Here is a 72,089-nt window from a genome sequence, read left to right on the forward strand (position 1 = left end):
CAGATTCAACTTATAAGATTTATTTTCCTTTATATTGTGTCTATGTCTGCACTAAGTAACCTCCCTATATCAATTCTAATTTTTTTATATATATATTTAGACTAGATGAAAAAGAAAAATGTGTCCACATCCTCAGGGAATTTGATTCTGTAAGATTGTGGGTGTAGTGCTAAACTCTGCCTAGATTAATATAATGAAATAGAAGGCTTCAGAAATGCGGGATTTGCTGGAAAACTATTCAGAATGAAGTGATATAGACAAGGATCCACAAAAAATAAAGCCTGGAATTGGAGGTGATTGGAAGTGGAATGCTGAAAGAAAAGAGCTATATTCTAAACGGTAAAGAAAAATGTATTAAAAATACATCTTCATGCCGTTGTCAAGAAATTTAAATTTCATATGGGTGATATAAAGTTGTGAATGAAAAGTTTTGCCAGCTGTATCAGTAAACAAAGGAACCCTGAGGGGATTCAGGATGGAGAAAAGCAGGACACTGGCCTCAGAGAGCTGAGGTGCATAGAAAAGGAATGATTTCAGTGAGCCCAGACTCTTGCATCTTTCCACACATAGCGAAGAGCTAAATTCCTTAACTGAAGATATCTGGTTTTCTTTAATTAACAGTAATCTTTTGAAGTTCTGACAACCTGATCTTTGTTACAAAAACTCTTATATATCCTGGCTCCCCCCTGACCTCTTTCGAGCAGTCCCTCAGAGCATCTGAGAGGCTGTGTCCTGGGCCTAAGTCCTCAGAATGTCCTCCAAATAAAACATAATTCTCAACTTTTAGGTTGTGCATTTTTTTTAGTCAACAAAGTGCTATCAACAGTTCAGAGCTGAGGAAAGAAGCTCTGTGTTCCTTCTGCAAGTTTTGCAAAGTGGAGTCATCATTCAGGAAAAAACAAACAAACAAGAAACCCTTTAACAGCCAACATTCCATGGTTTGTATAAAAAGAGTTGAGGTAAGAAGGTAGTTATTTGAGGGCATAGCAGAACCTTGGAGTAACAGATAATATTCTCCTTCCTGAAGGAGGGCTGTGGCAGTAGGGATACAACTCATTTGTTTCCCTCCAAGTCTGGGGTAGGGGAGATAACTGCTATGACACTAGGACTCTAAAAGGAGATACTGCCTCTCAGTCTCTGCATGATGGGAGGCTGAACTGCTGTCCACGTGCCCCACTTTGCGGCTACCACAGGATAGTGACAGGAACTTAGAGGAAGGGAAGACCAGTTTGCAGCTCCAAATAGGGATGCAGATCTTTTCCCTGGTAAGTACGACAGATGTGGGGACTCGCTAGGGATCCTGTGAACCCAGACTAAATCATGGAAGGAGCGACAGGCAGCTGCTCGCTGCCTCCCTGTGACATTTCCTGGCTAGTTTCACACCATGTAGGGGACCCAGACACATCTGCCCTTAGAGAGAGGTTGCTGAGGGGTTTGCCAGCTGTGCCCTCTGAGCTAGGGCATGTCTCCCATCCTTGCAAGAACTCATCCAGTTAAGTATGCAGCTGGAGTCAGTAGAAAATGCACTGCGTCTCCCTTGCTTAACTTCCTTTGCCACCAGTGGGCCTTTACCCACAATGTGAAAGTCCTTTCCTGCTCCTATACCTTATGCCTGATACCGAAAATTGACCTCTGTGCACCAGCACGGAACTGAATCATGGAGACAGAGTTTGGGTGAAGTAGAAAAAAATAGCTTTATTGCTTTGCCAGGGAAAGGGGGTTACAGTGGGCTAATGCCCTCAAAACTGTGTGTCTCAACCTGGGGGGTGGGGGGCGGGGAGCTTTATAGTCAAGAGGCAGGGTTGCTGGATAAGGATCAGGGTGCCTGAAGGACCTGCATTCCTTCAATGCAGAGATCATCCGGCATCAGGTGTTTTCGTGAGGAGTTTCTGTGGTTCTTAAGGTTATAGAACTGTGACCTTCTCTCTGGAATTAAAAGTGCTTAATCAAGTAGTTAACATCTTCCATTTGGTGGGGTTTTTGTTTTGCAGAAGGGCTCAGAGATATTGTTCTGTGTATCACTTGAGGGGGAACCAGGATCCTGCCTCAAGGCTGCATTATTGTTTCTTGACTGTTCCTCCCTTGTCTCTGCATCCCCTCCCTTCTCTGATTAACAGCTGTTTGAATCTGGCCATTGGAACTCAGGGAAGGTCATGGAGGCTGAATGAAGCTTATTTCCTACAAACAAAAAATAGGGGACATGGAAAGATTTTTGTACCCAGGAGCCCTACTGGGTCCTGTTTAGTTTCATGCCCACCACTTCTGTGGTGGAAAAAGAGGGAGGGAGTTTCAGACTCCCCTGGTCCCCACCCCACCTCTTCTAGGATCACCACAGCTAAGGAGTGCTCTGTCTAATCTTTCAGAGAGAAGTCTGCAAACTAGGGAGGGACTGAAATTTTTGCAACTCTGAAATGACTACCAAAAATACTGAGTATGGGCCCAAAAGGTCATCAAAAAACTAAGAACTAAGATACCATATAATGGCAACTTTCTTTTTCCTCTTCTCTCCTCCTTTCACCGAGTATATTGTGTCGTTTTTTGGGGGTTTTTTTTTGACCACGCTGCATGGCTTGTGGGATTTTAGTTCCCAGACCACGGATCGAACCTGAGCCCTCAGCAGTGAGAGCTTGGAGTCCTAACCACTGGACTGCCAGGGAATTCCCTATTTTGTGTCTTTAGGGTTGTTACCCTGAGAGCTCTGAATAAGACAATTTTTTAAACCTTTTACCAAAAAATACAACTCTTCCCATATATTGCTGAGTTGAGACTGTTAATTTAAGTCTATTAGAGGTCTGAGGATAAATTTGTGTGATGTAAAGCACAAATTGCTGCCTTCTTGACACCACATAGAGTTGAAACAACATCATGCTAGTTGATATTTACTGATTAAAGATGCCACCAATAGGCTAGGTCCATTGCAAATATTATTTCTTTTTGAACTTAGTAATATTTCTATGAGATGGCATATACATCACTCTTCATTTTAAATAACTGGAAACCAGGGTACAAATTGGACTGTGAAAGGAATAAACCCAGATAACCAGGCAACTAAAGAGTTGGGTGTACAATGGGAATTTGAGCCTAGGCAGTCTGATTCCACAGCAAAAGTCTTTGCTATATTCTGTTCTTTTATTGAAACTGTAGAAATGAAGCCAACACTATTCCCTGTCCTTCAAATGAGCTACTCCCAATTAAGTACCATGCTCAAATTATTTTGAAAATTTGGTTAGTACTGCTCTCTGACTGGAAGGTATCACCCCATAAATGTTCAAGTTGAACCACTGATTAAAAGAAGTGGATACACCGCTAATTATTTTCTTTCTGAAACAGAAAGGATGTATGCTACATGTGTGGACTTCAATACGGCTCTTAAAACATTGACAGCTTGCATTCATTTCCTCTGCTCAATTAATATAGTGCATTTCATGAGTAAGCTTCTCAAATCTCATTTCACTCATTCATTCACTTAATCATTAATTCATTTACTCAGCAAATATTTGTAGATTTATGAAGTATCTATGGTGAACAAACACCTCTTTGTTGCCGGGTGTTAAGATCAAAAGAATAAATAACAAATTAGATGGTAAGTTCATTGAAAAATTGATCCCTAAGCTATGTGAAGAATGAACAGGAATCATCAAGAGAAAGGGGAAGAACATTTCGGGCAAAGGGAAGCAGAGGAGAAGAGAGATTTCTCAGAGCATGTATGGTGATGTGTCAGTTATTTCAGTGAGACTCACATGGACACTTGTGATCCTGGGAAAGTGGGTACAGTCTGAACACTACTATAAACCAGCTTTTTTCTTTTTTTTATAGAAATAGGAGCCTTTGAATAGAAGAAAGTAAATCTGAGCCAAGTCTTCTTATTTTGTCCTATGCCTTTGCCTGGTAGAACATACTTCCATTTTAGTTTGTTTCATTGATTTTCATTAAAGTTTAAAATAATTTGGAACACATTAAAAAAAAAAAAAGGAGCCTTTGAATGGCTTTAAGCTTACATGTGATGTGATAAGTTTTTTTTTTTTTTGAGACCTTATTAAAATTTATTCTTTACCACAATTGAAATTATTGGTTTATTTTAGAAGCTTAAGTCTGGATTTTACATTATGCTTGCATGAATTAGTCAAGGTGTACCCATTTTAAATTTAATTTAGTAATTCAGTAGTGTTGATAAACATAATTCTTCCATGTCCACAGTGAGCTTTTTTTTTTTCCCTCAAATCTCTAGCAAGATAGAAATCATTTCCAGGACTGTACCCTTTACTTTTCCCCTTCTTCTCTACTTCTGCAACGGCAGCCACAGTTGCTTTACCACGGGTACATTTTACCTGTTCTAGAATTCTGTATTAGTTGAATCACATGTATGTACTCCTTTGTCTCTGACTTCTTGCCCTCAGCATGATATTTTTATATCCATCCATGTTATTGTGTGTATCAATAGTTTGTTTCTTTTTATTTTGGAGTAATACATTCAGTTGTATGAATATTGAATGTACCGTACTGTTTATCCAGTTTCCTGTTGATGGGTACTTGGGCTGTTTCCAATTTGGGACTACTATGAAGTAAACTGTCATGAATATTTTTACACAAGTCTTTTTGTGGACAAAAGTTTTATTTTTCTTGGATAAAGGAGTGGACTTTCTAGGTCATATGTAGATGTTGTTCCTCCTTTTTTTTTTTTTTCTTTTTAATTTTTATTGGAGGACACCAATGGAGAAGGGGGGGTGAGATGAATTGGGAGTTGGGGATTGACATATATACACTATTGATACTATGTATAAAATAGATAACTAATGAGAACCTACTGTATAGCACAGGGAACTCTACTCAATGCTCTGCAGTGATCTAAAAGGGAAGGAAATCCAAAAAAGAGGGGATATATGTATACATATAGCTGATTCATTTTGCTGTACAGCAGAAACTAACACCACATTGTAAAGTTTTGTGTTTTAGAATGTGATTTTCACCTATAGAGGTTTAGAACTGATTGTTGAGGAGAAAAGGAAGTCAATCAGAAGGACACCAAAAGTTTAAGTAAGAAGTGATGAAGATTCTGCTTCAGTCCAAGATGGAGTAACAAGAACCAGATTGACCCTTTTCACTGAAACAGCCCCAAAATGAACAAAATATGTGAAACTACATTTTTTAAGGACATTGAGCATCAGTCAACCAAAGACAGTGATTAGTGAGAGAAGGAAAATAAATGAGGTGAACTCTATGATTGTTCCAGCTAACTGGAAACAGAGTTTCCAGGCTATGGCAGAGAGATGGGGAAGCCAGGAAAAGCCCAGCAGACTCCCTCAGTTGAGAATATGGATCTGAGAGTCTGAGGCGACCAACACAGGTTGTTCAGGACAGAGTACAGAGAAGAAGAGATTTACAGAGAGAAATCTCCAGATATCTGCAGAGACTCCCCTCACCATATATTTAGCTAGGTATCACTCAGCACATATATGTAAGAACAAGGTCCACATGAATGGATTAGAGGAAAGAGTATCCCATGTGGCACAGTGTCAGGAATAGTACCAGTTTCCACAAGACAGACTAGAAAATCTCCTGATTCACAGGACAGTGTTAGAGTGCCTTGCCTCAGACACAAGGAATGATGACCCTTACACTGAACACTGCTTTAGGCCCACATAATGAACTGTGAAAGCAAGATCTGAAGGATCCAACTGTTTCCAAGTACATTGGAATGCAATCCAGGACAAAGCTCAAGATTTTTAGGAACACAAAAATATCCAGCACTCTGGACCTAGAGATTATCATACTAAGTGAGGTAAGACAAAGAAAGACAGAGAAAGACAACATATGATATCACTTATATGTGGAATCTAAAATATGACACAAATGAACATATCTATGAAACAGAAACAGACTCACAGACATAGAGGACAGACTTACGATTGCCAGTGGGGAGAAGGGGTAGGAGAGAGATGGATTGGGAGTTTGGGATTAGCAGATGCAAACTATTACATATAGAATGAATAAACAACAAGGTCCTACTGTATAGCACAGGGAATTGTATTCAATATCCGTAATGGAAAATATCCATAACTATGTTCCATAATGGAAAACAATATGGAATATATATATATACATATATATTTATATATGTATATATATATATGTATATATATACCTGAATCACTTTGCTGTACACCACAAACTAACACAATATTGTAAATCAACCATACTTCAATACAATACATTTTTAAAAAATATCCAGCGTTCAACAAGTTAACATTCATGATGTCTGGCATTCAATCAAAGATTATCAGGTATACAAAGAAGAAAGAAAATATGACCCATAATGAAGAAAACAATTAATCAATTGAAATAAACACAGAACTGACACAGATGTCAGGTTTAGCCAACAGTGACATTTTAAAAAGTTACTATAATTGTATTCCATATGTTCACAAAGCTAAGAGGCTTAAAAAACCACAATCTCAGAAGCATGGAGAAAATTGCACCAAAATCAAATTGCTTAAAACCAGTGATAAAAAGAAACATTTTAAAATTTGTCACCCAAAAAAGACACATTATGTCCAGAGGAACAAAGATAAAGATAACAGCAGATTTATTGTTGTAAAGAATGTGAGCAGGAAGATGGCAGAGCAACATCTCTTAAGTAAATGAAAGAAAATCTTGTCAACCCAGAACACTATACTCGGTGAAAATATCTTTAAAAAGTGAAGGGACAATGACTTTTCTAACATATAAAAACCTGAAAAAATTAATTACTATCAGACCCTAGCTACAAAAAATGTTGCAGAACATTCTTTGGGTAGATGGAAAATAACACCAGATGGAAATCTGGATCTACAGAAAGAACACCAGAAATGGTGACTACATACACGTGTCATAAAAGACATTGTGGCTTCCGTCTTGCACTCTTGAATTAATTGCACTAGGGAGTCCAGTTGATAAATCTGAAGCAATCCATCTACCCCATGTGGGAGGAACTGTGATCTTCTACCAAGAGCTACATGAGTAAATTTATATTGAAAACAGACCCTTCAGTAGAACCCACAGAAACTGCAAAATAATAAATGTTTGTTGCTTTAAGAAAAACAAACAAACAAACAAAACAGAAAAGGAAAGGCATACAAACAAACACAAGTTAACATGGACTTTCCCTCAAAGTTTCTCTGTTATAGATGTGTTCTACAGAGATGCTAGCACTTGTTTGAAGATATAGATGTGTAAAGAGGCTCACTTCGGCATTGTCTGTAAGAGCAAAATACTGGAAGCAACTAAGATGTCCATTAATAGGGATTTGGTAAGCAAATTATGGTGAATCCATTAAAAAATGATTAGGATATTAACCAAGAAAGTAGCAGGAAAATGGAAGGAAAAAATGGTTTGGGATCTGACAGATATCCAAATGGTAGAATCAAGTATTAAATGTTAGGGGTGAGGAAAGTATAGCAGTTAAGGAAAGCAGGCTTTTCTGCATTTCTCAATTCCCATACTACCTTTTCCAGCCTGAATCAAAAGCCAGCTCGTTTGTCTCTGCTTTTACCCTTATGGTTAGTCTCAATATATTAGCCAATGTGCATTTTATTATTTTTTAAAATTTTTATTGAAATATAGTTGATGTACAATAGTGTGTTAGTTTCAGGTGTACAGAAAAGTGATTCATATACATATATGTACATATATATATCTTTTTAGATTCTTTTCCATTATAGGTTATTACAAGATATTGAGTATAGTTTGCAGTGCTATACCGTGCATCCTTGTTGATTGTCTATTTTATACATAGTAGTGTGTATATGTTAATCCCAAACTCCTGATCCATCCCTCCCCCATCTCCTCTCCCCCTTGGCAACCACAAGCCTGTTCTCTATGTCTGTGAGTCTGTTTCTGTTTCATAGATAAGTTCATTTGTGTCATATTTTAGATTCCATATATAAGTGATAGCATATGGTATTTGTCTTTGACTTACTTCACTTACTGTGATAATCTATAGGTCCATCCATGTTGCTGCAAATGGCATTATTTCATTCTTTTTTATGGTAGTATTATATTGTTTGTATATACCACATCTTCTTTATCCATTCATCTGTCAGTGGACACTTAGGTTGCTCCCATGTCTTGCCTGCTGTAAATAGTGCTGCTATGAACATTGGGGTGCATGTATCTTTTCAAATTTTTTTTTCTCTGGATATATGCCCAGGAGTGGTATTGCTGAATCATATGGTAGCTCTATTTTTACTTTTTAAAGGAGCCTCCTTACTGTTCTCCATAGTAGTCACCAATGTGCCTTTTAAATGTAGGTTGAATAACATCATTCCTTGGTTCACACCCTCTAAAGACTTGACTTTTCACCTGCTCCTAGTTTTTTTCTCTCCTCTATAACTTCACTTCTCTCGCTCCTGCCTTGGATCATGGTATCTTTTCTATACTGCACTCCTGTTGTTCCCCACACATACTAGGAATATGCTTACCCTACTCTACTGTCTTAGCTATTTCTCTGCCTGCAATGCTCTTTCCTCAGAGCCACAAAGCTGTCATGCCCACCTGCAAGTATCTGTTTAAGTATTATTTTCTAAGACAGACCAATCTTGACTAACATATTTAGTGTGATAACCTGCCTCCCTACTATCACTCAGAATTCCCAATCCCCCCTTACCTTGTTTTTTTTCTGTCCTTGCTTATCACCTTTGGAAAGTATAAAAGATCTGAATTTTTAATATTGTTTATTTATTGCCTATCTGCTATAAGACAACATAAGACCCACAAGGAAAATGTGATTTATTCATGCATTTATTTATTTTTCACTAATGTCTCTCATGTTCATTGAAAAATGCCTGGCAAATAGTAGGTGCTCAATGCATATTTTTGTATGAATGAAAAAAAAATAAGGAGTTTCTGTGTGATTAAAGGACTGCACAGTGATGCTGTATCTGCTCTTATTCTAGATATCAAACTCCCATTAATTCATTAATATTTATTTGGATTTTTGTGGTGCTCATGTATGAGGCTAATGTGGAATGTGAGTTGCATGTTGGAGGGTATGTAAAGTTTGAAGAACTAAGAAAGGAAAAAATATAATTTTCAGTAGAGGGAACAAGTTGATCAAATGCACAAAAGTTGAAAAACACAGGGCATGTCAGACATGGTGGAATATACCTATAATGTAAACTATACAATATAAAGAAATTAGAAGATAAAACCTTTCTTTCATTTTTGTCAGTTATTCAATTTTTTCTTATACATGCATAGTGAGGAAACTGGACTAAATCTCAGTCGTGATTACAGAATGTCCAAGGTGGGGCTGGTGAAACTGGGGAGTCATGGAGAGGAGGTGGAGAGATAGCCAACCAAAAATCCAGTTATGAGCGAGTGTCCTGCAAAGAGGTTCCATCCTGAGAAAGATAGAGTGTGATCTATAAACAGACTCAACAATCAAATGGGAGGGACCATCTTGAGAAGCATGTTTTCTCTTTCTCTCTCGATGTGTCTCCCAACTCAACCTAACTATAATCATGCCTGAGTCTCATCTAGGGTGATGGGATGTAAAGTAAAAACTGAAAAAGCTAGTTTGCCAATATCAATATTATTTACAGAGGAGCAAGAACCATTCACGGCTCTTTCCAACTGAGTGTAACGCATGCACACACATATTACACACACACACAGTCTCATTTTACCTTTATTAGCCATAGATTACCACTACGCCAGTGCATGGGTGATGGTGCCCAGCAGAGTGATAAAACTGTCCATCAGATATAAGGGGAACCCAAGAGGGAAATGGTGGCATAAAATACATCTCGTGATACTCAGTGTTCGAAATAAGGTGATGTCTGGTGAGGTCCTCCTGTGTCAGATAAGGCAGTGGTGATGCCTATTGAAAATGTGGTGCTTTGTAGGTGTGTGTCACCCAGTTTAGACCCAGAAAATGGTAACGAGAAAACATATCAATCCTCACTGGAACTCAGCCAAGGAATAGTGATGGCTAGAGGGAAACGAAGATTTGTTTGTTTAAGGGATGTTTGTTTATAATACACATCTTGGTACCAAACTAATCAAGGGTCACTGTAAGGGACTGAATTTGTTTATAAGCAAAGGAGGTAATCAGTATGATTTGGGTTAGAATTACTTTTAAAGTGACCATGAGCACAAAATAAAAACAAAAAGCCTCTCCAGTATCAGAAGTTGAATCAAAAATGAGCAAACAGACTGCATAATGGAAGTCTATGTAATTAGTAAAAAAACACACACACACCCCACATCACATGAAACAATTTGAAATAATGAAGGTTAACATATTGCAAATGGGTTCAACTCACTTATAATAACAAAGTAAATAGATTTTTGTTTGACTAACAAAACAAAATCCAACAATGTTTAGCAGAGAGAAAAGGAGAAAAATTCATATGAAAAATATAACAAGTAAACACACAAAAGAAAACAGAAGTAACAATATTGACATCCATAATAGAATTAAGACTAGAGATTAAAAGAAAAAAGATAAAGATGGGCATTTCAGAACGCTTAAGTCTAAAATTTACCAGAAAGAAATACCAGTTATTCATATTTATGTATCCAATTAACACAGCAACAGCTTTCATAAAACAAAAATTTCTAAAGAACCAGAAATCAAAATACCATGGAACACTTTAAAGTGTCTCTATAACACAGATTCAATGCTCAAAAAGAAAGAGTATAGAAAACCCACACTACGTAATCAATATGGTAGATTTTATAGATTTTAAAACTCTGGTAACATCAAACACTCCAATTTTTCTGAGTGTGATAAAATTCACATATTCTCTTGTACACATTAGCTCTCCTTGCATTTAATGTAAATGCTATTTAGAACTATAAAATATTGCTAGTGCTGTTATTACTTAGCATTTAGAGTGCTATTCCTATTTAAACTTATTTTACAAGCTTTATTTGGAATAATATTAGATACTGAGACACTCCTGCCCTTTGTGAAAGGTACTCACCCAGAGATGTTTGGGTTGAAGAGGACAATTTGATGTTTTTCAACTTTACTGGTTTGTTTTGGAAAGGTCTATTTTATTTCAAAATACATTTTCTTCATTCTAGAAAGGAGAGAAATCCTGGTTCTTTCCTGTGACTCCTTTGTCAGGCCCTTAGCATCTGTTATTTATGTTTGAGACGGACCAGGGTTTGAACCCAGATCAGTCTGACTCTCCTCCTAAGATTCCACAGTAGCATGTTATCTTTGGATTCTTTGACTATTAATCCAAATTCAAATAGATCATCTAATAGTTGTGATTTTTCTGGCATTGTGGTTGTTTGGATGATAATATCAGTAAGAATAGCTTACTGACTGTTGTGGGGCATCAGGAGGTGCAAATTATTGGGTGTAATATAGGCTCAAGAATGTATTGTACAATATGGGGAATATAGCCAATATTTTGTAATGAATGGAAATGGAAGTAACCTTTAAAAATTGTATAAAAAAAGAATAGCTTACTGCTGCTTTTTATTCAAAGCCTTATATGTGCCAGTGAAAGCAGCTCTTTTGTCCCTTTCCTATTTGCCCATTTTTGTTCCCCTTTAGCCTTAAAAGAACCTAATTATAGGAATGAGATAACTAGGCAATTTAACCTAACTGCTGACTTACACTCTCCTGAATGCACACCATGCCTTCCCTAACCTGCTTTCCTAGATAAAAAGGAAGTATGAATGAAGAATTAAGTAGTTAAAGAATGACTAGCTCTCTACCCCCGCCAGCCCCCTTAGTAATCCTGTGGGCAGATCACACAGGAAATATAACATCTGAAGAGAGAGTCAGCCAGTCTGCACTCAATGGAGAAAGATGCAGAACCCAACATCCTGCCTCAATGATTCACTGAGATGCTTCCCCTTTTTTCCCTTTAAAAACTGTCACGGCTGAGCAGAATCTTGGGAGTTGGTCTCTGGACACGAGTCCACCTTCTCCCCAGATTGCTCTTCTGGTTAAAGCATCTTTCTTTTCTACTGATACTTGCCTCTCAAATTATTTGCTTCTGAGCGGAAAGCAGCTGAACCTTTTCGGTAACACCAGGACATGTCTGTGACCATATTTCTTCTATGCCTTTCAACACCTAGAAAAACTCAGTGGGATATTGATATTGATATTTTACTGGGAGAAACTGGAATTAAACTGATACGTAATATCCAAAAGTACTTCTTTAAATCTGGCATCATCTCTTTCCGATGATAAATAAATGAATGGTGAGTGTCAGGGCCAGAATATAAGCCTGTTTCTTTTTAAATGCAAAAGCAATGTTCTTTCTCTCACTTGACAGCCTTGCAGTTTTCCACATCCACTCTATTTGTTATCTGCTTGCCTTTCATCATGAGAAGACATGCCCTTTCCTGGTGGACGGTGGTTGTATTTTCTAAAGTTGGCCACCACAATTTTTCTCATCCCACATACTCTTCTGGAAATTTGTCACTGCCCTACCTGGCTGTGGAGTCTAATTCCCATTCCTTGGATTGTATTGTGGCCTTTGTTACCATTAAACACAGTGAGAGAGTCACTGTGTGACTTTTGAGGCTAGATTATAAAATACATTTCAGCATACCCTTTGCTGGCTGAAACACTCACTGGAGCCGGAGCTGATGTAAGCATTTCAACACCACCAGTGCTGCCATGGTGTGAGGGAACCTAACTGGCCCACACCAGTAGGACAGACAGCCTCTGCTGCCACAGCCCCAGTCACCATCTGAACGCAGTTGCAGGACAAACCCTGAGGGACAACACCCCAACAGAGTCCCGACCCATCCAAACTGTCAGACACTGCTGTCTGAAGCCAGAAAGCTTTATGTTGATTTATTGTGCAACAGTAATTGTCAGAATAGGTACTTATGGCAAGGGGTGCAAGTATGCAGGCAAAATCCGGTACACTTCTTAGTTTTGTAAGTAATGTTTTATTAGAACACAGCTACACCCATTTATTTACATACTGACTTCTTCAATGTTATAATAGCAGAATTTAGTGATTTCAACAGAGACCATCTAGCTTGCAAATCCAAAACTATGTTGTATCCAGTCTTTTTCAGAAAATGTTTGCCAATCCCTAGCCAATGGGCTTCTTTCTTTTTTTTCATATTCTTGGATGCACAGAGCAGAAGCTAGCCTATGAATCTTAATTTACTCACCTATTGTAGAATATATTTTTTTTATTGGGATATAGTTGTTTTACAATGTTGTGTTAGATTCTACTGTACAGAGAAGTGGAGTTCCCTGTGCTATACAGCAGGTTCTCATTAGTTATCTATTTTATACATAGTGTATATATGTCAATTCTAATCTCCCAATTCCTCCCACTCCCACTCCCCTTCCCTCCTTGGTGTCCATACGTACCTATTGCAGAATATTTTTTAAATGACATCTTTATTTCCCTCCTTGTATCCATGTCCTTATGAGGTCCTCTCCCACACTGACTCTGAACTTGCTTATGTGACTTTCATAAGCCAGTGGGGCTTTAGCAAGTGTGATGCAAACAGAAATTTGAAAAGTTATTAAACATCAGCACTTGTGATCTCTTGGTACTGGGAACCCCTCTACCAACCACCTGAAAAAGTCTGTGTTCACTTCCTGGAGGATGGACCATGTCCTGGTTGTAATAGGCATTTCAACAGTCCTAATGTCCCAGATGTCCCAGACCTCCAGCTGAGAACTCAGACATGTTAGTGAGTCCATCTTAGAGCAAGCCCACAATCATGAAACATGTGAATATTCATTGTTTATAGCCAATGAGTTTTGGGGTGCTTTGATACACAACAAAAGCTATCAGAGACATCTATAAAGTTTGCTTTAATGTTCTCTGTACTTTTTTATACAGTAGCAAGGAAACTGAGGGAAATCATTAGCCTCAAGAAATAACATAGGTTAAAAGTATACAAGGGTCAAAGAAAAATTATTCAAACTATCTAATGATACATTCATTACTCTTTAATAAGAGAAGCTGGGAATTAGGAGTTTGGGGTAGAGAAGGATGATGTTTTATCCCCAATCTTTTAGTTTGGTTTTTAATTAAAAACTCCTGGAGGAGGGAGCTTTGGTTCTGACTCAACATGACCTAACTTGGATTCTCATCTATTTCAAGAGACATAAGAATAATATGAAGAAGAATCAGGAAGAGACAGAGATGATCAGATTAATAAATGGGCAAAGTAACATTTAGAATAAAATTTTAAGGAGCAGATAATTTTAAAACAACCTGAGTTCATTCACTCCATGATCGGTGAGTTAGCACTAGAATCTAGGGCGACCAAACAAATCTATAGCTTGGTGAAAACTCTCTTCTCCTCACTGCCCACGGTTTTTTTTTACCCTCAGAGAAAGATATTTTTATATGTGCTGTTACCACACACCTGAATAAAATAATCCTTCAGCAAATTTCATTTTCTAGCATTTCATTTCCCAGTGGTAATGCCAAATAAAATGTAGATAAACACATTGAGTGTAACTACCTGCTTCTTTAGCACTAGGCAAGATTCCATCTGTGGGCATTCTAATAAGCTCACAATGAGTGCTTTTTGTGTTGCTGTACAATCAGAGGATAATTTAGAACAAAAAGTAAAGGTCAGATATTTAATGCTGCTACGAGTGACCTTTTCACTCCAAACTCTTTGTAAAAGCATCAGTATTAGGAAGTTTAGATGCATCTTTTAAAAGAAACTGTACAATTTCCTCTAGGAACTGTGTTTCCACTTTGGAAGGACCCCCATGGGGTGGGGGGGTTCCTTTTCAGGAGTTCTGCTGAAAACAGTCACAGGAAGGCAAAGTCCTCCTAGTACTCCTGAGAGATTCTGTGACCATGGGAAAAGCTAAGGACCAGAGCCAGGAGTTTCCGTGATAAATATTAATGCTGAGCATTCAAGTACTTACTTTGACCCTAGGAGTCCAGCAAGAAGTTCTCCTCTTTCCTCCTCAGGAAGAATGTGGGGTCTGCCAAAGGTCAGCTGTGTTATTAGTCTTCAGTTCATAACCTACCTAACTCGCTATTATGCTTATTACATGACCTTCAGCAGCAGAATGAAAACTTCCTCTTTAACCCAAATTCCCAAGGTCACATGAAATAAAATTAGCATCTTGTAATAGTGGTTGGACTAAGAACTTTCTGCATAATGAATGTTTAATAAATGTTATTGGAATTAAATAAATTCACTTCCATTTTAGCGGAGAACCTCTGGATTCATACTTTGAAGAAAATACTGTGAAAAACTGGGCTCCAGTTCAGTTCAGAAAGTGGTTCAGTTCACAGAACACTCACTGTGAGAACTAAGAAGACTCAGACCATTCTTACTTCCCTGCTCCCCTTCATGGCTAAACCCTACACACATTGTCCCTAAGTCTCTAATTTATCAATAACACAGTGCATTCATTACAGTTCCTCATTTTAAAAAAATAATATTTTTTATAATAGGTCCTTGTTAGTTATCTATTTTAAATATAGCAGTATGTACATGTCAATCCCAAACTCCCAATTTATCCCTCCCCCCCCACCCTTCCCCTCTGGTAACCATAAGTTCATTTTCTAAGTTTGTGAGTTCCTCTTTTATTATTATTATTATTATTATTTTTGTTTTTGTGAGGCTCATCAGAGACCTCTGTGTTCCCGTATCCAAAGGACACAATTATGTTTTCAACTTAGCCCATCTTTCAATAGCATTTGATAACACTGATTTTTTTTTTTTCTTTTTCTGGAAACACCCACATCCTAACTTAGTGGACCCCCCTTGTCAGTCCTGATTTCTAGCTCCTGCCCCCCCAACTCCCTGGGTTCTGGTATTGGAGTTTAGGGCTAGACTGGCTCCTCATCTCCATTTTCACTCTTTTCCACAGAGATTGTATCTGAATCAGTCACTTCTGAATACATAGTTGCACATTCATTCATTCATTCAGGGAACATGAGGGAAAGTAGATGTTTCTCAGGATTTTAAATCAAGAAGTAAAGGTGTCTTCTGGAATTGTACAAGTGAGCTACCAGAAAGAGTTGATAGGAGGTTGACTCAGGGAAACAATAGGAGGATTTAGAAATGGTGAGGCAGTAAATCTTTCTTTTTATTACAGACGCCTCTGTTCCTGATGATTTTGAAAATGCCACTCATGGACCATCTCATGTCAATCAACATGGTTAGCTGTAAAAAGATGCATCTCCAAGACCTGAAACAAGTCAAATCAGAACTGCTGGGTTATTGCATATATGGTAGATAGCCTTTAGGAACTACAGTTTTATTTTTGTTTTTTTATAAATTTATGTATTTATTTATTTATTTTTGGCTGAGTTGGGTCTTCGTGGATGTGCACGGGCTTTCTCTAGTTGCGACGAGTGGGGGCTACTCTTTGTTGTCGCGAGTGGGCTTCTCATTGCGGTGGCTTCTCTTGTTGTGGAGCATGGGCTCTAGGCACGTGAGCTTCAGTAGTTGTGGCATGTGTGCTCAGTAGTTGTGGCTTGCGGGCTGTAGAGCACAGGCTCAGTAGTTGTGGTGCACAGGCTTAGTTGCTCCACGGCATGTGAGATCATCCTGGACCACGGATCGAACCTGTGTGCCCTGCATTGGCAGGCAGAATCTTAACCACTGCACCACCAGGGAAGTCCAGAACTATAGTTTTAAATTTTACATTGACTTCATTTCCTAAGTTTTGTGTTTTTTGTTTTACTTTGTTAATTTTCATATCTACTCTTTAATTTGAATTTTGCTTTTGTCATTGAACTGGCAGACATTTTTTTCTTTTTCAGCTGTATATTTTTTGGAAATTTTGTTGTTTTAAAATGTTTAAATTCTTGGAATATTGAACTATGACCAGAATCTGAGACATTTCTACATCTTTAACAAGTTGGGTTTTTTCTTTTGTATTTTAAATATTTAATATTTTAAACTTCAATTTGTTTACTTGAAAATAATGTTTATTTTCTGTTTAACATAGATTTTATATTATGGATATTATACCTTAAGAATTTACATTCCTTTGTAGTTCATATAGTATTTCTCTATTAAAGGTATTAAAATATGAGAAAAGTGTTATTAAAATTTCTCATTTACAAGTTTGATTTTTTTTCAATTTAACCTATAGTTCTAACATGTTTTACTTTATATATTTCACTATTATATACTTCAGTGCAAAAAGGTGCATGACTACTATAGCATTTTTAGAGATTTTACCTTTCATAATTATAAAATATTTCTCCTTGTCCTTTTTAAATGGTTTTCACCTCAAGAGCTACTTTCTATGTTAATAGTACTGCCACATCTGCTTTTTTTCTTTCTTAGAGTTTTTAATAGCCTGAAATTCTTCATCTAACTATCTGTTTAGCTCAACCTTTATATGCCATTTGCTTCTAATGCATCTGTTATAATAAGCATAGAGGTACATATTAACTCACAGAATCTGAGATTCCAAGTTATTTAAACTATATATTTTTTCCTTTAACAACTGATATATTTGTTCTATTTTCATCCAACCTCTGTTCTATTTTTTGTTTTATTTTTGTTTGTTTGTTTTCAGTTAATTAATATAGTGACTCTTATTTTTCTACTCTGATAATTATTGGTTTTAATATGTTTTATTTGATCCCTTCTATTTATTTATAGTGTCTATATTTTATTATACTGATGATGAAATTGATGAATTAATCAAAAACATTTGTCCTTATAAAAGATATTTTGGGGATCCTTTTAGTTGTGTATCCTCCTTTCTGACCCATACCATCCCCTATCCCCTGGATGTTTTGGGAGAGTATTTGTTTGTTTTTGTGTTTTACTTTAATTTTGGTCTTTATTATTGTAAATAAATATAATGCAACATTTTATTTTATTTAAATCTTATTTTAACCAAAATGATCCTTTTGCATTAAAGCCTACTTTGGTTTGGACAATGCAATAGCCTCATTAATTTCTCTGTATATATACATATAGAGAGAGAGAGACAGAGACAGAGAGAGAGAGAAATTTTTGTTTATTACTTCATTTGACGATTTTCTAAATTATCCTACTTTTCCACCAAGTCTGGAAGTACTAGCTGTCTTATATGGTTGCTTAGTATGGTCCCTCTCCTTGAACTTTGGATCCCCCTTCAATATCCAGTGATATTTTCTTGTCTGATATAAAACATAAGCCAGAGGGAAAGAATGTATTCAAAGGCAGGAAAACAAGATGGTTAAGAGCTCAAACTTCAGGGTTAGGTTATTTGAGTTACTGTATGTAAAGTGCCTAGAATGATGTACAACAAGAACTGCAGAGGTAATAATTAGTGTTATACACTTGTCTTTTGTTAACAGCTTTTTTGAGACATAATTTACATACAATACAATTAATCCATTTAAAGTATATGAGTCAATGATTTTTAATGCATTCACAGAGTTGTGCGACCATTACCACTATCAACAAGAGATCCTATACCTCTTAGCTATCACCCCACTCACTCACCCAAACTCCCCAGCCCTAAGCAACCACTAATTTACTCTATGCCTATTGATTTGCTTATTCTGGCCATTTAGTATAAATAGAATTATGTAATATGTGGTCTTCTGTGACTGGCATCTTTAACTTAGCATAATGTTTTCAAGTTTCAACCATGTTTTAGCATGTATCAGCACATCACTTCTTGCTGAATAATATACTGTTGCCTAGATCTACCACATTTGTTTATACATTCATCAGTCAATGTCCACGTACATTTGGGTGCTTTTCAGTTTTGGAGTATTATGAATAATACTGCTATGAACATTCATATACATGTTTTTGTGGTGAACATATATTTTCAGTTCTCTTGTATGTAGACCTAGCAGTGGAATTGCTGGGTCAAATGGTTATTCTAGGTTTAAATTTTGGAAGAACTGAGGAACTATTTTGCAAAGTGACTGCATCATTTTTGCATTCCCACTAGCATCACAGGAATGTTCCAACTTCTCTACATTCTCATCAACTCTTGTTACTAACTGACTTTTTGGTTACAACCATCCTAGTGGGTGTATGTTTTAGAATGCAGGTTTTATTATTATTCGGGTGTAGGTGAGGCCAACAGATCAGGAGAAGACTGCTGTTGAAAAGACAGTTTGTTTTTCACAGTTCCCAAGAGGAGGGGCAGACCGTGTCACTCAGGCCACATGTGGAAGCACAAGGTTTGGTTTCTATAGAAAAAAGAAGACAAATCAGAGTAAACAGAATTAGTCTTGGCCAGTTTGAATGATTTCAGAGGGCTCTGGAACATAGAGCTGTCTCTAGTTATCTGTTATTGGACCCTGGGATAACAAGGGCAGATGGATATTGCATTCTGGTGTATAAGAGTTAGATAGAAGAGTTGGCTGGGCTATGAGCTGTGGATTGGTAGGTTGGCATATGAAAGGCATAATTATAGGGGAGTCTTTTTTTTTATCACTAAGAATTATCTTCCCCTGGGAAAGACAGTCTCTCCCAGGTCAGCAAAATCCCGGATGCCAGAGCACTGAGAACAAGAAAAGAAGTTGCACAGATGAGAGTATCTAAGGAATTGTCACTCCATATTTCTGTTCACTTGTCTTTTTAATAATATTGGCTGCTACAGGGTCTCCGAGTAATTCCCCAGTGCATTTATTCTTGCATTATTTCAAATTCCATAGTCGGTTAAATACATCCAGAGGGTATAATGTAATGGCTGTGTTGAAACCATTCAATCATGATCTGCATACAAAAGATGATAAATGTATGAATCTTTGGTCTTTAAGACATTGGACCTGTTCCTATTTTTAGACAGTCTCACTGTCTCTTGAAGTCTGCTCTTGACTTCCCTGGCAGACTGAGGGAAGAGGTGGCTCTCCAAGTCTCTCTGTCTCTCTCTCTCTCTCTCCGCACACACACACCCACAAACACACACACATTTTAAAGAATCTTAAACAAGGCAAAATCCTCCTCTTTGTAGAGCTCTGTAGGGTCAAAGATGTGCTAAGATATACACAAATACTTTATCTTATAGAAATTTAGAAATCAGTTGTCAAAAAAAAGTCAATGCCTGGTATTAGGTAAGCAGTTCATCTTGTTTATATGTCATTAAAATAATATTAAATAGTTTTATTGTCATTATTAAATATTACCAGTAAAGTCTTTCAAACTTTGTAAGAATTGATAATGTTAAATAAGCTGTTTTAGAATATAAATATGTAGAACTGCATTTACTTTGTAGTGTTATTATAAGCCCCATAACAAATCTAATGAAGATGACCACCCCCAAAATACTTAAGTATTAATCTCATTTTTGGATAAGATGAAGTAATCTAAGTATAATATAAGTTGAATTCAATAGTGACACACCATGTCCAAGTACTATTTAAGGCAGCAATGAAAACATGGTTTAATACTAGGAAAGGTGACATTGTATCACATCAATACTCCAAATGTTTACTAATAATAGTAATTGTTACTTGCACTTTCCATGGAATAATTCTTCTGTCATTACATTGCACAGTTATCTCAGTTTATCCTTGCTATAATCCTTTAGGGCACAGAGACATGATGTAATTCATGCATCACTCAGAAAGTGCTAGAGGTGGGAGAAAATCCAGGCAGTCCCAGGCTGCACTATTAATGCCTGTCCTATTAAAATCACATGTAATCTCTCTTGTAATTTTAAACAAAATATAACTCAATCTATAAAACTCTTCATAGTGGAGGAGCTTGACAAAAAATAAATAAAATAATTAATCTGCTAACCTCAAAATGATGCTGTTGGGATCAAAACAAGGAACCCAAAGATGTGACAAGTCTTAAACACCAGCCTGGCAATTCCAGCCAATCACATGAAGCACAAAACTGTAGTTTTTTAAAAGATTCATTATATATTTAGATCAAAACTTAGATGTGAAACTGAGCAGAACACTATGGGGCCCTCCCAGGTACCAACGGCTTTCTGTGTCCCCTGTTTCTAGTTTGTAGGGAAAATGCTTCATCTTCCTAGACCTTCCCTGAATTCCAAAGGGCAGATTCAAACAGTTACTGATTAGAGAAGGGAGGGAACGGAGAAACAAAGGAGGAGCAGTCAAGAAACAAAAATGCGGCAATAAACCAGGGTCCTGGTCCCACCTCAAGGGACTTATATAACAATATATCTCTGAGTTATTCTACAGGAACTAAGGCTTCCACCCACGTGGAGGATGGTAACTTCAGGCTGAGCTCAAGTTTCCTGGAGCACCGCCTTGTTACCTCACCACCAACCAATCAGAAGGAAGTTACACACCCTGTAGACTTCACCCCAAATGTTGCCTTTAGAAACTCTTCCCTGAAAACCATCTGAGAGTTTAGGTCTTTTGAGCACAATCCAACTGTTCTCCTTGCTTGGCCCTGCAATAAACCTTTCTCTGCTCCAGACATTTCCATTTGTTTGGCCTCACTGTGCATCGGGCACAGAAACTTGTGTTTGAAAGCAGATGAAAATAAATTTTAGATGTATTAAGGAGTAAAAGAGGAAAATATAGATAAATACCTATTTGATACAAGGTAGAGAGGATTTACTAAGCTCAAAAGAATAGAGATAATATTGACATAATTATGAAATATATATTTGTAAAATTTTCTTCTAAATAACATTAAAAAATAAAAAATAAATAATTATTTAATGTAAATTAAATTAAATAATAATAAAAATTAAATAATTAAAAAATAAATAAATAAAAAATAAATAATTAAATAAAATTAATAAAAATTAGAATATAGGGGCTTCCCTGGTGGCGCAGTGGTTGAGAATCTGCCTGATAATGCAGGGGACACGGGTTCGAGCCCTGGTCTGGGAAGATCCCACATGCCGCGGACCAACTAGGCCCGTGAGCCACAACTACTGAGCCTGCGCGTCTGGAGCCTGTGCTCCGCAACAAGAGAGGCCACGATAGTGAGAGGCCCGCGCACCGCGATGAAGAGTGGCCCCCACTTGCCACAACTAGAGAAAGCCCTCGCACAGAAATGAAGACCCAACACAGCCAAAAGTAAAACAAAAACAAAAACAAAAACAAACTCCATCCCACACCACAGTCTTTAAAAAAAAAAAAAAAAAAACCTGATAAGGGTGCAATTTTAAAAAATTAAAAAAAAAAAAATTAGAATATATATTTATGCAAATTTAAAAAATGTAAGGAGTAATATTGTAAATTTATAAATAACTGTACAAATTGATAAATAGTATCATCTCCCCTATAAACGAATGAGTAAAAGCCATACATACAATTTTACAAAAAAGAAAATAAAATGATTAATAGACGTATAAAAAATTTAGCTTTACCATCATTTGAAGAAACAAATTAGTATCACAAAATGTTGACATTTTTTAACTGTCAGATTTGCCCTGTTCCCAAAAATAAATCACAAGAATACATAACAATAGGTACTTTCATGTAGTTAATTAATAAGAATGATAAATTGGAAGCAACTTAATTGTTCAAAATGGAAAGATGCTCAAATTAGTGATGATACCATCCAGACAATGTAATAATAGGCATTTGAGATAATACTTGAAATCCTAAAAATGATGTTGTTTAATGTGCCTCAGAAAAATCTTAGTCTAATAAATTACTACATGCTGGTATAACATGTGCCTATATTTATGCATTTTTAATATTTAGTCTAATATTTCTACCATAAAATGAATTCATTGTAAAATGCAAAAACAAAAACAAAAATATCTTCCTATATGCAGACACATAGCCCATATTCAAAATATTTTAGAAAAATAATAAATAAAAACAGAATGATATTTAACTGAAATTTCCAACACTACTTTTTTTTAAAAACTTTTTATTTTATATTGGAGTATAGCCAATTAATAATGTTGTGATAGTTTCAGGTGCACAGCAAAGGGACTCAGCCATACATATACATGTATCCATTCTCCCCCAAACTCCCCTCCCATCCAGGCTGCCAAGTAACATTGAGCAGAGTTCCCTGTGCTATACGGTAGGTCCTTGTTGGTTATCCATTTTAAATATAGTAGTGTGTACATGTCGATACCAAGCTCCCTAAATATTCCTTCCCCCTACTCACTCTTTCCCCCTAGTAACCATAAGTTCATTCTCTAAGTCTGTGAGTCTGTTTCTGTTTTGTAAATAAGTTCATTTGTATCATTTCTTTTTAGATTCCACATATAAGGGATATCATATGATATTTCTCTTTCTGTGTCTGACTTTCTTCACTCATTATGACAATCTCTAGGCCCATCCATGTTGCTGTAAATGGCATTACTTCATTCTTTTTAATGGCTGAGTAATATTCCATTGTATATATGTACCACATCCTTCTCCATTCCTCTGTCAATGGACATTTAGGTTGCTCCATGTTTTGGCTATTGTAAACAGTGCTGCAATGAACATTGGGGTACAAATATCCTTTCAGACCATGTTTTTCTCTGGATATATGACCAGGAGTGGGATTGCAGGGTCATGTGGTAGCTCTATTTTCAGTTTTTAAGGAACCTCCATAGTGGCTGCACCAATTTATATTCCCACCAACAGTGTAGAAGGGAACACTACTTTTTCTGATGCTTTTTAAATCTTCTTGTTTGCCTAACTGTATTTTATAAATTATCTATAATGAGTATTTTTAAAAGAAATGCAGAGACCAATGGATATACAAAAACTGCTTATCTTTACCAGTGAAAAGAAAACTGAAACAACCATAAGTAAGCTTTTAATCAGTGTTATTAGAGTTGTATGGTGTATGGTGTATTTATGGACATAAATACATTTCTATCTACCTACAAACATATATATATGTATATCTGTATATGTACATATGACTATGCATATATATATATGAAACCGTGCCTCATAGGATTAAAGAAACTGATTACTAGCAGAAATTCTTAAGCATGTCTTACAGGACAGCAGAGAAGGAAACAGCTTGTTGAAATCCCCTCCACTTGTAATACAAGAAATTTGGCTGAAGCCAATTGGAATCCCCATGTCTGACTAGAGTCTAAGCAGAATGCACCTGCTTGTCTGATGGATGACCTTTAGTTGTCACAGCCCAAATTTCCACCACATGTTTTATACCAACACTCCCCCCCAAATTTGCACATGTGACACACGAAGAAACATGAAGCCTGCTTCCTTAAACCACGTAACCAGCCACTCTTTTTCTCTTTCTTCACCACCCCAAAACTCTAATTCTTAAATATCTACTTCATCTTGCTATTGGGGAGAAAGATTTGAACTGGCCTCCTATCTCCTGCTTGGTCCTCTTGTAATAAACCTTTCTCTCTAAGAAAGACCAGTGCTTCAGTGTTTGGCTTCCCATTGCATGTGGACAAACAAACTACTCAGTTTGGTAACATATACACACACACATATATAAAGTACTGTTAAAGGGCAAAGTTTCTATCAGATATTATTTTAGCAAAATTTTCACAGAGCTCTGGAAAAAATGTAATATCCCAATAACTTTACTTATGAGGATCTTATAACTGATGATGTGAACTAAAGCTTACATAAAGGTTGGTCATAGACTGTGGATAGAAAGGGCATGAAGTGTCCTTTCATCTTGGCTCAGTGTTTTGTTTAGTTAGTTGTGCAGATTTAACATCTGGGTCCTCATAATTAAAATAAATGAAATTAAACAGTGTTGAGGATTACCAAAAAAAAAAAAAAGCCTATGAAAGATCTTCCTTGGGATCAGCATATAATTGGTGCAGGTTTGGTGGTAGCCACTCCTATGGTTATTATTATTGCTAAGGAAATATTGCAAGCAACCTAATTGTTCAATAGTATGGTAGGGGATCAGAATTCGCCACCCTAAAATATGTCTCTTTGGAATATTATTTTAAGCTGATTATTGTCTAAGAAACAGCAGACATGGGGAAAACTCTGAAAACCAAGTAGGAGTTACCCTTTTGTAAGAAACATTACATTTTTTAGGGAAATCTCCAACTGTAAGGGGGTCTCCCTTGCTGTACCTAGAAGAGGACTAAATCTCTAGGAAGTCTTGTCAATGGAGAAGGCAATGACTTAAATCTGCATCACAATCACTCTTGTTTATTGTGCTTTTCCTGGTCACCTCGCAGAACTGACTCTCCCCAGCCTCAACATCCTCTTTTGTCTTTAGCTGAGGATGGTACTAAGGTGAGGGCTTCAGCCATTTTGGTGGGTTAATCAGTTTTCCTGGATCTCTCCCATGTCTACATGTTGTTAAACTTTTGTTTGATTTTCTCCTGTTAATCTGCTTCATGTCAATTTAAAACCAGAAGAACCATCCAGACCTGCCAGAAGAACTGAGGAGGATAGAGGAAAATCCCTTCCTCCCTGATAATATGAAACAGTTGAATAAACTGATATAAAAATATCAATAAGAACCCTAATGATATGAGAAAATGCTCATATTTCAGAGTATATAACAAAATCACATTCGTATATATGAATATATATTAAATTTAGCCTTGTTATTTCTCAATGTTCACTTACATTCCCCCAACCTTAACATAATTGTTCTCATTTTTACATGTGCTTTCAATACTTAACCTATGTTTCTACATATTTTTATTTTGTTACAAGTAAAATATACAGTTTTGTGTTTTTTTAACTTAAAGTTTTTAAAATTTTCAAGTTGTTTTTTAATCTTTATATTCATTATTTTAATGCCTGTATGATGCCACTGTGAGTTAATATAGGACATTTAGTGAACCTAGTGTAGGCTTACCTGTTTTCCCCTTTGTTTTTGTCCTTAAAAATTACACTGCTACAAAGATCTATGTACATAAAAATTATTTCACTTTGTCTGGATTCTTTCCTTAGAGCAAATCTCCAAGAGTGGGTGTGTGATGTTAAGTGGGAAGAAAATTTTCTTTTTGTTTCCATTACCTATCATAATCATATAGTGTCAAAGGCAATTGTTCTGATTCACTACATTTTTGGTAATGTAAAACTCTTTTAAGCTATCTTGAGCTTTACTAAGGTTAAATAACATAAATATTTTGTTTTTCAAATAGCTGTTAATATATGTTACCTCAATAGCATAAATGTTGCCCTAATAACATAAATGTTAGCTTATTGTTGTTTTAATTGGATATTTGCAGGGATTGAACATTTGACCACTTTTTTTTTTCACCTTAATATACTGTCCTATTTGAATTCTTTATTCAAATTATTTGTTAGTTTATTATTTTTAAATTTTATATAAGTGTTGTGGCCTAGAAAAGAATTTTGTTGCGGTTGGAAAAGAATTTCCAGACACGAGGCAGAATGTAAAGAAGATGGAGTTTATTAGAGGGGAATGGTCACTGCCAAAACAGCGGGCTGACTTCCTAGTAGTCTGGAAGAACCAATCCCTAACATGTGCTATTAGTCAGTTTTTATAGCCAGAGAACAAAGGAATGGTCGGAGGTGAAAATTTCATTTTCTGATTGGTCAAGGCACATATAACGTCCTTCTATATGGTGGGAGTGCAACAGGGCAGATGCCTTTCCTTACTTGGGATGAGAGAGGAAGAGGTCCCGTCGCCCACGTGGGCTCAGGAATTCCGTACCCATTGCAACATGGTGGGGAGGACGATGAGAGTCTGGCAGGGGGTGTAAGGCTGAAACTTTTTCAGGCAGGGTTGTCCTTTGTCCTTGAAGCACCATTGTCCTTGGAGCACCACAATAAAGATTTTTGAAAACTGATTAAAAAAAAAAAACTATAAAAACACATTTTAAGAAAGATATTTTATTATGTATTAAGTATGATATGATAGGAAATTATATTTAATTATGTCAGGCAAAATGACAGCATTGTGGTTGTCTAAGAGCCTATGGTTTTAAAGGATTCTTATTGAAATATTTAGGAGTAAGTGGCTTTTTTGTCTGCTTTAAAATGCTTTCGCAAAAAAAAAAAAAAAAGAAAAAAAAAGAGAAGGAAAACAAAAGAAAAAGCAAAAGTACCAAAATCACGATATTTATTTCTTATTTAGTTGATGAGTTCATGGGAATTCATCGTGCTATATTCTCTATTTCTGTCTTTGCCAATTTTTCCATATAATTTTAAATACATTAAAAATTGAGGACACGGGGAGGGGGAAGGGTAAGCTGGGACAAAGTGAGAGAGTAGCATTGACATATATACACTACCAAATGTAAAATAGATAGCTAGTGGGAAGCAGCCGCATAGCACAGGGAGATCAGCTCGGTGCTTTGTGACCACCTAGAGAGGGTGGGATAGGGAGGGTGGGAGGGAGGGAGATGCAAGAGGGAAGAGATATGGGAATATATGTATACATATAGCTGATTCACTTTGTTATACAGCAGAAACTAACACACCATTGTAAGGCAATTATACTCCAATAAAGATGTTAAAAAAATGCATATATACCTGAACAAACATTTAAAACATACTTTAGGTAAGTGTAAGCCTTTGTCATATTTACTGACTAATGACAGTGTATATTCTCATTCTTTCAGATTTTCAAATCTGATGTGCTAAATATCATGTGTTAGTTTTTTAAAGAAAAATTAAAGACAAATTTCAAGATCCTTGGGTAATATCATCCCTTGCTTTTTCTAAGAGGGCCAAGCAGGTCTCAGTAACCTTTCCACAATAAACGTGTTTACCTTCCTGTCTTTTATGTTCACTTTCTCTGTTTGTGATTCTGACAGCTCATAGGATTAAATTCTCCATGTATTGATTTGGATGTGCTCCTTGTCCTGTTTTGATCAAAAGAAACATAGTTTTCCCTCTGCAGTGATAAGGTACAGTAGACAGACTACATCATTTTCACAGAAGTCATTTCTAAAGTGCTCCCCCTTTCCTGAGAGCCACATGCGTGTTATTTCCTCTTTTGAATCATAAATTAAGTGCTGCCATTTATCAGAGATGAAGAAGATATGTTTCCCCTCTTTGGTTAGAAAAGGCCAACTAGATTTTTAAACTCAAAACTCAAAACAGTTCATGGGTATCAGTTTAAGTGTAGCTATGCAGAAATCTCAATGGACTGTTTCTTTAAAAATGTCCTTAGTGAAGCCAATTAATAGGCAGGAGATCAAAGTCTCTATTTTTTTTTTTTAATTATTAGCACCTTTAATTATTATTTATTTACTTATTTTTATTTATTTATTTTTTTGGCTGTGTTGGGTCTTCGTTTCTGTGCGAGGGCTTTCTCCAGTTGCGGAGAGCGGGGGCCACTCTTCATCGCGATGCGCAGGGCCTCTTCACTATCGCGGCCTCTCTTGTTGCGGAGCACAGGCTCCAGACGCGCAGGCTCAGTAGTTGTGGCGCACGGGCCCAGTTGCTCCGCAGCATATGGGATCTTCCCAGACCAGGGCTCGAACCCGTGTTCCCTGCATTGTCAGACAGATTCTCAACCACTGCGCCACCAGGGAAGCCCCAAAGTCTCTATTTTGATATTTAAATACATGTGCAATTGAACGACCATCAGTGGAGAAAAGAAAAAGAAATAACATTTATTTAAGACCTGTGCCCTGAGCTAGTCACACTCACAGATAACACCTCATCAGATTTGCTCTTGAGAGTTTGGTGTTGAAGGTCAATTTAGTGAAGAAGGAATTTGAAGCTAAGGGATGGGTCTATGCTTTGAAATCCACTCCTGTCTCACACCAGGGTCTGCTCTGTTCCTCCAGACTCTGCTGAGCAATTGTTTTGTAATCAGGAGGATCTGGATGACGTTCTCCACACTCACTCCCTTTGGAATCCGAGCCCCATGTAAACGAATGCATTAAATTATCTTAAATGTGATTCAAATGCATGACAATGTAAGTGAATTAGCCCCCTTGTTAAATGTTAGCAGAAAAGAAAGAAGTACATGGATGATCTATTTTCCAGACAGAAAACACTAAACAAGGAAGACATACCGACGTAGAATCCTCAGTCATTTGTTGTATTTCAAAATTTGAAAGAAGATTTTGGAATGTTTTTACGAAAATCCTCACCATAGTCTCATTGCAGTAAATAATCCTGTCTCTTCACTTTTAAAATGGGATGGATCTCTTCCCTTCCTAACTTGCAGCATTGCTGTAAGGCTCAAAACGAAGCAAGATATTAGATGTGAAAATCTCTGCAAAATATAAAGTCATTTATGAATACAAGAAGTGGTATTGCTGCTCGTGCTGAATTTTGGCTTAAGTGTTTGGCAACAAAACTATTTTGATCGCCATAAAATTTCTGGCTCCAATAGTCTCTTATAATATATTTGGGACATAGCCAGTGAATTTTGGGAATAAGAGATAAAGATTAGTTGGGGTTTAGAAGTCACTCTTCATGCCTTGAGCTCTATGACCTTACAGGAAGAGCACTGAGTGTGGAAAGGGAGAGGGTCTCACCCCAAACCTACCATCTCGCCAAATGCCAAAAGATTCTTTGACAAATTGACTATTCATCTGAGTGTGGATTTCATTAACCAGCCCTATTAAGCCAAAAATAATGTAACCCTTTTCTGGACCCTAAAGTGTTTCTCATTGTCAAGGGATTCTTGCCTTTGTTGTACTGTCCCTGAATGTTCATTAATTTCAATGAGAGGTAAATGTCAACTTAAAGCTAAAGGTGACCTAAATGCCGCAGCAGCCTATGAGTATTAAAATAAAGAAGGCTCATGAATTAATGAGCCCAGTGGACGTTCATTCCGGTTGCAGAACAAGAGGCTGCCGCTTGCTTTGACCTCATCCCCAAGCTCCGCAAACCAGGGCAACCGCAGGCACTCGGTCACAGTGTGTAAGAGAGCCGCTCGGTTATGAGTTACAAAATGAGTTGGCATTATCCTTTTAAATGTTAATCATGCACCTCCAAAGCACTTGGGCCACTTCCCCAAATAATATTTTTCTAGCTCCATGCGAGGCAGTGTGTGTGGTATAAAGAACGCTGAAATAGGAATGGGAATCCTGGGCTTCCTGCATCACATTTGGCACTAATTCATTGTGCTAATTCAGAAAATGTAACTTAAATCCTCAACTGTTTCCCCCACCCCTTGCCTCCTTCCATCCCAAGCCCCTGCTAGAAAAGAAATGCTTTTGTCTAAATTTTATCAATGTAATATGTTCACCTGCTTAAAAATAAAATGGGAAAGAGAAGTGATTAAAATGAAAATCGAGTCCCTTGCCCCAGGGCTTCCCTGGTGGCGCAGTGCTTAAGAATCCGCCTGCCAATACAGGGAACCCTGGTTCGAGCCCTGGTCCGAGAAGATCCCACATGCCGCGGACTAACTAAGCCCCTGCGCCATAACTACTGAGCCTGTGCTCTAGAGGCCGCGAGTCACAACTCCTGTAGCCTGGGCGCCTAGAGCCCGTGCTCTGCAACAAGAGAAGCCACCGCAGTGAGAAGCCTGTGCACCACAAGGAAGAGTAGCCCCTGCTCACCGCAACTAGAGAAAGCCTGCGCACAGCAACAAAGACCCAACGTAGCCAAAAATTAAAAAAAATTTTAAAAAAAAAGAGTCCCTTGCCCCAAATCTTCCTTCAAACATTTTCCCCAGGGTCCAAGCATTCACTATCCCCAGGGCAATGCCCAACAACAACCAGCTTTTATGGGCTCTGCATTGCATTTTTCAATCTTTCTTTCCTATCCCTTTCTTTTTCTCTTCCTTTTTTGTAGTTATCCACTAATCTCTAAATAATGTGCCTATCCCTTTATTTTAAGATGCGTCAGCTCTGCACACTACAAATTCACGTTTTGCAGTGATGTTGCTAAATGTACCCCATTTATGTAATGCTCCCCTCTTTGCTCCGAATTTTTGTAAGGTATGTGACTATTTTTCCTTCTATTAAAATCTCAATTTTCTCTCTCCACAACAGTATTCCTTCATTGTAGAGCTGGTATATACTGACACTGCTTCTCTGTCAGTCTCTCTCCTGTTACCAGACCCCCACCTGCAGTGTTTCTCAATTGTGCCCTAACGTATATATTATATTGCTAAGTATATGAAGGGGAGGTCAAAAGTTCACCTTCTGTTCTGAAACAATTGTCACCATATATTTAACTAAATATTTATTCAAAAAGTTATCATCTGATAAACAATATTTATAAAATTGTGACTTTGCAGATATTATTCACTGCAAAGTGAAGAAGTTACTATTTCCTCTCCCTAAAGGCCTATTGTGATGACACTTGTAGGGAGAAGAAGCGAATGCCTGTTTCATCACATACCCGATGTCTTTGTCTTCTTCCTCATTCTCTCAGTGGCTGGGTTCCTCCATTTTTCTTCTAGAAGATGTTCTCTTTGGGTCACATTCATTCCCTGTGCTTCTCTGGACCTCCTGCATTTTAAGCCTATTGCACTGTTACTTTCCTGACATTTAGTTTCAGTACTCTTGGGTTAGATAGACTCTTTCTTACAGTATTTTATATTTTTCTCTCTTTTGGTGTTTTCTGCTCTTTTTCTCAATTTATTTTGTCGGAAAGTAAATGCAAATTTCTGAGTATTTTCATGTTTAACTTTATCTCATGCACATGGTTGATTTTCCAGCTGGTTGTAGGTTGCTTGGCAGACTCCTTTGTCACTCTGAAGGTCTCTGTCTTCTCTCTTCTACCATCACTCTGGCTCAATAAATATTTAATGCCAGTCTGCTTGTGTTGTTTTGGAGCAAATGTGATTGCATTTCCTTTGCTCTTTTTCAGAGTCCTTCCTTTATCCTTGAGGTTCTGAAATTTCAAGAAGGTAATGATTAGTTGTTGGTCTTTTTAAATTTCATCTTGCTAAACTTTTGCTTGATCAATGTAAATTGAAGTGTTCCATGTCTGTTTTCAGATCTCAGAAACTTTCTTCATTTATTTCACTGATAATTGTGAAACCATGCACCTCAGATTGGGACTTGAACCCATGTACTGGAACTTGAACCCAGCCTAAACCCAGACTGGGACTCAAACCCCCATGGCCGAGACTCGAATCCGGCCGAAACTCACAGTCTTCCAACTGAGATCACACACCTGGTTTCGGGATTTAATGAAGCTCAGGTTCTTGACGTCTCATCACAGAAAGAATTCAGTGAGAAACAAAGTGATAGGTAAGAAGTGGATTTATTTAGAGAGAAACACGCTCTACAGACAGAGTGTGGGCCATCTCAGAAGGTGAGAAAGGCACCAGGGTATGGGGTTGTCAGTTTTTATAGGGGTGGGTAATTTCATAGGCTAATGAGTGGAAGGAGTATTCCAGCTCTTTCCAGAAGGGGCAGGGATCTCCAGGAATTGGTCTACCACCCACTTTTTGATCCTTATGATTGGCCTTGGAACTGTCATGGCACTGGTGGGTGTGTCATTTAGCTTGCTGATGTGTTACAGTGAGCGTATATTGAGGTTCAAGGTCTAGTGGAAGTCAATTTGCCTGCCATCTTGGACCCATTTGGTTCTAATCCATTTATGTCACATCCTTGAGCTATGTCATTCTTCCAAGGTTGTGCCCTGCCCCCTTGCGTCCTATTTCAGTTGTACTTTCCCCCTTTATTTATTTATTTTTAACTTTTTTCTTTTTCTGGAATTTCTGTCAGTTTTAGTGGGCCTTCGTGGAGGTCATCCTCTATCCTACTTGTCTTTTAGCTCATGTTTTTCATATTTCTTCATTTAGGTTTTCCTTTATTGAAGACTTCTTCATTTTTATATTCTATCTCTTCTACTTAAATTTCTGTTATAATTTAAAACAAATTTCTAAAGCAATCTTGTTTTCTCAGAGTTTTTTTTCATACATCTTGTTATTATTTTATGTATCATCTAACTAAAGGTAAACAATTATAATTATGATCCAACCTTTTCTTTTTATCATAAATATTCCTTTTTATTTTGGTATTTTTCTTCTATACTGGAGATTTTTCTCACATATATGATGATTCTTAATTTTCTTGATATATGTATTAATGATACATCAAAACTTGATTTTAGCCTAGGGTGTTTCCTAGTCTACATGCTTTAGTTGCATCTAAATAATGCACTTAAATTATTGAAAAAATCACTTTCTTCTGAGAATGAATATCTATCTCCATTCACACAGAAGAATAGTATAATTTATTTTTTTGATATAAATCTCTTCAATATTACCCCTATCTTAACATATCCTAATTTCTCTTTATTGCCAAAACTAGAAACTCTATTCAGGGTTCTGTTTAAACTTTCACTCATTTCTGCTGTTCTTCTCTCCAGGAGTATTCTAAAATGTAGCTGTCTCTGATATTTTATCAGTCAGGACCCTGCCATTCACCTTCTATTTTTCAGAAAGTCTTAGAAATCTGTTGTTTTCAGATGGCCCAGGCCTATTTTCTTTGCTTTTATGGGTACAACATCTTTTGACCATTTATTATCATTGTATTTTATTAATAGCAAAAATAACAAGGCAGGTAAGTGAACTCACATTGCCATCTTGTTCTGGAAATCTTCACTCATATTTGAGAAATTATTCTGGCTGAGTGGGAATGTGCAGGAGAAGGGCAAATGTGGAGACAGGAAGATCATTGAGGAAGTGGATGTGATCATTTAGGACTAAAATATAGTAGCTGTAGCAGGGGGGATGGACAGGAGGGAAATGGAGAGAAATTTGTGAGGGGTGACACAGCAGGACCTTATAACTCTCCCCCACACCTCCTATATGTCTATGTACAATGAAGTCATTGTTCTGAGGTTATGGTGTTTTTCCTGAGCCTGTCTTACTTGTCCTGAATTATTCTCACTATATATATTTGTTCCCTACTCTTCAATCTTATGGTTCCATCACCCATTTTGGTCTGTTCCTGAGCATTTAAACTTGGTCTCACCTTCTAGGGCTGGGACTTGGTCTTGCACATTTTTTGGACTCCTTAAAGTAGCTTATCTTCCTAACAGAGGCTTGGATTTTGGATTCCTTCCCAAAACCTAAACCTACACCTTCATTATCGAGGGTGATGAATTCTAACACAGAACAGTCTGCTATTAATTACTGGTACCTTCCCATTTTTTACAGACAGGGCACCTGGAACGTCAAAGGCCTTAGGAATATGTAGTTTGAATCCAAATCCCTAATGAGGTCTGTGTTCTCCTGTGGGGATTGTGTTCACTTTCTCTTTCTCTTACGTAATCACGCTCTGCCTGTCACTTTATTCTGCCATGTGTTCTACATCCTTGTACCATTTCTCCATTTCACCTAATGTATTGTTTTTAATTTTCATCTGTCCTCATGGATCTAAGTCTGTCTCCCTTTCTTTGACTCTCCCCCAGCAACAACCTCTATGACGGCTTTCAATCTTTTTAATTCTGATTACAAGCACATGCTCTGGTGGTGGCTATCAGTGCACTAACCTCTCAGGACCCTCATCTCATCCTTGGGGGGATGAAGGGCAAGATGGAGGGCAGAAGAAAGGCTGATGACTGAGAACTCAACCAATAAATCAACTTAGGCTTTTTCCACTTTTTTTTTTTTCCTTCAGTACTCTTAAAATGATCTTAACTTGTCTCCCTGGCTCCAGTCACATCCCTGCTCATCCATACACCAAACCGATGCCAGAATCATTTTTGAAAAGCAGCCAGCCCATTATGTTTGCCTGCTCCCGTATCACAAACATCAAAAACTGCAGCCTCTGATTAATAGATAGTTTTACATGAAGAGATGAAGAAAAGTGCTTTTCTGAGATTTCAAGGGGACTGAAGAAAGAAGACCAGATTAGAAAGACTGTCCTGTAAGAGAGCAGAAGGGATTGGAGGTAGGCTGGCCTGAATTTCCAAGCAAATGAAGGAGGACATAAAGGTAGTCAGGTGACATGGGGGACTACTGTGTAGGATAGCGTGCCCCTCCTCATGGTCTTTAATAAAGTTAGTAAACAGCAAGTTCTGGGTGGAATTTGATGTGCTCCGGTAAACAGAGAATGAGGAGATCTTTGTGTCTTATCTGATATGATTCAGAAACAAGAAGGTTACTTAAATACAGGAGCAGAAACTAAGAAGTCACAAAGACATAAGGTTCAAGTGTAAAATGGGCAGAGAGGCTGTGAGTTTATATAGGAATTAGAACAGAGGGTTAGGATCATATATATCCCATATTACTAAGGAGCAGGAGACCACAATCACTCATGTACTTCCTCACCCAAATTCTGAATAATTCAGGGTTTCTATCCGTAGCATCTCTGTACAGGGAGAGAAAAATGGGTGTTGAAGTCTGACAGAGCTGGCCTCAAAAGCATTTCCCTTTATGAACTGTGTTACTTTGAGCAAATCATTTCACCACTCTGTGCCCCAGGGTGGCTGTGGGATTGACTAGAGATAAATTTAAAAGCCTTGATAACACAGCCTGATCTGTGTTATTTTGTTTTACCAACTTTGCCTAACTTATGTCTTTCTAATGATTAAGAACATTTCTCAAGGAACAAATTTCCATGATAAGCAATTATATTCACCAAATCCTTATGTCATTCCAAAATCTGTATCCCCACAACTTTCACTCACTAGTTCTGTAGAATCTTCTGGAACAGAGAAAGGGGATAGAATCATCAAAAGTCAGATCTTTGAACTAAGTCGCAAAATATGCGGTCAAGAGGAGACATTAAACTTGAATCTCCCATGGATTTCTATTCTCCTGGAGACCATTTCCCTGCTGAAAATTCATCCTAGGTAGGTAAAAATCTTTTTCTCTGACATCCTTTGAAAATGAGGCCAGCAGTAAGTATGTAGCTATATAAATATATCCTGTCTGACTGTTAGAGTGTTATTTTGATTGTCTTTCATAATAACAGGCAGGCAGTGTCCACAATGGGCTATACAAACAATTTTAATATCCTCTTTGAAGTAAGTAGAATAGATCAACCTCATCTCCAGCAACCTTTTGGGAAACTGTCTAAGGCTTTCTCCAAACCCTGAAGGCAGCTGGGTCAACATGAGTTTTAATCCAGGAAGCAATCTACTCCCCTCTGTATGCATAGGAGGCAACCCTCTTCCCTTTGTTAATTCTCCCTATTAGCCTGCCATATTTGACAGTTGGCTGTCTCAAGATGGATGTGTTTTAACAAGTGCCTTAAGCCTTGGGCCTTCAAGATCATTCAGTAATTTTAAGGGAAAACATGCATTTCAGAAGTAATTTTACACTTGCCATGCTTAATAATCTATAAGAGTGTACAATCACATTTGTTCTTACTTTCATTTCAGCAGACAAACTATGGGGAATACTAAGTAGTTAGACTTCCCATTATTATTGCAATCCATCTGATTCTTTTCCTTGTAAATGAATCTTTAATTAGTTAAGTTGCCACTACTGCGTTCATGTTTACACAGTGCAGCTCTTTAATGAAAAGTTCTTGAAATTTAAAATAAACAATAATCCCTGGCTTTCTGTTGCCTCTCCGTAAGATAGTAGAGGTGTACCTTACTTGCTGCAAAGTTTGCTTTTGGGTTTGATGGTCAACAAGAGTTAAGCATTTAACTTTCTATCAAACTGGTGAATACCAAGGAATGCATGCCAATGAGTTATCATGAAGCCGTTGGGTTTAGCAATGGCAAATTCTGAGGTGCTTTCCTGATTTGTCCTTCTGGGTGCCAAATCTTTGTCATCTCTATGCATACAATGCCTATAAATAAGCAGAAATTAAATCAGAGTGGGCATTCTGCCTTTAAAGTAATGCATGTCAGCGTGGTCCTCCATGGAAGCAGAATTCCAGGGTGAGGCATCAACTCACTCATTCCAGGCAAAAGGAATCTTTCGTTTTTCCTTAATTAACAAGAAAGATGGAATGAACCAAAAAAAAAAAAAAAGATAGATGACTCTGTTGGTTTCTCTAAGAGGAGAGACCAAATAGACATCTGGAGTTCATGAGAGTGAAGGGTAGGAGGGGGAAGGTTACACAACAGAAATAGCACAGATCTTGGGAGATTTGTACATCAACCTTCAACAAATGTCAATGTATTTCTTTCTCTCTTAAGAGGGGATGAAGATGGTAATGATGATGGTGATAGAAAAATAATAATAACTACCATAATAGAAGCTTAGAGAAAATAATTAAATTTCCTAAAGTAAAATCTAGTTAGACGAGGATCTTGGAATTAAAATCTAGGCACTCTTGACTTCATAAATGAGTCCTTCATCAGAACCTGATCTCCAGGCCAGGATATAGAGTTATGGTCTCAAAGATTTCCAATCAAGGAGGGCTGTTGCAACATAGTACTTTTCAAATCAATCTTTTCAAAAACAAATATGTATTTGTCAGTTACTAAGCTCAGCAAAGTAAAAGATATATAAAAATGGTCTTTGCTCTAGAATATCAGAAGTTAATGGAAAGATATAGACATGCACAAACACATGACAATAATGAAATATTAACTTGTACTTACCTTTAATATTGTAAATATCCTTTTTGTTAGTTCATGAGGAATTTTCACATTTGGAAGAATAGGCTAGCATGAGATTTGTGGGTATATTCAATACTCCTGAAGGGTTATCAAATATATTTGTCCCAGTATCTTTGCTTATGTCTAGGCTTTCTCTAGTTGATTTGAATAAGATTTACCATATACAAACTTTTTTTCTATTTCTTTTATTTATTTATACTTTTGGGGGAAAATTTTAGGTTAATAGCAAAATTGAGAAGAAAGCTTGGAGATTTCCCATATATCCCTGTCCCCACACATGCATAGCTTCCTACATTATCAATATCCCTAATCAGATTGGTAAGTTTGTTATAACTGATGAACTTCCACTGATGAAACATAATCACCCAAAGTCCATATTTTATACTAGAGTCCACTCTTGGTGTTGTACATTCTATAGGTTTGGGCAAATGTATAATGGCATGTATTCATCATTATGGTATCAAACAAAGTATTTTCATTGCCCTGAAAATCCTCTGTGCTACATGTATTTAACCACCTCCCCAAACTCTAGCAATCACCAATCTTGTTATTGTCTCCATAGTGTTACCTTTTCCAGAATATCATATCATTGAAATCATTCAGTTTGAAGCCTATTCAGATTAGCTTCTTTAGCTTAGTAATATGCATTTAAGTTTCCTCCATGGCTTTTCATGTCTTAATAACTCATTTTTTCTTAGCACTGAATAATATTCCATTGTCTGGATGTACTACAGTTTATCCTTTCACATACAGAAGGACATCCTGGTTTCTTCAAAATTTTGGCAATTATCAATAAAGTTGCTATAAACATCCATGTGAGGGATTTTTATGAACATAGTTTTCAACACCTTTAGGTAGATACCAAGAAGGGTGATTGATGGGTCATACGGTAAAAGTATGTTGACCATGTTAGAAACCACCAAAGTGGCTGTACAGTTTTGCATTCCCAACAGCAATGAATGAGAATTCCTGTTGCTCCACATCCTCACCAGCATTTGCTGCTGTCAGTATCTGGATTTATGTGTAGTGGTATCTCACTGTAATTTAAATTTTTATTTCCCTGATGACTTATAATGTGGAACATCTTTTTATATACTTATTTGTCATCAATATATCTTTGAGGAAATGTCTGTCAAGTCAGGTCTTTGGCATATTTTTCAATTAATTATTTTTTTAATTATTATTGAGTTTTAAGGGTGCTTTGTATATTTTAGATAACAGTTCTTTATCAGATATGTCTTTTGCAAATATTTTTTTCCCAGTCTGTGGCGCTTCTTTCCATTCCTTGACATTGTCTTTCACAGAGAAGAGGTTTTTAATTTTAATGAAGTCAAATTTCTCAGTTCTTTCTTTCATGGATTATGCCTTGGGTGTGGTATCTAAAAAAGTCATTGTTAGTGTGACCAAGATGGCAGAGTAGGAAGACCCTGAACTCACCTCTTCCCACAGGCTCACCAAAGTTACAATTATTTACAGAGCAACTCTTGATAAAAGCAACCTGAAGACTAGCAGAAAATATTTTCCACAACTAAAGATATAAAGAAAGAACCACAACAAGAAGGGAAGGAGAGGTGGAGATGCAATATAGTCAAGACCCACACCCCCAGCAAAGTAACTCACAAAAAGGGAGGACAATCACAATTTCAGATGTTCTCCCCAAGGAGAAAATTGTCCAAGCTCCGCATCAGGCTCCCCAGCCTGGGGGTCCTGCACCAGGAAGACAAGCTCCCAGAACATCTGGCTTTGAAGGCCAGTGAGGCTTGGTACAGGAGAGCCGGAGGGATGTAGGAAACAGTGACTCTGCTCTTAAAGGGTGCATATAAAGTCTCATATGCTCCAATACCCAGCACAGAGGCAGTTATTTGAAAAGGAAACTGTGTCAGCCCCACTTGCTTGTCAGCCTCCCACAGAGAGAGGAGGCAACTGGGACTCCCCTTGGGGACATACACACTGATAGCCACTATTTTGGGGAAATCTTAGAACAGTGGGGCTGGCAAGTGCCATGTTGGAGTCCTTCCTGTAGACTATTCGCACTGGGGGCTTACCTGACCACCAGCTGGTTGACACTAGTTCCAGGACCTCCAAGGTTGGGTAGCCAGCTGTGGGAACCCAGTCCCGCATACCAGCAGGTTTGCACCAACCTTGCCCATCCCCCTTGGCCCTCCCCCACCCCAGCCAGCAGCCACCTGTCCTGGAACCCAACCCCAGGACCAACCCCAGGACCGCACAAGGCCCCACAGTCAGCCACTCTGGGACCCAGACCTACCCACCAAGTGAGTCAGCACCCATTGTACAAGGCAGGGCTGGAGGGGGCATCCCTACCTACTATCACACCCATGGTAGTCAGTCCCACCACAACAGAAGGGCCCACACAGCCCACACAGGGGACACCCTTAGAACATATAACTCTGTGGACCAAAAGAGAGTGTGCTGATGGGTCTCATAGGATTTCTCCTACATAAGGCCCTTTCCAAGACTGGGAAACAAAACTGACATATGTAATACATAGAATTAAAATAGGGGGTTAGGCAAAATGAGACAACAGAGGAATATATTCCAAACAAAGGAACAAGATAAAACACCAGAAGAACAAAGTGAAATGGAGATAAGCAATCTACTCAGTAAAGAATTCAAGGTAATCCTCTCACAATATTTTGGTATTGCCCATGGCCCATGACTGGGTCCTCCATGGAGTTTTGTTGTGTTTTATTTTTTTAATTTTTAATTTTATATTGGACTATAGTTGATTTACAATGCTATGTTAGTTTCAGGTGTACAGCAAAGTGATTCAATTACACATATACATATATCTATTCTTCTTCAAATATTTTTCCCATTTAGGTTATTACAGAATATTGAGCAGAGTTCCCTGTGTTATACAGTAGATCCTTGTTAGTTATCTATTTTAAATATAATAGTGTGTATATGTCAATCCCAAACTCCCAATTTTTCCCTCCCCCCAACCTTTCCCCTTTGGTAACCATAAGTTTGTTTTCTATGTCTGTAGGACCACTTCTGTTTTGTAAATAAGTTCATTTGCATCATTTGTTTTTAGATTCTGTATATAAGTGATTTCATATGATATTTATCTTTGTCTGACTTACTTCACTTAGTATCATAATCTCCAGGTCCATCCATGTTGCTACAAATGTCATTATTTCATCCTTTTTAATGGCCGAGTAGGATTCCATTGTATATATGTGCCATATCTTCTTTATCCATTCATCTGTCAATGGACAATTAGGTTGCTCCCATGTCTTAGCTATTGTAAATAGTGCTGCAATAAACATTGGTGCAGGTACCCTTTCGAACCATGGTTTTCTCCAGAGTTGTACACACTGAAACTCCAGCAATTCATCAGTTATAGTTTAGGTTTTCCTACTCTGGCACTGTTCCTACAGAGGTTTCTGCTGGTGAATCTCTGCTCTGGTAAGACATACCTGCCTGTGTTTGCCTGTCTTTCTCTCCAGTCTTGGGGACAATGGTTTGCTTTGTGTTCTATCCTCTCTTATGGGTCCCAGAGAAGTTGTTGTTTTTTCACTTTGTTTAGCTTTTCACTTGTTAGGACAGAGTGGTGACTTTGAAAATCCTGACATGTGGAACTAGAAACTGGTAGTCTCTTAATATAAACTTTGAGGAGATATAGTAAATAAATTATTGATAAGTAAGGACATAACTACCATAAATATAGTGGGTAAATATACAGCTTGAGCTCCTACTTTAAGTGATTTAAAAATGTAAAAGTAAATATCTGTAGTCATTCATTCATCCAGAAATGTCAGTAGAATGCAGACTCTGGGCCAGGCAGTGTCCCAGCATGAGTGGCTGAGTGTTGCCAGCCCAGTGTTGGAAGGCTGGAGTGGGGTTTCCACAAGGCATGTGCTACGTAGATTAGAGAAGGGCATGTGCTGATTCACATGTACTGCTAGCCAGGTGGGGCCTGGTTGTTGGCACAATTCTATGAATTCCAGTAAGTGTTCACACAAAAGACAGGTTGTGTATTATTTATTTATTATCAAAGTATAGTTGATTTGCAATGTTGTGTTAGTTTCTTGTGCACAGTAAAGTGATTCCTTTATATATATATATGTATATATATATGTATTCTTTTTCATATTCTTTTCCATTATGGTTTATCACAGGATATTGCATATCATTCCCTGTGCTATACAGTAGGACCTTGTTGTTTACCCATTCTATGTATACTAGTTTGCATCTGCTAATCCCAACCTCTCACTCCAACCCCCACCCACCCCTGCAACCACAAGTCTCTTGTCTATGTCTGTGAGTTTGTTTCTGTTTCATAGAAGTTCATGTGTCATATTTTATATTCCATATGTAAGTGATACCACATGATATTTATTTTTCTCTGTCTGGCTTACTTCACATACTTCACATAGCATGATAATCTCTTATGTCCCTCCATGTTGCTGCAAATGGCATCATTTCAATCTTTTTTATGGCTGAGTAATATTCCATTTTATATATATATATATATATATATATATATATATATATATATATATATATATATATATATATATATACACACACATACACATATGCCACATCTTCTTTATCCATTCATCTGTTGATGCACATTTGTTTTCATGTCTTGGCTATTGTAGGTAGTGCTGCTATGACTATTGGGGTGCATGTATCTTTTTGAATTAGAGTTTTGTCTGGATATATGCCCATCAGTGGGATTGCAGGATCATATGACAACTCTATTTTTAGGTTTTTGAGGAAACTTCATACTGTTTTCCATAGTGGCTGCACCAATTTACATTTCCACCAACAATGTAGGAGGGTTCCCTTTTCTCCACACTCTCTTCAGCATTTGTTATTTGTAGACATTTTAATGATGGCCATTCTGATGGGTGTGAGGAGATACCTCGTTTGATTTACATTACTCTAAATTAGGGATGTTGAGCATCTTTTCATGTGACTACTGGCCATCTGTATGCAAAAGACAAGTTTTCTAATGTGAATTGCACATGATGTAACTTGATTTATTTTTACCTCAAATGAATAGACATGTAAGGTGACAAAAGTCTTTCCAACCTTGATATATATTTGGAAATTTCTAATAATACACATATAGAAAGTAAACAGATTGACAAGAGTACCACTCTTCCCATGAATAAGAAATATACTAGTCTCCAGTTGAATGCTAGACGTTTCAATGGGAATAATGTAGCAAGGAGAAAACAAAGTAATATAAGTCTGTTGAGGAGAATGTAGCAAACAAAAAGTAGCTTAAAAGAGATCTGTGTGTGTGTGTGTGTGTGTGTGTGTGTAGGTGTGGGTGTGTGTGTGTGCATTTCAGAAACTAACTTAGCAAATAGCTGGCCCAGAAGGTATGTTCCCTATTCAATATTGAATAATAATTAATACTTTTAAAATAGGATTAATGGCTAAAATTTATAACAATGTACTCTGTATCTATAAGAAAAAACTAGAAAACAGTTTTTTTTTAAAGAAAACATTTGAATAAGCAGTCCTAAAAAAGGAAAAATTCAAATGAGTAATAAGAATATGAGCAGTTTTCCTATGTATTTTTCTTTTCTTTTTTAATTCACTAAGAATAAGAGTACAATAAAAGCTAGTATAATGAGATGCCACATTACTGAAGTCATATTGGTGATAATTAGGAAAATCAGTGATCCCAGGGTCTGTAAGGGTAGTGGGAACTAAGAACCTTTGTGCAATGCTGGTGTGAGGGAAATATGGTACAATCAATAAAATGCATTTTGTTAATTATTGCATAACCTAAGACCCAAAAATTCCATTTCTGAAATAAATCCCAATTTTGCATAGGAAGTCTATAAAGACACGTGCACAAAGATAATTATCAAAGCATTGTTTTTTTTGTGAAGGGTTGAAGGCCATCTAGAGACTGGATAATTAATATAGAGTAGATATAAAAAATATTGTGGAATATTATATAGCACCTACAAGCATTAATCTAAATGTATGTGGTGTGACGTGTACTTCTTAAATACATGACAGATGAAAATGTGAGAATCAGGTGTCCTAGAGTCAGTATTAATCAAATAAAGTTAAAATAAATACACAAAGCAACACTAATAATTACTTTCCACAATACGTATTTTATATACCATGGAGATATACATGTGTATATGTGTATATATAATATCCACAGACATACATTAAATAGATTAAGTGCCTACAAGGTGGAAGAGGAACAAGGATGGAGACCAGGGTGAAATAGAGAAACTTCAAGAAAGTTGCATGACATAAACATATGATGGTTGTGTATCATGAGCAGGAAATATGATGAGGTCAATCTTCATCTGAGAGAATGAGAGAAAAGAAGCAGGCATTGAACTCAAAAATATTGCAAGGAGACACACCATGATTATCACTGGGGGTTCATTCCATTTCTCATAAAATGTATGGGGAAGTAAGGAACTTCATCATTACTGCAAATAGTTTCCACAGCCACTCAGCCAGGGGTAATTGAAGCAGAGTCCACAGCACCCTGCAGTTCTGGTCTCCAAGTTATTGCTCCAGCCACACAGTAATTGGGCTCCTTTGCTCCTGCTTTCACGCTGAGCCATTGTACTAAGCAAGTTACTCTTTGTTTCTGCTGTGCCAGCTGTTGACGACTCTCTGTTTGATTGCCTCAAATTCAGACTCCTGAGAGTAAACCTGACTGGTGTGACCCATCACCCTCCACTGTCTGTGCTGTGCTGAGCATTTTTCCCATGGCAAACAAGCCCCCAGACTGCTGGGCACATCCCGGGTGGTGACTGTTCAAGTAGCTCCTGCTTCTTGGTCCAATCTTTTATGACCAGCATCATCTCTTCTGGCTATCTTATGCCTTGAACTCACTGGGTACATCCAAAGATCCATCAGCACTTCATCGTTGTAATGTGACTGACTGAACTTGTGTGAAACCTTATCATTGCTGCATAATCTGTGGTCAACGTGGAAAGATGGTGCTATTGGCAGAGTCAAAAATCATATCTAACACTTGAACATCAGATCTGCATGGCAGTGCCACTGTGTAAGTTGAAGTCAATTTTGCAACCGTGAAAGGTGATTATGCTGGTAAGTCAGGGTGCAAAGCTTAAGAGTAAAAGAGTTTTGACAAATCCCTGCTTGGGTTTCCTTGTGAACTGGTGAGACCTCACTCTGGGTAGAGAGATGAGTACCACCAACAACCTTCTCTCACATGAAAAACTGTGTAGTCTCAAGAAATTGTGCTCACTAACATCTTTCAGCCTGCCATAAGTTGGTGTGCTTTGCCAAGAGCCTACCCTTTGCAGTATTGCAAGAAGCAGTAACTTATACTAAATATTTATGTCAGAGTGCTAATTTTAGTCAAATCTCCCATCTAGTCCTCAGGGGGCTACCCGGGCACATGGCACATACAGAAATCTTAACTCAGAAGAGGGCTCTATGCATGGCAGGCACTCAGACTGGCATAGATCCCCTCCAAAAAACAGCAATTCCTCTATATAAAAATACAAATGTGTGGAAATATATAAACATAAATGTGTTCTTCAGAATACCATTTGTAGGCTACTTTACTTCCAGCTCAGATGAAGTAGCAGGGACCATATTTTCCCTCCCAACTGTCTCAACAGTAGTAAATATTGGGAAACCTATGAAACAATGGTTTTCAAGACATCGGAGATCAGACAATGACAGAAAGGGGTCACTGAGAGATGGGAAACAAATATTATGAACCATACGACTGCCCCACCTTAGTACATTTGAAGAGTCTCCAGACTGTGGCCCAGGAAGGGTAACCCAGCAGAGCTCAGAGGTTACACTGAGTTGAGGAGATGAAGCTAAGAGTCCAGGAGGTCAGTTGGCTAGAGGTGCAGGGTAGAGTGCCAATGAGGAGCGAGATGCTCATAAAGGTAATGCTGAACAGCTGTGGAGGGTCCCTGTGGAGTATTCACCAGAGTGATTGGCTCACGTGTGTGAAAAAACTTCAGAGGGCTGGGAAAGAACCATCTGAGAGAATTAGAACAGGGCCCACTGGAAAATTGTATTACTCTTGGGATATAAGGATACAGAAAGCAGAATGGGAAAATGGTGCCAGAAGTGAAGGAGCAAATTTAAGGTGGCGGTGACTTCCAATTTTCTACAGGACTGGCACATGACAGTAAGTGCCTCCTTACATTTTGCAATCTGGGGCCCCATTCTTAAGTAGGTACTTCCACCCAGGCAGGCACTTGCAGGATGCTGAACAGGAGTACATCCTTATTGTGAACCCTGGATTCCTCACTTGCCTCACCCAAGTTCCGATCCTTCTCAGAAGATAGGAATAATTTGTTACAGACGAAACACAGCCATGGTCCTTCCTAAAAAAAGAAAAAAGAAAAATTTAAAGCAAGATCCAAAAAGATCAAACATTTTCCAAATAATTTAACTGTGCCCCAGAACAAAGCTCAAAAATATTTATAGAAATAAAAAATTAGCTAGTTCTCATCCAAAAAGGGAAACATTTACAATGTCTGGCAAGCAAATATGAGCAGATGTGTAACGAGCAGGGAAGTATAATCTGCATCAAGGAGTAAAACCAAACCAGAATTGACACAGATGTTAGAATACCAGACAAGGATATTAAAGCAATTATTATAATTGTCTTCCATACGTTCAAAAGTTAAGTGGAGACATGGAAGATACAGAAAGAGATCCAAAGCAGCAATATAAACTATAAAAATCAAGCACAGAGAGGAAAAAAAAGAAGAACTAAAAGAAATGAAAAGAACATCAGTGAGCTCTGGAAAAATACAAGTGGCTTAATATACATGTAATTCGACTCTAAGAGGGAGAAAATGGCAGAAAAATGTTTTAAGAAATAATGGCTGAAAATTTTTCAGATTTGACAAAAATCATAAACCCAACACTCAATAAGCTAAATGAACTACAATTTCAAGAAATATGAGGAAAAACACACCAAGGCACATCATAATCAGACTGCTCAAAAAACATGAGGGCGAAATCTTGAAGAAGTCATGGGGGAAAAAGAACACATTACATACAGAGGAAATAGAGGTGAGATAACAGTGGGTTTCTAGTCAGAAAACACTCAAGTAGAAGATATTGGGGCAATATCTTTAAAGTACAGAAAAAGAGAGAGAGACAGGAAAGGAAGGAGGGAAGGAGGAATGAAGGAAGGAAGGAAAGAAGGAAGAAACAATTAGAGTTCTGTACAAGCAAAGTATCTTTCAAAAACTAAAGGTAATGGACTTTTTCAGACATACAAAAGCTTAAAGAATTCATCACCATTAGGCCCAAACTATAAGAAATGTTGAAAGAGTCATTTTTTTTTTTTTTTTTGGCTGTGTTGGGTCTTTGTTGATGCGCGCAGGGGCTACCCTTTGATGTGGTATGTGGGCTTCTCATTGTGGTGGCTTCTCTTGTTGCGGAGCACGGGCTCTAGGCATGCGGGCTCCAAAGTTGTGGCTCACGGGCTCTAGAGCAAAGGCTCAGTAGCTGTGGCTCACAGGCTTAGCTGCTCCCCGGCATGTGGAATCTTCCCTGACCAGGGCTTGAACCCATGTCCGCTGCATTGGCAGGCAGACTCTTAACCACTGCGCCACCAGGGAAATCCTGAAAGAAGTCTTTTTTATGGCAAATAGCACATGAAAAGATGTTCAACAGTGTTAATCATCAGGGAAATGCAAATTAAAACCTCAGCAAGATACCACTACATACCTATTAGAACGGCTGAAAATATAAGTCTGACCACATCGAATGTTGTCAAGCATGTAGAACTGCTGGTACATTCATACGTTCCTCATGGGGGTATAAAGTGGTACCACCACTTTGGAAAACAGTTTGACAGTTTCTAAAATGTTGAATATACACCAACACTATGATGCAGCCATTCCACTCTTCGGTATTTACTCAAGAGAAAAGAAAAAATAAACATACATCCATACAAATATTTACACACAGATGGTCATAGCACATTTATTTTTTTAACATGGTATGGAAGTGTGCTCTTTCCAAACTGGAGATAACCCAAATGTACATCAACAAGAGAATATATAAAGAAAATGTGGTATGTATATACAAAGGATACTATTCAGCAACAAAAATAAATGAATTGTTGTCACACTCAACCACATGGATGAATCTCAAAATAACCATACTGAGTGAAAGAAGACAGGCAATCCTGAATACATATTGTGTGATTCCATTTGTTTAAAACTCTAAAAATGAACTGTTATTCAGTGACAGAAAGTAGATCTGTGGTTGCCTGACTACAGGTGAGCTGAGAAGAGGATGAAAAATTACACAGAGTCATGAATAAACTTTAAATGGATATGTTTATTAGCCTGAGTGTTGTAACATTTTTACAGATGTGCACATATAGCAAAGCTTATCATCTTATAAACTTTTAATGTGTGAAGTTGATTTTGTGTTAGTTATATCTCAATAAAGATGTTAAAAATACCATTTATAATTGTGTGACTCCAGGAACAATTTTTTAAATTTAATTTTTAAAATTTTATTTTTATTGAAGTATAGTTGATTTACAATACCGTATTAGTTTCAGGTGTACAGCACAGTGATTCAGGTGTACAGCACAGTTCAGAATGATTACATTCTTTGTCAGATTCTTTTCCCTTATATGGTATTACTAAACAGTGAGTATAGTTCCCTGTGCTATACAGTAGGTCCTTGTTGGTTATCTGTTTTTCCAGGAACAATTATAATGTTAAGCAATAGCAGATTGTTTACATGTGGCATGATATACTTGATGTACTGGATGTTATGCAATTATTAAGAACAATGTTTTAGAATTAAAATTTTTGACCTCAAATATTGTTCATACTATTGTTCAGTTAAAAAGAAAATTGACTAATTCAATGTCATTTGATAACAGAATAACATGTCCATATGACTGAAATAAATTAGAGATTAAGCACTCAAAATAGTTATTTTTGAGTTCAAGTATTATGAGTAATTTTTATTTTTTCTTTGTAATACCCTGCATTTTCTCATTCTAGTCAAATAACTGTATGATAAAATATGTTCATAAAACATTATTGGTATGCAAAAATATTAGTTCAAAAGAGCTTCAGTGACTCCTCTCAATAGGCAAGTGATGATTTTCCCATTTCACAGAGGTGAAAATTAAATCCCTTAGAGACAACTCACTTGCTTGATGCCACACTATCATTCTGTATCACTAAAGCGGACAGATTGACAGAACTTGATCACTTGTGTCCTGGTCTAATGCAGCAATCCCCAACCTTTTTGGCATTAGTGGACTGGTTTCGTGGAAGATAATTTTTTCACGGACGGCGGGCGGGATGGCTCAGGTGATAATGCGAGCTATAGGGAGTGATGGGGAGTGGCAGGTGAAGCTTCACTCGCTCGCCGGCTGCTCACCTGCTATGTGGCCCCGTTCCTAACAGCACTGGTCGGTGGCCTGGGGATTGTGGACCCCTGGTTTAATGCATCTTCCATGATAACAGAGAAGTCCTATGCAAGCTAGATATTTCTTTCATACTTTAACATTCTAATTCTTTAGACGGTCCTTAGACATCCATCATGTATATGAAAACTTCACAGAGAAAATCTATGGAATGGTTTATTAGCCACTTCACTCTGGTCTAAATAATGCAAACTTCACTTTGGTAATATGAACTAGACTAAACATTTGCCTAAGAATATTGGTTCCTCTCATTCAATGTTCTTATTTTTTCCATTTGTACCAAGCAAGGAAACACAACCAGTGGGTATGCTGAGAGAGAAAGAGATGCTTACCCTTTTTAATGATGGTTTAGATCTCTTACTGCACACTCCAACCCTATTTTTTGAAAGGAGCAATTAAATGGTGTTGACCTCTACATGACTTCCACGTAGTATTTTCAGAGCAGAACTGAGGCATCCAAAAACATTGAAATGACACTAATGGTCATTGTGTTCATCAATGCCAAGTATCATCAGTATAGAATCACTGCATGACAGCCTACGTTTACTAAGTGAAGGTATTTAATGACTATTATCTTATTGTTTTGCTGTATCAGAGCCAGGGATAACATTAACATACTGTTCATACTGTCCTTCACGTTATCCTATCAATTTTCTATCCCATGTATGTTGCAAAACATAAAATAAAAATAGGTACCAATGAGATCATTTTACAATTATTCATTAGGGAAGTTTAGAAAGTTTTAATATTTTCTTATATACAGAAAATATTATCATCATACAAAAGTTTTAGAATACAGAGTCACATGACATTTAGAAATTATTTATACAATTGCACTGACAAATGATTGAAATAAGGATGCTTGTTCAACCTCACACACAGCTCTTGGCAGAAGCAAGCCATAACTTAGGTCTTCTGAATTTCAATTCTCTGAACAGTCTGTTAAAAGATACTGTCTAACTTTTCAGAAGAAACATCCACAGAGTTATCAGTTTTTAAATTAAACGAAAGTTAACAGCTGACTCTTCACCCTGTGTTGACCATTTTGCTAAATAAACTAGTTTGTACTTGTTGAAAATTTCAGAGTGTTAGGTTTTCTTAACACAAAGCAAGCATGAAAAATAAATTAATATTTACATTAGAAGAATGGATAGAATTATACACAAAGATTATATGAATAATATTAACAGCAGTAGTAAAAATGGCTCACTTTATTCTTCACAGTCAAGATAAAAAATGTATTAATAATTCATTGAGTTGGCAACCTTTTTCTCATTCTGTCATGAAAGATCATGATTCATAGATTTTCTCAATTAGTTTTAGTTATTTTAAGACAGTAATGTATTTTTGGATTGGTCTAAAGTCCAAAAAATAATCTCTGGAACATACTCACTTTTGTAAGAAACATTGATAGAATATTTTGGTTAAACATGGTGAATTGAATATATATATTAGAGAGAGAGAGAGAGAGAGAGAGAGAGGTACTTACAAATGTCAGCTGATTGTTTGATTGTTTTCTGGCTGTTTTGTAGTTCTCTTGTTCCATTTTTCTTCTCTTGCTGCCTTCCTTACTTATTCATAATTGCTTCAAATGTAAATGGTTTAAATTTTACAGTCAAGAGACATAGAGTGGCTAAATAAATAAAAAAACTAGACCCAGTTGCCTACAAGAGACTCACTTTGACTTTAAATATCCATGGGCTCAGCTCAAGTGACTGGATGGAAAAAGATATTCTATGCAAGTAGAAATCCATAGAGAGCAGGGAGAGCTAGACGTATATCAGATAAAATATATGTTAACTCAATAGCTATAGCAAGAGACAAGAGAATTACATAATGATAAAGGGGTCAATTCATGAAGAGGATATAACAATCAAAAATATATATTCACCCAACATCAGAGCACCTGCATATACTAAGGAAATACTAAAAGTTATGCAGGGAGATATAGACAATACCACAATAATAGTAGAAGACTTTAATACTCCACTTTAAACAATGGATAAATCATCTAGACAAAAAATCAATAAGGAAACACTGGACTTAAACTGTACTTTAGCTCCAAAGTAAATAACAGATGTGTATAAAATATTCCTTCCAACAGCAGTAGAATACAGTTTCTTCTCAAGTGTACATGAAACATTCTTCAGGATAGATCATATGTTAGACCACAAAATAAGTCTTAGTAAATCTAAGGAGATTAAAATTATACCAAGCATATTTTTTCTGACCACAATGGTATGAAACTAGAAACCAATAACAAGAGGAAAACTGGATAATTAATAAATATTTGGAAATTAAACAGCAAACTCCTGAACAATCAATGGGGCAATGAAGAAAGCAAAAAATACAAATTTTAAAAATCTTAAAAAAGATGAAAATGGAAATACAACATATCAAAACTGCAGAAAAAAGCAGTTCTAAAAGAAAATTTATAGCAATAAATGTCTACATAAGAAACAAAGAAAAATCTCAAATAACCTAACTTTATAACTAAGGGAACTAGAAAGAGAAGAACTAAAGTAAGCCCAAAGTTAGAGAAAGAAAGAAATAACGGATCAGGGCAGAAATAAATGAAATATTGACCAGAAAAACAGTAGAAAAGACCAATGAAATGAATAGCTGATTTTTTAAAAAGATAAATGAATTTGACACATCTTTAGTTAGACTAAGCAAATAAAGACCAAATTCTCAAATATCAGAAATGAAAGAGGAGACATTGCTACTGATACAACAGAAATACAACTCTAATTCAATATGATTACATTTTACTTATTTGACTACATCAGCAAAGACCTTATTTCCAAATAAGGTCACGTTCACAGGCATGACGGATTAGGACTTCAGCATATTTTTTTCACCAAACACAGTTCAGTTCACTATACAAGTCATGACAGATAAATAGCACAGTGATTTTTATCACGTTTACAGTTTTAAAAGTAAAAGTTTTTTAATGGTAGTATAACTTAACAAACCTAAAATACCTAATTTGTCAATGAACCATTCATTGAATTTAGTTAGTAAACAAATCATATATCCAGCTAGATGAAAAACAGGAGAACATTAATAAAACAAGAGTGGTCTCCCTTATGACCCACTCAAACATGTTCTATCCAATCAAAAGTTAGCCACTATCCTGATTTCAATGATCACAGGGTAGTTTTGCCGATTTTGAATATTCTATAATGGAATCATACAATAAGTACTCTTATTTCTGAGAACTTTCATTGAAAATTATGTTCATTAGATCATCCTTGTTTTTGCATGCAACAGACCTTCCAGGAGTGACTCCCCAAATGCTCCAAAACTGCCACAGGAAGGGAGCTACCACCATGAATGTGTCAAAATACTGAGTCCAAGAACAGATTATAGGAGGTGTGATTCTGGAATTAAAAGGGCTAAGTCTGGAAACTGTGATCACCATACTGCAACACTTTTTCGGAAAAACCTTACAACTCCTTACTGATTAGCAAAACCTACTCTGCATCAAGAAACATAGCTACACATGGAGCAAAGGGGAATGCAAATTTTAACTTCCCATTTTCTGAAGCAGCAGAAGATCCCCAAGGAGGGGGGTGGAATGACAGTATAACGAGCAGCCCATAACATCCACCGCAGCAGTGAACAGAAAATCATACATAAAGGAGCTGAAGATGGCAGCGGGTTCCAAGAAATAAGAGGCTTATTAGCCGGAAGAAAAAGGAATGAAGAACATTTCAGGCAAATAGGAAAGAAAATGCCTGGCAGGTTCTGGGAACTACTATAAACTACTAGAGTCTAGTTTGAGATTATAAGATTTACAAAAATGGCATTGTAATCAAGGAAGAGACATGCTCCATTTTGGTTCCATCTTGTTTTTATTTTAATGAGTCCTGCCCCTTTATGGTATTAAAATAATGTTTTCATGTGGCAAAAATCCAAACTGAGCAAAATATAGACTATGAAAACACAGAGTCCTGTCCATTCCTCTCTTCTTTAGTTCCACTTCTCAGAGTCAACTCCTGCATTAGAAACATTGGAGTGTGTTCGCACACATAACTGTCTCCCCAAAGAGAGTATATAAATACCTTCTATTCTGCATCTGGATTTTATCCTAGAGATGATTCCTGATTAGCACGTGTAAATCTAACTCATTTCAAAAAACAGTGGCTTAGTATGTCATCTAAATAATGCATCTCAATATGTTTCATCAACCATCCATTCTGGTTATTTAAGTTGTTTTTGTATCTATACCTCTTCTACCTGTACTTTCTTGTACCTGTATATATAGATACACATATATATGTGTATACTTATCTGATATATATATATACACATACGTATATAACAACATACATATGTATATATGTATTTGTCTGAAAGATACATTCTAAAAAAGTAGAAATTTGACTGGGTCACATATGTTTATTTTATTATAAATTGTGATGTGTATTGCCAAGTCTTCCAGAGAGATTGTTCTAATTTTTCCTTACAACAACTGTGCCTCAGGGTGTCTATTTTTTTTTTTTATAGTTACATCCACAAAATAAACCTTTGCAGTGTTTAATAAATTGCCTGGATTAATAAACATGTCAAGATTAATAAAAAGATAAAACATAAAATGTATTGTATTTTCACTTGCATTTCTTTACTTATGAGTGATGTTGGATCTGACCAGTTTGAATCTCAGAAAGATGTCTCTGGGAGAGCTGTATGGTGGAGGAAGTTTAGATTTGAGATTTATAGAGAAATCACACAATGAGGCAAATTAGAAATCATTTTCAATTAATAAAAAAATATATAAATGTTCCATAGATGGGAAGGGGATGGGATTTTTACCTAAGAAGAGTGTAGGAAGGGATAGACTATTAACCTATTGACGTCTCCTATTCAAAAATATGTATAGCTTAAAGATGTTGAGATATTTAATTTTTTTTTTCTTTTAAAATGATAACGACTTCACTTGACCTTTTGCTGGAAGCTGGCCCTAAATACCACAAGAAAGTACTGGCGAGAATCCCGACTCCCTCTGCTAATCTGCAAACCTACATGTGTGCCTGGAGAATGAATAGTTTGTGACACAGGGGATGTTGCTAGAAAGCCATCCACTGAGTTTGAGTGATGTGGCAACGGAAATGTGCATAGTGTCATTTTAGGAGGTGGCTCTTCAAGAGACAGTGGAGGGACTTCCCTAGTGGTGCAGTGGTTAAGAATCCGCCTGCCACTGCAGGGGACACAGGTTCCATCCCTGGTCCAGGAAGATCCCACGTGCCACGGAGCAACTAAGCCCGTGTGCCACAACTACTGAGCCTGTGCTCTAGAGCTCATGAGCCACAACTACTGAGCCTGCGTGCCACAACTACTGAGCCTGCTCTCTAGAGCTGGTGCGCCACAACTACTGAACCCACATGCCTCAACTACTGAAGCCTGTGTGCCTAGAGCCTGTGTTCCACAACAAGAGAAGCCACCGTAATGAGAAGCCTGTGCGTCACAAGGAAGAGTAACCCCCTCTCGCCACAACTAGAGAAAGCCCACGCGCAGCAATGAAGACCCAATGCAGCTAAAAATAAACAAATAAATTTATTTTAAAAAATAAAAATAAGAGACATGATTTAGAGAGAGAAAAAAAAAGCTAAGCATCAAAATATACTAACAGTTGGTAATTTGGATGGAAAAGCCCACAGGATGACCCACTAAATAACCCCATTAATGTCCTTATCTAGAATGAGGCTATTTTTAAACAAAACAGGCTTGTGGGAAGATGGTTTATTTTCCTTCGTCCAGCAAAGGTCAACATGTGCTTTAAGTCTCTGGAAATATGACATGTCCTCTAAAAACCTGATGGTACAAATTTGAGAATTTCCATACTAGAGGAGACTAGAGTTAATCTATGCTGATAGCTTCTTATTTGGATAGAAAATGACACAGGTGGTGAAACTACTAAACATTCATACAGCAAACTATGAGAATAACTGGGAAAAGATAAGTATATTTTAACTCCTAGGCAGTCCTCTTAGGTCATATTAATAATTATCATATTGTTATGGTATCAGAAATAGCACAGCATTGTAGAAATTTAAAGTATCTAAAAAAACAGATGTTGTGGCTGCATTGGTTATGGTATTAATGGAAGATCTAATGGCAACTATACTTAAATTATTAGTTATAAAGACAATATAAATTCAGCTAGCTAAATGTTATATGACACAGTTTTGTAAATATAAAACCAAAGCTTCTAATCATTTTTCCTCTAAAGAGCAGAATAAATCTTCTGTAGTCTGAATTATAAAGGCATATTGGCCAGCAATTTTATTTATTTGTCATCTACTATTTTTCCCGCTAACTATGCTATTTAATACCCTGTGAGACAGAGATGATGAAAGGAACGGTACTTTCTTACACACTCCCAAGTGTCATCCTGAGTGAGGCTATAATCACACACAAACTTACCCGGAATGTGCAGCACAGAATGGATGTCCCATATTCTTAACTCTGCAATGCTTGTTTATGATGTTTTAACTTTTAAGGCATTAGGAGAGTCATAATCATTCAAGCACCTAATAAGAAAATAATTAGAACAGAAAAAAAATGTAAACCATTTAAGTATTTTTGCATGATTTACAATGGTCCAATCAAAAGAACTTGTAAAATGGAACACATGTTTTGCATTAATACCATTATGTTTTTGTTAAAACAAAAAAAATTCATTGACGATGAAATTGAATTTCAAAAGCCTCCTATTGTGTTTCTCTGTCTCTGCTGGCTTTTTCCTTACCTCTGGCCCAGTTCGTTATCAGTGAACTTGCTGGGGTAAAATTTTAAAAAGGCAAATCTGGCTAAAATCCTTCAAGTGCTTTCCATTGCATATGGGATTAACTTGGAATTCCTAAGCACAGCGTGCAAAGGCCCCAGGGAAGTCTGCTGATTTTTTCTCCAGCCTGAGCCATCATCACCCCCACCTCTCACCTACCAAACTTCGCACCGCCGAACTAAGTACGTTTCCCAAGAAGTTGCACGGCTACCTGTGGTCTTTCCTCTGCATGAAGGACTCCCTCCTCCTCAGGCCTGCTCTGTCTTTGTGATCACATATTTGTCTTTCAAGGATCCACACAAGCACCCTCTAATTTATGAGGTATGTCCCAGCTATCCAAGTAAAATCATTGTTTCCCTCCTTTCTGCCCTAACCATATGCACTGGATATTTGTAATTGCTTTTTCCCCTTACACCCTTTTCCCCTTTGGGAGACTCTGCCTGGTTGGTACTATGAGGACTGAGATTCAGGACTCTCCTGAACAGCCAAGCACGAATGCCTCAAGCGCTGACCAGAAAAATTCTTCCAAGGAATCAGTAGCGGAACCATTGCAGGTAGTGTTATTATTAGGCTAGTGTTTCTAAATGTTTTCTCAAACAAGAGCTGGGGGGAAAAATCAGGGAAGATGTGAGATTGGGTAAGCTGGGAGCCAGGATTCTAGCCTCATGGATTAAGTGAATGATAAAGAGTGAAATCTCATGAGGAAAGGATCAGAGAAAAAGATACAGAAAGTCACAATTCAATTCCCATCCCTGGCTCCAATGTCTCTGCTCCTTTTCTGTTTTGCTCGGTAATTTCCTTTTTCTACTTTAAGCTAATTTGCGTTGTGTTTCTTTTAAACCCAACAGAGTATTCATGGCACCAGAATTTGAAGACTTCTATCATAGTTATTATAAAATTTTATTCAAAGCATTTATTTCTATGCTTCTGACTCAACATTCTGAAGTCTAAATTTAACTACTTGCTCACTTTAAACGAATGTACTCCTTTCTGAAATTAAAAAGTAATTAAAGAAACACTCCTCTTGCCACACTGATGGTTATACCCAAGTGGCTGTGTTGAGTGGCAGAGTTTAAGGATGGACTTGGGCACCCGTGATAAAATCGCCACAATCTCATTAACTTTGAGACCTCCCTTGGAAACAAACTGGGGTGGTCAAAAAAATAAATGTGGGCACTAAAAATGCAAACATTTTAGTCCTAACATTGCTTTCTCTGGCTTACTCTAGAATCCACTCTGCTAAGCGTGTGCCATGGGAAAGTCATTAGAGTTTCTGCAGCAAGACTAGGGCTCTTGTCTTGTTAAAGGTGATCTAACATGGTGGGTACCTCTCCAGTCTCTGTTTCTTAATGGGGCAATCTGAGACTGCAAATTCTCAGATGATAGTCAGAGGAGCAAAGGGCTTCTACAGAGTGGTCACCAGGTGCCAAGGGCAGTTAGAGGAAATCATCACCTGCTGTAACCCTTGGTACTAATTAGCCTCCTCCTCGGTAATTACCGGCAGTTACGCACAGTCCATTGTGCTCTGTGCTTAAGCTTGCAGAGAGCATTCTGCTGCTTTTTTGCAAAGTAGTCATAATGTCATATAGCTTGCAAAAGAAAACTAAGTATGTCCTGGCCATGCTTGCTTGCTTTAGAACATGAATGCCTTTCTAAACAGGATGAATGTCTTTTGAAGCAATGCCTTCTGTATTCAATTTCAATAGAAATGATTTCCAGGATGTGTCTCCTGGGGAATGGCAAGAGAAGGTCACTAGGTGATGAAAATGAAGATCCAGCAGGTGATAGCCTTTCCTAATTAAGACTGTTGATTAAGATCCCGGTGGAATCTCACTGTCCCTGTCACCATCAAAATAGCCTGCAACATCTGAAATGGTCTGGGGATAAATACCAATTACAGCAAAAGGCTCACAGTGTTCTCTTAAGTGGTGATGATTTTGCCTGCTTCGAGAGAAGTATCTTTATTCAGATCCAGACTGAGTCTCATTGATCATGTAATTCAAATTTTTGTATTACAAATGAGGAAGAGTCATAAAGACATTAGGCAGACAGGCCAACATGTCCATAGCTAACTCATGACAGGGTCAAGACAAAAAGTAAACAACTGACAAACAGTATACTTGTGACACCTCCTCACACCTATTTTGGAAGCATGCTGTTTCTTTTTTTTTCTTTTTTCATTGAAGTTTACTATGTTGTGTTAGTTTCAGATGTATAACAAAGTGATTCATATATATATATATATTCTTTTTCAGATTCTTTTCCATTATATGTTACTACAAGATACTGAGTATAGTTCCCCATGCTATATAATAGGATCTTGTTTTTTTATCTATTTTATATATAGTAGTGTGTCTATGTTAATCCCAAATTCCAAACTCCTAATTTATCCCTCCTCCCTTTCCCTTTTGGTAACCATAAGTTTGTTTTGTATGTGAGTCTATTTCTGTTTTGTAAATAAGTTCATTTGTGTCCTTTTTTTTAGATTCCACATATACGTAATGTCATATGATATTTGTCTTTCTCTGTCTGACTTACTTCACTCAGTATGATAATCTCTAAGTCCATCCATGTTGCTGCAAATGGCATTATCTCATTCATTTTTACGGCTGAGTAATATTCCATTGTATGTATGTACTACATCTTCTTTATCCATTTATCTGTCGACGGACATTTAGGTTGCTTCCATGTCTTGGCTATTTTAAATAGTGCTGGAATCTTGCTCTGTTAATCATCTAATGCTTTCCTATAACTTTGAGTCTTTCCCTCCCTGGCTTAGACTTCTCAACATTCTGATATACTAAAAAAAGTTTAAAAGGAAATCAACTTTGATTTTGTATCCTGCTCCACCAGCTCTGTTCTGTCAATGTTTTTCCTTTTCCTCCTACCCACACCCCCAAACACACACACTCACCACCTTTATTCATTGGGGCCTATCTTTTGTCAAATGTCATGACTGTTAACCCAAGGTCATCACTGATTTTGAACTGTTAAAGTCCAAGAACATCTTTGTAAATTCCTTCTGGATTTCTGTATAACATTGATGGGGATGCTTATTCAGCCATCTTAAACATTCTCCTTGGCTTTCTGCCACCACTCTTCCTTGGCTCTTCTCTGGGAAAATTTCCCTCTGATTTTTCTCTACAGACATCACCAGCCATTCTTCCTCTGTCTTAAATACTGGTTTTCCCACATTCTGTTTTTAACCTTTCTTCCCACCTTTTGTGTTCTTGTTGCTTTCATTCAACCTGTCCCAGGCTTCAACAAACCCAGATGTGTCCCTGGAATCTGGAGGCCTCTCTGCAATTGCTAATCTGCCATCTGCACTTGGGTAGTACTCATAAACACACATCACATACACTCACACACCCCACATACAAAGAGAACCTCAAACACCACTCACAAACTGAAAGTCGTTAATCCCCTATCCCTTACCTCCAAACTAGCTTCTTCTCCTGGGTGTCAGCCTTGTTGAATGAAACCACTATTCATGCAGTTACCTAAGGGAAGCACCTGGCAAGATTCCCTGACTTTCTTCTCTCCCTCCCTCCCAACACCCATTGGTCCCCAACTTCTTTCATTAAAATGTCTCTTGAATTCTGTCCTCCTCTCCAATCCTACCCTCCACCTCAGTCACTGCTTCACTGCAGACCTTTGTCATGTTTTGCCTACTTATCACTACTTCCTAATGGTTTCCCTTTTATCATTCATCTTTCTCCAATCTACCACCTCACTTCCTGTAAGAAGAGTTTCTACCATAGAAAGAAGTAGAAACAGAAATTTTGTTATGTGCCCACCTAAAACCTTCAGTTCTAGGTTTTGGGTTCAGTTCAGTCTCTCACACCTACAAGACAGCTTTTTCGTGATGTCAAAGCTGAACGTTTGTCAAGCCTCCTTTGTCTGGAAACACTAGGTCCTTTTTCCAATTCTTAAGGAGAATTGACCACCTGATACACGTTGAGGACACCCATGTAATTCTAGTAGAGAACTGTCAGCACACATGTACTGGTATTTGTGTGTTTATCTCCTTTCCTCAGTATACGTTATGTCTTTGATGGGTGGGACTTTCTGTGTGTATATGTGTATGTGTGTGCCTGTGTGTATGTCTACATATTTTTCACATTTCCTAGCACAAAGTTTAAAAAATTGTTTTAGGTTTTAAAGAATTGTTTTAAACATATTTCAACAAAAATAGTTTAGAAAGGATGGATGATCTTGTGTACCTACACACATATATGGACATATATTGTGTGCAAATCTATATCTGAATATATCAGTCAACTCTCGTGCACCAGTTCATCTCATTTTGGCCTCCCCTATCTCTTATCCCAGCCATCACTGTGGAGGCAAGTTCTGTGCGGACCCCAAGTGAGTTCAAACAGGAGCAACCCAACAGGGTCTTGCCTCACAGCCTAAGCTCCTCTTGCCTCCCCCTGTGGAAGTCTGCTGGGTACCCATGCATGCACAACCTGGAAGTGGGGGTACAGGGGTCCTAAGTCTTCAGAGGGAAAACTTTTGACCAGTGGAAATGACAGCCCATGGATAAATGTGTCCCTTTATCATCTGGAATTCACTTCCTATGCCTCATTCCACGTGAAGACCTTTGCTGAAGGTCTTGGAGGAGCAGAGCACCTGCAATGGTGGGCACACCTTTAACTCACCCTTACATCAGTCCTCTGACCTCCCTCCATCACCTCCCATCTTCCACTTCTGCTCCTGGGAATTACATTCTCCACCAATATTCAGATCTAAGCAGTCATTTCAGGCTCTGGCTTTTGGGAGAATCATAGGTTGAAACAGTGACTAATGGTCCCACTAAGAAATGTAACTTCAGATTTTATTAGGTTATCATCTTCGTACTACAGTTTTCCAGAAAAATAAATTTCTGGTTTTAGAAAAAGTATGTTTTCAGGCAATTTGTTATCTTGATGCAGTAAATTTATATGTGGATATAGATGTATAGTCGGTATATGATTTGAGTCTATTGGGGGAAAATAAATTTTCCTCTACCCTTATAAGTTCTCCTGGCTGGTAGAATAATTAAATTGACATGAGACAGATTAATGGGAGAAAGCCAGACAAGTTTAATAACAGGTATGCATGGGAGAGACACAGGAAAACTGGGTAACTCACCAAAATGGCTGAAGGCCTCCCCTTAAATCATCTTTAGGTAAAGACAAAAGAGGATGTTGGGGGTAGGGGTTTGGGACTTGGAAATGGAGGAAGGCAATTGACATGGATATGGAAAAGCAAATGTTTGATACATAAATATTTGCTGGGTCATCAGAGATAATGGGACAGAGAGGGGACTCTGAGCTCTGAGAGTTTCCCCATCACAGCTGGCTCAGTCTTTGAAGGTATCTCTGGTGATAACTCTATTCCAGGAACAGGCCTTCGATCTAAATGATTTTTAGGCATTTAGGGAGAAGATAAAAGTTTCTTCCTGAGTATGTTGGGCCTTGATTGTTTTCAGCTTGAAATAATTTGCATGGCAGAGACATTTGGGGGTGGCAAAGTTTGCACCCCTACAAGTCTCACCTCTACTATTCAAAAGTTATTTAACATGATCAATTTAATAATCACAAGAAACTTCAGATTTGGGGATTTCTTGGTTTTTAAAAATTTATTTTATTGAAATATAGTTGATTTAAATGTTGTGTTACTTTCTGGTATACAGTAAAGTGATTCAGTTATATATGTATATATGTATGTGTGTATATATATATATATATATATATATTTTCATATTCTTTTCCAGTATGGTTTATTATAGGATATTGAATGCAGTTCCATGACCTATACAGTAGGACTTTGTTGTTTATCCATTTTATATGTAATAGTTTGCATCTGCTAATCCCAAACTCCCAATCCATTCCTCCCTCCCCACCCTTCCCCCTTGGCAACCACAAGTCTGTTTTCTATGTCTGTGAGTCTGCTTCTGAATAAACTTCAGTTTTTGTCAACAACAAGATAGCGATAGCGTTGATAATAATCCACGCCCAGGGCTGGTTTGAATCTCAGATGCAATAATGGATGAAAAGTGCCTCTCAGAACCTGAAATTGCAAACATGCAGTTCTGTCCTTCACTTCCTAAGAAAGCATTTTTGTAAAGGTGCACAATTACCAACCAGAGAAAAACAAACTATTGTCATTCATTATAACCATGACTTTCATTTACAAGAAATTAAAATTAGTTTCATTCATTTAATGACACTTCAATTTTGAATATTTACTTCCATCATTACGGTTTTCTTAACATTTTGTTATTTAATGGCTTAAGTTTACTCACGTTGATCTCATAGAAGCTAAGAAGTTGCTCTTAGCATAAAATGTTTTTTTTGGTCTCAATTGCATTACTTTAGAAGTGAAGGTAAGGGAGTTCACAAGAAGACATAGAGTTCTTATCACTTATATCAGCACTTTCATTTTCCCATTTTCTTCCCTTTTTTAAGTCATAAAAGTAGGCTGCAATAACATTCCCAAAACCGTACTGTGCTAACAGATGTGAAAATAACCGCCAATTCGACTGACGGACAGCAGAGTGCTAACCTGGCATGTCCTGAAATGCTGATTCATTAATTAATGTACAAAACATTGAATTCAGCATATGCAAGGAATCTGACACCTGTCTATTTAAAATGGACGAGAAAACAGGTGAACAGAAGTCAAGTGCACTAATGTTCAGACCCACCTATTTCCGCTCAAAAATAACGCAGCTCCTTTATCTTTGCAGCAAGAATGCTTTTATTCCATACAATAGGAATTCCACCTATGATAAAGGGCTTCACTTTGACTATTAAATGGTACTGCTCCATAGATAAAATACATGGGGATGACACAGAAATAGCAATAGCAATTTTTTCTTGGTATTGCAATTCTGAGTTGTGTATATTGCCCCAGCACGAATATCTTTGAGAATACTTTACACGTCTGACAAGTATTTGTCAAATTATCTTAAAGACAGCCACTTTGATCCTCAAAATAATATGCTTTACTGGTTCTTGATCTTCTTGAGGGTCTTTATTGCCATAGTGTTTGGCTGCTAGAGATTGCTGTTTATAGAATAAGTGAATGAATGAATGAATCTATCACAGACATTTCATTGTAGGTGTGTGGGGTCTTTGGTTTGAGCCAAAAGCCACTTGGATACTGCTCAGAAATATGCTGGAGAGACTGTGATTTCCACATGGTAAATTGTCAAATCAGTTCTCTAATCTGACAAGTGATAACATAATTCTATACCTGGTCTCAGCCTACACATTTGGAATCACTTTCTCCTTCATCACTTACAGTTTACTTAATAGTCTTGTCACTTCTTCCTTCCTAGGGTCTCAAATTCGCCAATATTTTTATCTCCTTGTGAGCTCCATTATGCAGATCCTGTACACTTCTTGCTTGGATGGCTATACCTGCCTACTCTGAGCTCTCCCTCCTGCCTTTCTTTTTCTTCTCTGCCACTGACCCATTCCCTGACATTTGCTTAATCTACTTTAAATGCCATCTTTCTTATTTGTTACCTTCACTGAAGAACCTACAATGTCTCTAGCCTATAAACACCTGCACCTTTATTTTTTTGTTTGAGTTTGTCAGCTACAGAAAAGTATGAAGGACAAAGTTTAAATGCCCCCAGTTCCCAATACATCCCAGCTACCATGGGTTTCCATTTCCCTAGGATAAGAGTCAGATGCCTCTTACAACAAAGCATGCCACAGCTCCCGTAGGACCTGCCTTCTTTCTCAGTATTGGGTTGAAAACTACATTCCTACTGCATTAAATTGTTTTCATTTATCTCATGATGTTCCTGTTCTTCTTGCTTTTTCTTATTTTTTTTCCTGGACTTTTTTTTTCCCCTCACTCTACACTTCACTTAGCTCATTACATCCTGTTAATTTGCTTAGGACACATCTTGCTGACGGATACACAAAATACGAGACAAAGCACAGATGCTCACAGACGCAGTTCATAGCCATAGCAGCTTGATGCTGAGATGCAAGATGCAGTTCCAGGGAAGAAGCTTGGTGGCTCCACTCTCACTGCTGCTCGGGATGCAAGCTGCCTCTGTAACAGCTCCCTGCAAAACGATCCTTGGACACTATTTTCACTTTTAGACTTTTTTCGTAAAAATGAAAATCCTCTTTGGATTTCTTGCAGTTAGTGAAAACAGGTACTTATGTAGGTCTTTCATAAAAGTGAAGTGCTGTAAAGCAAACTTTTGAAAAGTGAGGGATACCTGTATAATCATATTCAAACCATATACAAATTCAATTTTATATTTTTCAATTATAATCATATAATTGCATTGTTTCTAACAATTTCAATAGCACATATTTCCAACAAAATATTACCTAGTACTGGAGGCAGTGACTATTCTTACGTAGCTCCTGCCAAAGTCATCTTTGTTTTCCCATTAGGTGAAATGCTGGTTTGGGTCTGGAAAACCTGGGCCTTTTGATATCAGATTTATTTGACCACTAGGAATAGTCCCAGTATATTGCATTTTTAGACCATTTTTCCTCAATATACCCCCCTAAAATGAGGCAGATTTCCTCCAATAACAAAATACTCATTCACATTCCTAAGCTTTGTTTATAAAGCTTCATTAGTGTTCAGTTTGGTTTTCTCTGCCAGACTCATCTATGTATTTAAAATCCAGTTTTATTTTGAGTCTCATACCAAATATGCATCTTTCAGAAAAAAAAAAAATTGAACTAGTAAACTGAGATATAAAGTCTTCTTGCTGAATCATAACCATTACATTCTTGGGTTGTTAGTATTTGATCTTTGTCTCTTTCCCCCTCTTAATTTGGAGGTCCTAGACAGCACTTTGTCTCTTAGTGGTCACATAGCCATCTCTTCCACTATAAACATTTATGATGCTTTTCCTTTCAACCTAATACCATTTAATTAGTCTCAAAAGCATGCTTTGTTTTAACACATTATTTAAGTTATTTAGAGCATGTAACCCACTGAAAGCATCAGTTATTAAATACAAAGTGTTATGGACTTAGGGATCAGAATAAAGGAAAGAAATAGATTCTGCAAAAATGTACCTGACTGTATAAGAAGATTCAAGAATTTATGTTGGTAACATATACAAACTATGGACTATGTATACAGCAAAGACTTTGTTGTTTGTGTTAGTTATCTATTACATTTATATATTCATGTGAAATTTAAAAAGTGATTCCACATATATTCTTCTATTTGTTTTACAAAGACATGCATACAAAGATGGTCATTTCATCATAACATTGATTCTTAATAGCAAAAATAGAAATCATCTATATGATCATAAATGCATGATCATTTATATAAATTATGATCCAGATAATAAAGAAAATATACAGACATTAAATATTCTGTCAGCATGCATTTTTAAAATTTATTTTATTGAAATATAGTTGATTTATAGTGTTGTGTTAATTTCTACTGTACAGCAAAATGATACATTCTTTTTCATATTTTTTCCATTATGGTTTATCACAGGATATTGAATTAGTTCCCTGTGCTATACAGTAGGAACTTGTTGTTTATCCATTCTCTGTATAATCAACATGCATTTTTTATATGAAAAATATTTGCAATACCTTCTTACATAAAGGAGCTTCAAAATATGATGCATACTTTAATTTTACAAATATATGCACATGGTATTAGTTTTCTATGGATGCATGACATATCACAGTTTATTAGATTAAAATAATACCTACTTACTATATCATAGTTTTGTGGATCAGAAGTCTACCACAAGGTGACCTGATTCTCTGCTCAGGGTCTTACAAGTCCAAAGTCAAGATTTAGCATGGGTGCATTTCTTTTTGAAGGTTCTGCAAAAGAATTCATTTCTGAAGTCATTTACATTGTGGGCAGAATTCAGTTGTTTGTGGTGGTAGGACTGAGCTCTCCATTGTCTTGCTACATGGCTCTCTTCATCTTTAAGCCAGCAATGGCCAGTTGAATGCTATTCATGATGCTCATCTCTGAATTCACCATTTTGCCTTCTGTTGCTGCTTTTAAAGGCTTGTGTGAGTTACGTTAGGCTCACTCAGATAATTCAGGATAATCTTCCTATCTTAAAGTCAACTGATTAGCATCCTTAATTACATTTGCAAAGTACCTTTTGCCATAGAGCAACATATTTTTTCACAGGGGTTAGAATCTTCTTGGGCGCCACAATTCTGCCTGCCACACACATGTTATCATATATAGCTAAAACAATATATAGTCTGACATTTATGATTATATTAGAATGGTGATATTACTGGTGACTTTTTTTTTCTATGTCTACTAATTTTGTTTTTCAGCTAAGTGAATATGTTGCTTGTGTGTGTTTTTTCAGGGAAAACATGTACAGGTTATCTGTGTTTAATAGATGAAGATTATTCAGCCCTGACTATTGTCCGTGGATACAGCATTGCTGACTTTGTAGTTTGGATCTAAAATCATGCTTTCTGACTGCTGTTCTAATTCTATTCCCCAGGGATCCTGACACTGGACAAGGACTACCTCTCTGAAACGTACATGAATGTGTTGTCAAGAATTGGTATGAAATGGGATATGATAGAACAAGTTTAATGATATGAATGTCCAAAGCCCTAGGTTCATGTGTGTGTTTCTTTACAACGTGTAATAAAATGGGTGGCTCTATGGGAAATCAGATGTGTCCAGGCCTTATAATGAGATGCTTGGCTGGGGCTCTAATAAGATGCCTTGCTGGGAGCATGTAATTAGACATTTGACTTGGTGTATGTAGTCAGAGGTGTGACTAGGAGCATAATTAGTTTGAGTGTTGAGAGAGAGTAATGCTATGTACAGATGGATGGCAAAAAGATGCTCAGGCAAGCCTTGTGGTAAATGCATGGGAACTGTGATTATTTACACACTGAGAGGGAAATGAGGCATGCGCGACCGTTCCCTTGGGATACAAGGGTGACGTGATCTCTTAATAGTGTGTGGTCATTCATTAGGACGAGGCTATGGGAATAGATTTACCTGTGTGGCATAGAGGGTTGAGCATGGACTCTGCTGTCACACTGCCCAGGCTAGGATCTCTGTCTCATCTCTACGAGGACAACCTCAGGCAAGTCACTTATGTTCTCCCTGTCTCTGTTTTCTGTCTGTAAAATTTGAAAAACAATGCTACTTACCCCATGGGGTTGATATGAGGATTAAATGAGTCAGTGCTTGGAAAGTGTTGAAAGCAGTGTCTGACATATAGGTAAGTGTGCTCTATAAGTGTTAGCTGTTATGGAGTGCCAGGACCTATAAGTGCAGTATTGGATTTAATCCTTCTTACAACTCTGCAAGGAAACTGAAGCTTGGAAGCATTCACTTACTTTCCCCAAATCACACAAGTAGCAATTAGCCAGAAGAAATCTACTGTGTGACAGTAGATTTATGGTTTGAAAACTATGATGCCCATTGGTGAAAGAGAAGATGGAAACCTGTGAACCAGATTCCTTGGGGAGCGATGAGGAGGAAAGAATGAGTAACAGAGCTGAGTTGATAGAGCTGGTAGAGAACTGGCTGCATCCTGGGCCTCGGTTTCCCATCTACATATTAAGGAATAACAACCCCATCTTTTAGGTGGTCTTAAAAGTTAAAAGTGAAAAATATGTTAAAGAGTTTAAAATAGTGTCTGTTACATGGTACGTTTTGGTCAGTTAGGATAGTGTTTGTCTGCAGGTAACAAAAAATATGACCCAAAGTGACTTAAGTATGTGTTGATTTGCTATCACTAATTTAGAAATCTGGGTATAGACAAGTGAGGGCTGAAATGGATGTGGCAGAGTCCTTCAAGGACTCAGGCTGCTGTTCTCTTCCTGATCTGCTGTGCTTATCATATGACAATCTCTCCACTGGTCACAACTTGGTGCCTCCCCCTCTAAACATCAGACCTGGATTTCAGAAGAAAGAACAGAAAGGGTGGGATTTGGAGGACAAAGAACCTCTATGCAGGTCAGTTAGCCTGCATTATAAAAATCTCCATGTTCTAAACACTGCCTTCTGCTTACTTCTCAGTAGCTATCGATCCATGAGAGTTTGGTAAAGTGAGTTTTTAGCTTTCCACTGTACATATATTGAAGTCTTAATAGCTTCCTGGTGGATTGGTAGGTAGTCTTTATTTATCAAGGATATTACTCTTTTGTCATCATTTAAACTGTAAATATTAAGGTAAACCTTAATGACGGAGTAATTAGTTTTTCACTAGAAAACCTTGGCAAATTTACAAAACTTCAGGGGAAGAATAAATCATTCTTCATGCAGGAGAGGCTGTTATTCTACATGAAAATTACATGTAGAATATCTTTCGTATTTTTGTGCTTTATATAAGGTTACAAATAGAACTAACAATCTATCCCCTCCCACCCAAGGAATATTTGATATTTCTTCCTTTACTTCTACTTAAAATAGGAGGAGCTGCATTTCTATTGTAGAAATCTACTAGCGGTTACATAACAAACCAAACCAACAAATTAATTTATCTCTGAGAATGTAAAGAGTTAAACCTCTCTGAGCATTCCACAGGAGGCATATTACAAACTCAAGGACTCCACAGTGGTCATTAGCTGTATCTCCATGGAGCCATTGGTGGTCTTGCTCCTTCATCCCTTTTCTCTAAACTTGAAAAGGAAATTTATTGCACAGTACAAATTATCTCTCTGAAAAGAATCTTCACCTCAGACCGGGCACTGCTGTGAATTTCTCTTTTGATGATGAAAAGGTGAGGGTGGATAATATATTATTCAGGTTAGTCTAAGTTATACTGTAGTAAAATAAAACCTCCACATTTTAGTAGTTTAACAAAATCAAAGGATTATTCCTATTCATGTGAGGTGTCCAACGAGGGTTGGCAAGGGGAGCTCTGCTTACCAAAAGCCATCAGAGATACAGGTGGACCAGGGCACCACCATCTTATCACGTCATTTTCTCAGTACAAGGGTCAGGATTTATTACAACTTCACAGAGACTGCTGGAGAGTCAAGCACAGACTATTAACTGGAAGTGACCTGTATTATTTTTTTTCAGATTTTTTTATCCAAAACTAGTCACATAGTCATGTATCCAGAAGTAAGGAAGAACTGAGCATCAGTGAAATTGGTTAGATCGATCCTAGGTATTATTCTGCTTCATTTTTTCCAAACTCCTAAAGGAAAAGCAAAGCTTATACTTGCTTTATTCACTTTTTTACTCCCCTCTTACTCTACCTCTCCTGAGAAAGCTCTAGATACAAACGTCACCAAGGGCTGACATATCCCCACCCCTTTGTCCTTAAAACCCACAGAACTTTCCTAAAATAACTTTGCTAAACACTTACTCCTAAAATTCTGTTCACTAGATATCATTTATTTAAATGGTTCTCCAAGCTCCTTAGCATGACCTGACTCTCACCTCATTTCATTATTATCCTAGGACATCTTATTCTATTTTGTTTTATTTTTCTTTGCTTCCTCCCCTCCCTCCCAGTGCCTGCTTGCCTATTTACCTCCCTCCCTTCCTTCCTTCCTTCCCTCCTTTTCTTTTCTTTATTCCCTTTTTTGACTTTCTTTTTGCAATTGTATGGTCATAACTTTGCTAATTTTTGTTCTTAGTTTTGTTGGGGGATTACGATTTTCATATTCATTTAGAAATTTTAGAAATCAAAGAAGAAAAATAAATGCTTAACAACGTAGTTTTTATATTTCAGCTTCTTTTCTAATGTTTAGCTAATTTCTTTTTGTGATATTCTTAACCATTTTTAAGTGGACAATTCAATGACATTAAGGACATTCGCATTGTTGTTCAACCATCACTGGCATCCATCTTCAGAACATTTTTCATCTTCCCAAACTGAAACTTAAAAAGTAAAAAACAAAATTAAAAAACAACTCCTCATTCCCCACTGCCCCCAACCCTGGGAACCACCATCATATTTTCTATGTTTATGAATTTGGCTTCTGTGTGTTCATCACATAAGTAAAATTACACAGTATTTTTCCTTTTCTGACTGAATTACTTCACTTAGCATAATGTCATCAAGGTTTATCCGCGTTGCAGCATGTGTTACAATTTCCCTTCTTTATAAGGCTGAATAGTATTCCACTGTATGTATTTATCACATTTTGTTTATTCATTCATCTATTGATAGGCACTTGGGTTACTTCAGTCTTTTGGATGTTGTGAACTGTGCTGCTATGAACATGAGTATACAAATATCTGCTCAAGTCTTCTTTCAATTCTTTTGAATATATAACCAAAAGTGGAATTTCTTGTAATTCTCTTGATATTTATTAATATGGCAATTGTACATTTACTTTTTTGAGTAACCAGTATGCTGTTTTCCATAGTTCCTACACCATTTTACATTTTTACCAGCAACGAACAAGGATTCTAGTTTCTCCACATCCTCACCAATACTTGGCATTTTCTGTTTTGATATTAACCTATCTCATAATTTTGATTTGCATTGCCCTAATGATTAGTGATGTTGAGCATTTTATCACGTGCTTATTGGTCATTTGTATATTTTCTTTGGGGAAATGTCTATTCAAGTTCTTTGCCTATTTTTGAATTGTACTTTGTGTTTGTTTGTTTGTTTTTGAGTAGTAATTCCTTATAAATTCTGGATTTAACCCCTTATCAGATATATAATTTGCAAATGTTTCTCTCATTTCATGGATTGATTTTTCACTGTGTTGATAATGTCCTTGGATACACAAAAGTTTTTAATTTTGATGTAGTCCAATTTATTTTTTCTTTTGTCGCCTATACTTTTGGTGTCATATTTTAAAAAATTGCCATATAATGAAGCTTTTTCCTTAACATTTTTGCAAGAATTTTTTTTTGTTTTTAGCTCTTCCATTTATGTCTTTCATCCATTTTGAGTTAATTTTTTTCTATGTGGTATAAGGTAAGGATCCAGCTTCATTCTTTTCCATGTGAATATCCAGTTTTTCCAACACTATTTGTTGAAATGACTATCTTTTTTTCCCATTGAATAGTCATTGTACTAGTTCATTTGACCATATATGCAAGGTTTTATTTCTGGGTTATCTACTCTTTTCCATTGGTATATATGTTTTTCTTTATGTCAGTACCAAACAGTTTTGATTACTGCTGCTTTGCAGTAAGAATTTAAAACAGGAAGTGTGAGACATCCTACTTTGTTCTTCTTTTTCAGTATCATTTTGACCACTCAGGGTTCATTGAGATTTCATATAAATTTAAGGACTGAGTTTTCTACTACTGCCAAAAAAAAATTAGGTATTTTTTCTGTAGGGACTGAATCAAATCTGTAGATCATCTTGTGTTTTATTGATATCTTTAGCAATAAGTCTTCTGGTTTATGAATACAGATGTCTTCCTATTTATTTGTGTCTGTAATTTCTTTTAGGAACGTTTTGTACTTTTCAGTGTACAAGTCTTTCAGTTCCTTAGTTAAGTTTTTTCCAAAGAATTATTTTTTTTATTTGACTATATAAAGACATGGAATTGTACTCTTAATTTCCTTTCAGATTATTCATTGTCTGTATACAGAAAAATAACTAATTTATTTGTGTTAATATTGTATCCCCAAACTTGACTGAATTGGTTTATTATTTCTAACACTTTTTTTTGGAATCACTAGGTTTTCCACACATAGGATCATGTTGTCTGTGAATAGCAATGATTTTACTTCTTCCATTACAATTTGAATGTGTTTTGTCCTTACCTAATTGTTCTGGCTAGGACTGTGTTGAATAGGAGTGGTAAAAGCAGTATCCTTGTCTTGTTCTTAATCTTAGGGGAAAAGTTTTCAGTCTTTCACCATTGAGTATGATGCTAGCTGTTTTTCATATGTGGACTTTATTATGTTGAGGTACTTTATTCCTAGATTATTTTTTTCATCATGAAAGTGTGTTGAATTTTTTTCAAACTTTTTTTTTTCTACATCAATGGAGTTTATGTATGTGTACTTTTCCTTCATTCTGTTAATGTTAATATGTTACAATGATTGATTTTCAAATGTTGAATTATCCTTGAATTACAGGTATAAATCTAACTTAGTCATGGTTAGTCATGATTATATAAATCATTTAATATGTTGTTGAATGACTGAATTTGGTTTACTGGTGTTTTGTTGAGGATTTATGCATCAATATTCTTAAGGGATATTGGTCTAAATTTTCTTATTGTGTAGCATCTTTGTTCACCTTTGGTATAGGGACAACGCTGGCCTCAGAATGAGTTTGGAAGTATTCTGTCCTCGTCAACATTTTGCGAGAGATTGAAAAGCACTGGCACTTAGTCCTCTTTAAATGTTTGGTAGAATTCACCAGTGAAGCAATCTGGTCCTGGACTTTTCTTTTTGGGGAGGTCTTTTGAGTCTTGATTTCATCTCCTTAACAGTTACAATTCTATTCAGGTTTTCTCTTTATTCATGATTCAGTCTTGGTAGGTTGTGTGTTTCCAGTAATTTGTTCATCTCATTTGTGCTATGAAATGGAAGACTTCTAGCAGGGCATGTTCTGATCCTTCGAGTCAACCCAGTGTGAAGGCTTAAGGTCTTACCAGCATTTTGGAGGGCATGTGTCTTCCCTGGGCCTGTGTGTGTGTTGGGGGTGGAGGGCTGCATGCACGCACATGCTCTTTATTTTTTGATTCAGCCTATACACAGCTTTTATTGTTTTGTTTTAATGTCTTA

The sequence above is a fragment of the Balaenoptera musculus genome, chromosome 7 (genome assembly GCF_009873245.2).
Source record: "Balaenoptera musculus isolate JJ_BM4_2016_0621 chromosome 7, mBalMus1.pri.v3, whole genome shotgun sequence".
Lineage (NCBI taxonomy): Eukaryota > Metazoa > Chordata > Mammalia > Artiodactyla > Balaenopteridae > Balaenoptera > Balaenoptera musculus.